This window comes from Ammospiza nelsoni, chromosome 1 (assembly GCF_027579445.1).
Source record: "Ammospiza nelsoni isolate bAmmNel1 chromosome 1, bAmmNel1.pri, whole genome shotgun sequence".
In the NCBI taxonomy this organism is placed as follows: Eukaryota; Metazoa; Chordata; class Aves; order Passeriformes; family Passerellidae; genus Ammospiza; species Ammospiza nelsoni.
The window spans coordinates 154,464,514-154,524,513 of record NC_080633.1 but is presented as its reverse complement, the minus strand read 5'-3'; the positions used below and the strand labels follow the sequence as shown (position 1 = coordinate 154,524,513).

At 53.1% G+C, this 60,000-nt stretch overlaps 4 protein-coding genes and 1 long non-coding RNA gene across 8 annotated transcripts in view; 4 read left to right on the top strand and 1 right to left on the bottom strand.

Moving 5' to 3' along the window:
• LOC132081754 (myosin-6-like) overlaps nt 1–1,037 on the top strand; it is a 38,047-nt gene extending 37,010 nt beyond the window's left edge. Inside the window, exons 39-40 of the mRNA XM_059485687.1 lie at nt 1–86; nt 171–1,037. The exon at nt 1–86 is cut by the window's left edge and continues 49 nt beyond it. Coding sequence (XP_059341670.1) covers nt 1–86; nt 171–191 — 107 coding nt within the window. The 3' untranslated portion in view covers nt 192–1,037. The remainder of the gene's footprint in view (nt 87–170) is intronic.
• A 14,465-nt stretch (nt 1,038–15,502) lies between these two features.
• On the top strand, nt 15,503–22,292 carry LOC132083905 (GPI-linked NAD(P)(+)--arginine ADP-ribosyltransferase 1-like). Of its 2 annotated transcripts, none has more exons than XM_059488877.1 (6): nt 15,503–15,684; nt 15,745–16,278; nt 17,846–18,209; nt 19,997–20,035; nt 20,408–22,034; nt 22,089–22,292. In XM_059488877.1, the coding sequence occupies exons 2-5, from the start codon at nt 15,835–15,837 to the stop codon at nt 20,491–20,493; spliced, it is 933 nt and encodes a 310-aa protein (XP_059344860.1). In that variant the 5' UTR covers nt 15,503–15,684; nt 15,745–15,834; the 3' UTR covers nt 20,494–22,034; nt 22,089–22,292. The 2 variants fall into 2 exon arrangements, with proteins under 2 accessions (XP_059344860.1, XP_059344868.1); XM_059488885.1 differs by having other exon boundaries at nt 15,509–16,278; nt 20,408–21,541; nt 21,578–22,034.
• Nucleotides 22,293–28,344: 6,052 nt separating this feature from the next.
• LOC132082731 (uncharacterized) lies at nt 28,345–29,171 on the top strand. 3 transcript variants are annotated; one of them, XR_009419852.1, is made up of 3 exons: nt 28,345–28,561; nt 28,790–28,919; nt 29,010–29,171. It is a non-coding gene; the product is annotated as an uncharacterized LOC132082731 (long non-coding RNA). The 3 variants fall into 3 exon arrangements; XR_009419849.1 differs by having other exon boundaries at nt 28,790–28,929; XR_009419847.1 differs by having other exon boundaries at nt 28,790–28,939.
• VPS28 (VPS28 subunit of ESCRT-I) lies at nt 28,834–43,026 on the bottom strand. The gene is made up of 10 exons (XM_059487125.1): nt 42,731–43,026; nt 42,583–42,611; nt 42,235–42,272; nt 40,929–41,018; nt 40,679–40,784; nt 37,645–37,746; nt 35,976–36,029; nt 32,947–33,038; nt 29,010–29,170; nt 28,834–28,929 (listed from the first exon to the last, which is right to left on the bottom strand). The coding sequence occupies exons 1-9, from the start codon at nt 42,954–42,956 to the stop codon at nt 29,053–29,055; spliced, it is 855 nt and encodes a 284-aa protein (XP_059343108.1). The 5' UTR covers nt 42,957–43,026; the 3' UTR covers nt 28,834–28,929; nt 29,010–29,052.
• A 31-nt stretch (nt 43,027–43,057) lies between these two features.
• HGH1 (HGH1 homolog) lies at nt 43,058–54,467 on the top strand. Its single transcript, XM_059476826.1, has 7 exons — nt 43,058–43,359; nt 43,579–44,106; nt 46,137–46,234; nt 50,216–50,314; nt 51,861–51,952; nt 53,312–53,434; nt 54,342–54,467. The coding sequence occupies exons 1-7, from the start codon at nt 43,058–43,060 to the stop codon at nt 54,465–54,467; spliced, it is 1,368 nt and encodes a 455-aa protein (XP_059332809.1).
• The last annotated feature ends 5,533 nt before the right edge of the window (nt 54,468–60,000 follow it).

Below are 60,000 nucleotides of genomic sequence, written 5' to 3'. Positions count from 1 at the left end.
AGCTGGACGAGGCTGAAGAACGCGCTGACATCGCCGAGTCCCAGGTCAACAAACTGCGGGCCAAGAGCCGCGACATCGGAGCCAAGGTGGGACCTCCTGTCACCCCCTGTCACCCCCCCACAGCTGCCCCACAGCCCCTCCTGGACCTTCTCTCTCCTCTCCCATTTCAGAAGCTGCACGATGAGGAGTGACCCATCCCTATGAAGGACCCGCCATGAGTGACCCACCACCATGAGTGACACCACTGCCACCACGAGGGACACACCATGATGAGAGACACACCGTGATGAAGGTTCCACCATGATGAAGGTTCCACCATGATGGAGGTCCTGTCATGACAATGACTGACCAACCACAATTATGAGGGTCCCACCACCACCACCATGAAAGGTCCATCACCCTACCTTGAGGGACTGACCACCATAGTGGACTCCCCATCATGATGAGACCCATGACCACCATGATGAGTGACCTGCCCCTGTGATGAGGGATCCACCATCACCGTGAGGGACCCACCATGTGGCACCATGAAGGACCCCCCCACACCTCAACAGGGGACCTCCCACCATGATGGACCCACAATAATGATAAGATGAACGCACCACCATCAAGATGGACCCACAATGATGATGAGATGAACCCACCGCCAGCATGATGGACCCTCAATGATGATGATGATGGACCCACCGCCACCATGATGGACCCACAATGATGATGAGATGAACCCACCACCACCATGATGGACCCACAATAATGATAAGATGAACGCACCGCCACCATGATGGACCCCCAATGATGATGAGATGAACCCACCGCCACCATGATGGACCCACAATGATGATGATGATGGACCCATCATCATGAGTGACTCCAAACCCCACAGTGGACCTTCCCCCCACCAGTGACACCCCCTACCCCCTGTCCAAGACAAGGGGACCCCGATGACATAATTCATTAATTAATTAACGAGCCACAGAAGGGACACAATGTCCCCTCGGCCACCTCACCCCAAAAACACGACCCTGAGCAGCACCAGGTGTGGGACAAGGTTTAATTTTTGGGGTGGGGGGCAGGACCAGGTGGAGAGGGGACAGAAGGGGACAATGGGACAGTGGTGGGGGCGGTGGCCTTCAGCCACCCTCCATGTCGGGGTCTGGAGGAGAAAGAGTTGGAGATGGTGGAGGAGACCCAGGTGCCCCCCATCCCACCTAGAGGGGTCCCAGATGTCTCCAATCCCACCCAAGGTTATCCCAGGTGTCCCCAACCTCACCCACGGGTGTCCCCAACGCCATCCCAGAGCGTCCCAGGTGTCCCCAACCCCACCCAAAGTTATCCCAGGTGTCCCCAAGCCCCACTGCAGGGTGTCCCAGGTGTCCCCCACCTCACCCGTGTCCCCAACCCCACCCAAAGTTATCCCAGGTGTCCCCAAGCCCCACTGCAGGGTGTCCCAGGTGTCCCCCACCTCACCCGTGTCCCCAACCCCACCCAAAGTTATCCCAGGTGTCCCCAAGCCCCACTGCAGGGTGTCCCAGGTGTCCCCCACCTCACCCATGGATAACCCAGGTGTCCCCAACCCCACCCAAAGTTATCCCAGGTGTCCCCAAGCCCCACTGCAGGGTGTCCCAGGTGTCCCCAAGCCCCACTCCAGGGTGTCCCAGGTGTCCCCCACCTCACCCATGGGTAACCCAGGTGTCCCTCAACCCCACCCCAGGGTGTCCCAGATGTCCCCAGCTCCCCCCAAAGATGTCAGTGATGTCCCCAGCCTCACCCAAGTGTGTCCCCCAACCCCACCCGAGGGTCCCCCAGGTGTCCCCAGTGTCCCTCACCCTGTCCCGGCGCCACCCGCGTGCGGAAGGTGACGAAGGTGTCGAAGGCGAAGACCAAGGCCAGGAGGAGGCTGAAGGTCTGGGGGAGGGGGAAAGGGGCGTGGCCTGGTCAGAAGGGGGCGGGGCCCGGTCAGTCAGGGGCGGGGCTCAGGGAGGGGGCGGGGCTTGGGGACACTCACGAAGGTGGTGGCAGCCAGGGCGTCACGGGACGAGGCCAAGGCCACCAGGGCCGCCACGAGGAAGATGATGGTGCCACTGATGGCCCGGAGCAGGTCCTGAGGGGACAGAGGGGGGGACACTGTGGGGACATGGGGGACACCAGGGGGACGGGGGGGTGACAGTGGGCACACCATGGAGGGGACACCATGGAGGACCCCAGGAACATGGAGGGGCCACCATGAGGACGACACAGTGACATGAAAGGGCTGCCATGGAGGACACCATGCAGGTGACAAAGGGACAGAGAGGGGCCACCACGGAGGCCACCAAGGACATGACAAGAGACATGAAGGGGCCACCACTGAGGGACACCACGTGGACATGGCAAGAGGATATGGAGGAGCCACCATGGAGGCCACCATGAGGATGACACAAGGACATGGAGGCGCCACCATGGAAGGGCCACCATGGAGGCCACCATAAGGATGACAAGGGGACATGAAAGGGCCACCATGGAGGACACCGTGGAGACATGGAGGGGCCATGGAGGACACCATAGGGATGACAAAGGGACATGGATGGGCCACCATGGAGGGGACACCATGGGGGTGAAAAGGGGACACGGAGGGGCCACCAGGGACATGACAAGGGACATGGAGGGGCCACCATGAGGATGACACGGGAACACATAGGGGACAACAGGGAGGACACCATGGGGATGATGAGGGGACAAGGAGGACATCATGGGGTGATGACAAAGGGACATGGATGGGCCACCATGGAGGGGACACCATGGACATGACAAGGGACATGGAAGGGCCACTATGAAGGACACCATGAGGATGACACGGTGACATGAAAGGGCCACCATGGAGGACACCAGGAACAGGTCAAGGGGACATGAAAGGGCCACCATGGATGACACCATGGGGGTGAGAGGGGGACATGGAGGACACCATGGCATGATGACAGGGGGACATGAAAGGGCCACCATGGAGGGGACACCAAGGACATGACAAGGAACATGGAAGGGCCACTATGAAGGACACCATGAGGATGACACGGTGACATGAAAGGGCCACCATGGAGGCCACCACAGGGTGATGACGAGGGGCCACCATTGAGGGGCCACCATGGAGGCCACCAAGGACATGACAAGGGACATGAAAGGGCCACCATGGAGGACACCATAGGGACATGAAAGGGCCACCATGGAGGACACCATGGGGATGACAAGGGGACAGGGAGGGGCCACCATGGAGAACATCATGGACATGTAAAGGGGACATGGAAGGGCCACCATGGGGTGATGACATGGGAACATGGAGAAGCCATCATGGAGGAGACCCCATGGAGGCCGCCATGAGGATGTGGAGCGGCCACCATGGACATGACAAGGGACATGAAAGGGCCAGCATGGAAAACACCAGGGACATGACAAGGAGACATGGAAGGGCCACCATGGACATGACAAGGGGACATGGAGGGACCACGATGGAGAACACCAGGCAGATGACAAGGGAACATGGATGGGCCACCATGGAGGACACCATGGGGGTGACGGAGGAGCCACCATGGAGGCCACCAATTACGTGACAAGGGGACATGAAAGGGCCACCATGGACATGACAAGGGACATGAAAGGGCCACCATGGAAAACACCATGAGGATAACACGGTGGCATGAAAGGGCCACCATGGAGGACACCATGAACATGGCAAGGGGACGGGGAGAGGCCACCATGGGGATGACATGGGGACAGGGAGGGACCACCATGGAGGACACCATGGGGATGATGAGGGGACAAGGAGGACATCATGGAGTGATGACAAAGGGACATGGATGGGCCACCATGGAGGGGACACCATGGTGATGACACGGGAACACGGACAGGCCACCATGGCGGACATCATGGGGACATGGAGGGGCCACCATGGACATGACAAGGGGACATGGAGGGGCCACCATGGAGGACACCAGGGACATGACACGAGGACGTGGGAGGGGCCACCATGAGGATGATGACATGGGGACATGGAGGGGCCACCACTGTCCCCGTCTGTCCCCGTTTGTCCCCGTCTGTCCCCGTTTGTCCCCGTTTATCCCTGTCTGTCCCTGTTTGTCCCCGTCTGTCCCAGTTTGTCCCCAATTGTCCCAGTTTGTCCCAGTCTGTCCCCCTTTGTCCCCGTCTGTCCCTGTCTATCCCCATTTCTCCCCGTCTGTCCCAGTTTGTCCCCATTTGTCCCTGTTTGTCCCTGTTTGTCCCAGTTTTTCCCTGTCTGTCCCCGTTTGTTGCTGTTTGTCCCTCTCTGTCCCAGTTTGTCCCCGTTTCTCCCTGTCTGTCTCCATCTGCCCCCGTCTGTCCCAGTTTGTCCTCGTCTGTCCCTATCTGTCCCAGTTTGTCCCTGTCTGTCCCCGTCTGTCCCCATTTGTCCCCATTTGTCCCCATTTGTCCCTGTCTTTCCCTGTCTGTCCCCATTTGTCCCCATCTGTCCCCATTTGTCCCTGTCTGTCCCAGTTTGTCCCCATTTGTCCCTGTCTGTCCCCATTGGTACCTGTCTGTTCCCGTCTGTCCCCGTCTGTCCCAGTTTGTCCCCATTTGCCCCCTGTCTGTCCCCATTTCTCCCTGTCTCTCCCCGTCTCTCCCTGTCTGTCCCAGTTTGTCCCCATTTGTCCCAGTTTGTCCCCGTCTCTCCCTGTCTGTCCCCATTTGTCCCCATTTGTCCCAGTTTGTCCCAGTTTCTCCCCGTCTGTCCCCATTTGTCCCCATCTGTCCCCGTTTGCCCCAGTTTGTCCCAGTTTGTCCCCGTTTCTCCCTGTCTCTCCCCGTCTCTCCCTGTCTGTCCCCATTTGTCCCCATTTGTCCCAGTTTGTCCCAGTTTCTTCCCGTCTGTCCCCATTTGTCCCCGTCTGTCCCAGTTTGTCCCCATTTGTCCCTGTCTGTCCCCATTTGTCCCAGTTTGTCCCAGTTTCTTCCCGTCTGTCCCCATCTGTCCCCGTCTGTCCCAGTTTGTCCCATTTGCCCCCCGTCTGTCCCCGTTTGCCCCAGTTTGTCCCCATTTGTCCCAGTTTGTCCCCGTCTCTCCCCGTCTGTCCTCATTTGTCCCCGTCTGTCCCAGTTTGTCCCCATTTGTTCCAGTTTGTCCCAGTTTCTTCCCGTCTGTCCCCGTCTGTCCCCGTTTGCCCCAGTTTGTCCCATCTGCCCCCCGTATGTCCCCATTTGTCCCCGTCTGTCCCAGTTTGTCCCCATCTGTCTCCGTCTGTCCCCGTCTGTCCCCGTTTGTCCCAGTTTGTCCCATCTGCCCCCCGTCTGTCCCCGTTTGCTCCTGTTTGTCCCATTTGCCCCCCGCGTGTCCCCGTTTGCCCCAGTTTGTCCCATCTGCCCCCCGTGTGTCCCCGTTTGCCCCAGTTTGTCCCATTTGCCCCTCGTGTGTCCCCATTTGTCCCCGTTTGCCCCAGTTTGTCCCATTTGCCCCTCGTGTGTCCCCATTTGTCCCCGTCTGTCCCAGTTTGTCCCATTTGCCCCCCGTCTGTCCCCGTTTGCCCCAGTTTGTCCCCATTTGTCCCAGTTTGTCCCCGTCTCTCCCCGTCTGTCCTCATTTGTCCCCGTCTGTCCCAGTTTGTCCCCATTTGTTCCAGTTTGTCCCAGTTTCTTCCCGTCTGTCCCCGTCTGTCCCCGTTTGCCCCAGTTTGTCCCATCTGCCCCCCGTATGTCCCCATTTGTCCCCGTCTGTCCCAGTTTGTCCCCATCTGTCTCCGTCTGTCCCCGTCTGTCCCCGTTTGTCCCAGTTTGTCCCATTTGCCCCCCGCGTGTCCCCGTTTGCCCCAGTTTGTCCCATTTGCCCCTCGTGTGTCCCCATTTGTCCCCGTTTGCCCCAGTTTGTCCCATTTGCCCCTCGTGTGTCCCCATTTGTCCCCGTCTGTCCCAGTTTGTCCCATTTGCCCCCCGTCTGTCCCATTTGTCCCTGTCTGTCCCCATCTGTCCCCATTTGCCCCCCGTGTGTCCCCGTTTGCCCCAGTTTGTCCCCATTTGTCCCTGTCTCTCCCCGTGTGTCCCCATTTGCCCCCTGCGTGTCCCCGCGTGTCCCCGTGGGTACCAGGCAGGTGCCGTAGCCCGGGGGCAGCCGGGGGGGGTCCCTGAGCAGGAGCCCCCCCAGAGCCGCCGCCCCTGCCAGGGTCTGGAGCAGCGCCGGGGCCAGGGTGGGGGGCGCGGGGGGGGACAGCAGGGCCACCACCCCCCCGGACAGCACCTGGGGGGACACACGGGGGTCACAGAGGGGTCACAAGGGGGACAGCGGTGCCACCACCCCCCCGGACAGCACCTGGGGGGACACACGGGGGTCACAGAGGGGTCACAAGGGGGACAGCGGTGCCACCACCCCTGGATGGCACCTGGGGGGGACAGCAGTGCCACCACCCCCCCGGACAGCACCTGGGGACAGAGGGGGCACACATGGGGGTCACAGAGGGGTCACAAGGGGGACAGCAGCGCCACCACCCCCCCGGACAGCACCTGAGGGGACACATGGGGTCACAGAGGGGTCACAGAGGGGACAGCAGTGCCACCACCCCTGCATGGCACCTGGGGGGACACACAGGGGTCACAGAGGGGTCACAGGGGGGACAGGAGTGCCACCACCCCTGGATGGCACCAGCCCTCCCAGTTTGCCATCCCGGTGCTCCCAGTATCCCCAGTAACCCCAGTATCCCCAGTTTGCCGTACCAGTTCCCCCAGTATCCCCAGTATCCCCAGTTTGCCATACCAGTTCTCCCAGTATCCCCAGTATGCCGTACCAGTTCCTGTACCGGCATCCCCAGTGCTCCCAGTATCCCATCCCAGCACTCCCAGTGCCCTCTCCCAGTGCTCCCAGTATTGCCAGTGTGCTGTACCAGTATCCCCAGTATCCCGCCCCGGTTCCCCCAGTGCTCCCAGTATGCCCAGTTTGCCGTACCAGTTCCCCCAGTATCCCATCCCAGTTCCCCCAGTATGCCCAGTTTGCCGTACCAGTTCCCCCAGTGCCCTATCCCAATATCCCCAGTATCCCCAGTTTGCCGTACCAGTATCCCCAGTATGCCCAGTATCCCCAGTATGCCCAGTTTGCTGTACCAGTATGCCCAGTATGCCCAGTTTGCCGTACCAGTTCCCCCAGTATCCCATCCCAGTATGCCCAGTTTGCCCAGTTTGCCGTACCAGCTCCCCCAGTATGCCCAGTTTGCCGTACCAGTTCCCCCAGTATCCCACCCCAGTTCCCCCAGTATGCCCAGTTTGCCATACCAGTTCCCCCAGTATCCCATCCCAGTATGCCCAGTTCCCCCAGTATGCCCAGTATGCCCAGTTTGCCGTACCAGTTCCCCAGTTCCCCCAGTATGCCCAGTTTGCTGTACCAGTTCCCCCAGTATGCCCAGTTTGCCGTACCAGTTCCCCCAGTTCCCCCAGTTTGCCCAGTTTGCCATACCAGTTCCCCCAGTATCCCATCCCAGTTCCCCCAGTTTGCCCAGTTTGCCCAGTTTGCCCAGTTCTACCAGTATGCCCAGTTTGCCGTACCAGTATCCCATCCCAGTTCCCCCAGCTCCCAGTTTGCCCAGTTTGCCCTACCAGTATGCCCAGTTCCCCCAGTATCCCATCCCAGTATGCCCAGTTCCCCCAGTTTGCCCAGTTTGCCGTACCAGTTCCCCCAGTATGCCCAGTATGCCCAGTTCCCCCAGTATCCCATTCCAGTATGCCCAGTTTGCCCAGTTTGCCGTACCAGTTCCCCCAGTATCTCACCCCAGTTCCCCCAGTTTGCCCAGTTTGCCGTACCAGTTCCCCCAGTATGCCCAGTTTGCCATACCAGTATGCCCAGTTTGCCCAGTTTGCCGTACCAGTTCCCCCAGTATGCCCAGTATCCCATCCCAGTATGCCCAGTTTGCCCAGTTTGCCCAGTTTGCCGTACCAGTTCCCCCAGTTTGCCCAGTTTGCCGTACCAGCTCCCCCAGTTTGCCCAGTTTGCCGTACCAGTATCCCATCCCAGTATGCCCAGTTTGCCCAGTTTGCCCAGTTTGCCATACCAGCTCCCCCAGTATGCCCAGTTTGCCATACCAGTATGCCCAGTTTGCCATCCCAGTATGCCCAGTTTGCCCAGTTTGCCCAGTTTGCCGTACCAGTATCCCATCCCAGTTCCCCCAGTTTGCCCAGTTCCCCCAGTTCCCCCAGTATGCCCAGTATGCCGTACCAGTTCCCCCAGTTTGCCGTACCAGTTCCCCCAGTATGCCCAGTTTGCCGTACCAGTATCCCCAGTATCCCATCCCAGTATCCCCAGTATCCCCAGTATGCCCAGTTCCCCCAGTATCCCATACCAGTATGCCCAGTTCCCCCAGTTCCCCCAGCTCCCCCAGTTCCCCCAGTTCCCCCAGTTTGCCCAGTTTGCCGTACCAGTTTGCCCATTTGCCGTACCAGCTCCCCCAGCTCCCCCAGTTCCCCCAGTTTGCCCAGTTTGCCGTACCAGCTCCCCCAGTTTGCCCAGTTTGCCCAGTTTGCCATACCAGTATCCCATCCCAGTTCCCCCAGTTTGCCCAGTTTGCCGTACCAGTATCCCATCCCAGTATGCCCAGTTCGCCCAGTTTGCCCAGTTTGCCGTACCAGTATCCCATCCCAGTTTGCCGTACCAGTTCCCCCAGTTTGCCCAGTTCCCCCAGTTCGCCCAGTTTGCCCAGTTTGCCATACCAGTATCCCATCCCAGTTTGCCCAGTTTGCCGTACCAGTTCCCCCAGTTTGCCCAGTTCCCCCAGTTTGCCCAGTTTGCCCAGTTTGCCCATTTGCCGTACCAGTTCCCCTGCCAGCAGCAGCCCCCGGGGGGTTCTCAGCGCCCCCAGGTCGAAGCCCCCGGGTGGCTCCGGCTGCCCCATGGGGGGGTCCCGGGGGTCCCGGCGCTCCTCAGGGGGGCTCAGGGGCTCCTGGGGGTCTCAGGGGGGTCCCGGGGGGTCTCAGGGGGGCTCAGGGGCTCCTGGGGGTCTTAGGGGGGTCCCGGGGGGTCTCAGGGGGGCTCAAGGGCTCCTGGGGGTCTCAGGGGGGTCCCGGGGGGTCTCAGGGGGGACTGGGGGTCCTGGGGGTCTTAGGGAGACCCGGGGCGGCTGGGGGGGTCTGGGGGTCTTGGGAATGTCCAGGGGGTCCGGGGGGGGTTCTGGGGGTCCTGGGAAGGTCTGGGGGGGTCCCGGGGGGTCCTGGGGGTCTTAGAGGGGCTCTGGGGGGTCCCAGGGGGTCCTGGGGGTCTCAGGGGCACCCGGAGGGGTCTGGGAGGGTCCTGGGTGGTTCGGGGGTCTGAGGGGGTCCTGGGGGTCCTGGGAAGGTCCGGGGGGGTCCCGGGGGGTTCTGGGGGACCCCGGGGAGGTCTCTGGGGATCCCTGTGGGGCTGGGGGAGGGGCAGAGACTTGGGGGGGGGGAGGGGACACACGTGGGTGCCCCCCCCTCCCGCCCCTCCCCCCCGTCGTGACAGGCACCGGCGGGACCGCGACAAAGGGACATTGTGGGGATACTGGGAGGGACTGGGGGGGACTGGGAGGGACTGGGATGGACTGGGATGGACTGGGAGGGACTGGGGGGAACTGGGGGGGACTGGGAGGGACTGGGAGGGACTGGGGGGGACTGGGAGGGACTGGGGGGACTGGGAGGGACTGGGAGGGACTGGGAGGGGTCTGGGAGGGACTGGGAGGGACTGGGGGGGACTGGGAGGGACTGGGGGGGACTGGGAGGGACTGGGAGGGACTGGGGGGGACTGGGAGGGACTGGGGGGACTGGGAGGGACTGGGAGGGACTGGGAGGGGTCTGGGAGGGACTGGGGGGACTGGGATGGACTGGGATGGACTGGGAGGGACTGGGGGGAACTGGGGGGGACTGGGAGGGACTGGGAGGGGCTGGGATGGACTGGGAGGGACTGGGATGGACTGGGGGGGAACTGGGAGGGACTGGGGGGACTGGGATGGACTGGGATGGACTGGGAGGGACTGGGGGGAACTGGGGGGGACTGGGAGGGACTGGGAGGGGCTGGGATGGACTGGGAGGGACTGGGGGGAACTGGGATGGACTGGGAGGGACTGGGAGGGACTGGGGGGGACTGGGAGGGACTGGGAGGGACTGGGAGGGACTGGGGGGGGACTGGGAGGGACTGGGATGGACTGGGAGGGACTGGGGGGAACTGGGGGGGACTGGGGGGGACTGGGAGGGACTGGGAGGGACTGGGATGGACTGGGAGGGACTGGGAGGGACTGGGAGGGACTGGGAGGGACTGGGGGGGGACTGGGAGGGACTGGGATGGACTGGGAGGGACTGGGGGGAACTGGGATGGACTGGGATGGACTGGGAGGGACTGGGGGGGGACTGGGAGGGACTGGGAGGGACTGGGAGGGACTGGGGGGGGACTGGGAGGGACTGGGAGGGACTGGGAGGGACTGGGGGGGACTGGGATGGACTGGGAGGGGACTGGGAGGGACTGGGATGGACTGGGAGGGACTGGGGGGAACTGGGGGGGACTGGGGGGGACTGGGAGGGACTGGGAGGGACTGGGATGGACTGGGGGGGAACTGGGAGGGACTGGGATGGACTGGGGGGGAACTGGGAGGGACTGGGAGGGACTGGGGGGGGACTGGGAGGGACTGGGATGGACTGGGGAGAACTGGGAGGGACTGGGGAGAACTGGGAGGGACTGGGAGGGGTCTGGGAGGGACTGGGAGGGGCTGAGGGGAACTGGGATGGTCTGGGGGAACTGGGAGGGACTGGGGGGGACTGGGAGGGACTGGGATGGACTGGGAGGGACTGGGATGGACTGGGAGGGACTGGGATGGACTGGGGAGAACTGGGAGGGACTGGGAGGGGTCTGGGAGGGACTGGGAGGGGCTGAGGGGAACTGGGATGGTCTGGGGGGGACTGGGAGGGGTCTGGGAACTGGGGGAGCTTCGTGGTGGGCCCTGGGCGTATACTGGGATGGACTGGGAGGCAGCTGGGATGCACTGGGGGCGGGACTGGAAGGCGATCGGGAGGGACTGGGAACTGCTGGGAGGGCTTCAGGCGCAAAATGGGAGGGACTGGGAGCCACTGGGAGCCACTGGGGGATAACTGGGATAGGCTGGGGAGGGACTGGGAGTGACTGGGAGGATGTACTGGGAGTGACTGGGAGCTGAGAGGATGTACTGGGATATACTGGGAGTGACTGGGAGCTGAGAGGATGTACTGGGATATACTGGGAGTGACTGGGAGGCTATACTGGGATATACTGGGAGTGACTGGGAGGCTATACTGGGATGTACTGGGAGTGACTGGGAGCAGCCGGGGAGTGGCTGACAGGAAACTGAAGGGTACTGGGGGCACTGGGAGGTACTGGGAGTCTGCAAGGAGTGAGAGGAGTGTGAGTAACTGGGAGCACTGGGGAGCAACTGGGAGCACTGGGAGCACTGGGAGCAGAGCCCCTCCAGACACTCCCAACACTCCCAGTGCTCCCAGTGCCTCCCAGTTCCCTCCCAGTTCCCTCCAAGTCCCCCTCCCAGTCCCCTCCAGTCCATTCCAGTTTTGTCCCAGTCCCTCCCAGTCCCCTCCAGTCTATTCCAGTTTCGTCCCAGTCCCTCCCAGTCCCCTCCCAGTCCATTCCAGTTTGGTCCCAGTTCCCTCCCAGTGCCTTCCAGTCCCTCCCAGTATAGCCTCTCAGCTCCCAGTAAATCCCAGTATATCCTCTCAGCTCCCAGTCCCATCCCAGTCCATTCCCAGTCCCATACCAGTCCATTCCCAGTCCCTCTCAGTCGGTCCCAGTTCATCCCAGTCGGTCCCAGTTTGGTCCCAGTCCATCCCAGTCCATTCCCAGTCCATCCCAGTCCATCCCAGTTTGTCCCAGTTTGTCCCAGTCCATCCCAGTCCCTCCCAGTCCATCCCAGTCCATCCCAGTCCATTCCCAGTCCATCCCAGTCCATCCCAGTTTGTCCCAGTCCATTCCCAGTCCATCCCAGTCCATCCCAGTCCATTCCCAGTCCATCCCAGTCCCTCCCAGTCCCTCCCAGTCACTGTCAGTCCCACTCCCAGTATAACCCAGTATATCCCAGTATATCCCAGTCCCTCTCAGTCGGTCCCAGTTTGGTCCCAGTTTGGTTCCAGTTCATCCCAGTCCCTCCCAGTCCATTCCCAGTCGGTCCCAGTTTGGTCCCAGTCCATTCCCAGTCGGTCCCAGTTCGGTCCCAGTTCGGTCCCAGTCCCTCCCAGTCGGTCCCAGTTCGGTTCCTGGGTCCCTGCTGGGGGTGGGGGAGGGGCGGGGACACCCTAAAAATACCCGAGGGGGGGGAGGGGCTGGCCCGGGGCCCGAGCGCGGCTAAAAATAGCCCGGGGGGGGGGGGGTCACGTGACCCCGGGAGGGGGAGGGGGGGACACACCGGGGGGGGGGGAGGGGAGCGGCACCGGGACCCCGCAGGTAACGGGGGAGGGGACCCGGGGGGGGACACGGGACTGGGGACACCTGGAGGGGACACCTGGGGGGACACCTGGGGACACGGGATTGGGGACCTGGGGGACACCTGGGGGGACACTTGCGGGGGACAACTGGGGACACCTGGGGACACGGGGCTGGGACTGGGGACACCAGGAGGGGACCTGGAACCGGGGACACCTGGCGGCTTTGGGGGGACATGGGGACGGGACACGGGGTTGGGGACACCCGGAGGGGACACGGGGTTGGGGACATTGGGGGGACACTGGGTTGGGATTGGGGACAGCTGGGGACATGGGGGGGGGGGGGGGGGGGACGACGCGGGGCTGGGATTAGGGACACCTGGAGGAGACACGGGGTTGGGGACACCTGGGGGGACACGGGGTTGGGGACACCTGGGTTTGGGGACACCTGGAGGGGACATGGAACTGGGGACACTGGGCTGGGACTGGGGACAACAGCGGGGACACACACGGTTGGGGACACCTGGGGACACGGGACTGGGGACACCTGGAGGGGACACGGGGCTGGGGACATTGGGGGGACACGGGGCTGGGATTGGGGACAGCTGGGGACATGGTGGGGGGGGGACACGACACGGGGCTGGGATTGGGGACACCTGGAGGAGACACGGGGTTGGGGACACCTGGGGGGACACAGGGCTGGGATTGGGGACACCTGGGGGGACACGGAGCTGGGATTGGGGACACCTGGGGGGACACGGAGCTGGGATTGGGGACATGGCGGGGGACACACGAGACTGGGAACACTGAGAGGGGGACACGGGGTTGGGGACACCTGGGTTTGGGGACACCTGGAGGGGACATGGAACTGGGGACACTGGGCTGGGACTGGGGACAACAGCGGGGACGCACACGGTTGGGGACACCTGGGGACACGGGATTGGGGACACGGGGAGGGGACATGGGGAGGGGACCTGGGGGACACTGGGGGGGTACCTGACACCCCCAGTCACTCCCCGTGTCCCCCCCCCCAGTGTCCCATGGTGTCCCCAATCCCACTGGGGTTGGGGACACCATGGGACACTGCAGGGGGACACAGAGTTGGGGACACGGGGCTGGGATTGGGGACACCTGGGGGGGACACGGGGCTGGGATTGGGGACACCTGGGGGGGACACGGGGAGGGGACAGGAAGACTGGGGACACCTAGAGGGGACACGGGGGGGACACGGGGTTGGGGACATTGCGGGACACTGGGGGGACACCTGGGGGGACACGGGGCTGGGATTGGGGACAGCTGGAGGGGACACAGAGTTGGGGACCTGGGGGACACTGGGCTGGGATTGGGGACATCGGGGACCTGGCGGGCAGCGGGGGGGACACGAGGTTGGGGACACCTGGAGGGGACACCTGGGGACACAGGACTGGGGACACGGGACAGGGGACACTGAGCTGGGATAGGAGACACCAGGGGACACGGGGCTGGGGACACCTGGAGGGGACACAGAGCTGGGGACACCTGGGGACACTGGGCTGGGACTGGGGACACAGGATTGGGATTGGGGACACCTGGGGACATGGAGGGGGGGACGACACGAGGTTAGGGACACCTGGGGTTGGGGACACGGGGCTGGCATTTGGCAAACTGGGGGGGACACTGGGGGGACACGGGACTGGGATTGGGGACACCTGGGGACAAGGCGGCAGGGACACGGGGTTGGGGACACCTGGGGACATTGGGCTGGGACTGGGGACACCTGGAGGGGACTTGGAACTGGGAACACGGGGCTGGGGACACTGGGGGGACACGGGATTGGGGACACTGGGGGGACACGGGATTGGGGACACTGGGCTGGGATTGGGGACACGGGGTTGGGGACACCTGGGGTTGGGGACACCTGGGGTTGGGGACACCTGGGGGGACACGGGACTGGGGACCTGGGGCTGGGATTGGGGACACCTGGGGACGCAGGGCCAGGACTGGGGACAATTGGGTGGACGCCTGGAGGGGACACGGGGTTGGGGACACCTGGGCGGACACCTGGGGACACAGGGCTGGGATTGGGGACAGCTGGAGGGGACACGGGCTTGGGGACACCTGGGGATACTGGAGGGACAATTGGGGACATGGGACTGGGGACACTGGGGGGACACAGGGAGGGGACACCTGGGGACACAGGAGCAGGATTGGGGACAGCTGGGGACATGGGAAGGAACACGGGGTTGGGGACACCTGGGGACACAGGACTGGGATTGGGGACATCTGGGGGGACACCCGGGGACATCTGGGGACACAGGAGGGGGACACGGGATTGGGGACACTGGGGACACAGGATTGGCATTGGGGTCTTGGGGACACTGGAATGGGGACACTGGAATGGGGACACTGGAATGGGGACACCTGGGGACACGGGGCTGGGACTGGGGACAGCTGCGGGGACACGCACGGATGGGGACACCTGGGGTTGGGGACACCTGTGGGGGAAACAGGACTGGAGTCTTGGGGACACCAGGGAGGACACACAGGACTGGGGACACCTGGGGACACCTGAGGGGACAACTGGGGACATGGGACTGGGGACACTGGGCTGGGTTGGGGACACTGGGGGACTGCGGTGACAGTGGGGGACACACGGGACTGGAGACACTGAGAGGGGAACACCTGGGGACACTGGGCTGGGATTGGGGACACCTGGAGGGGACACGGGGTGTGGCCAGAGCGTCTGGAGTGATCAGGACAGGATCGGGGTCACGGGGTGCGGCCGGAGGGTCCAGAGTGACCCCGGGATGGGCTCAGGGTCACGGGGTGCGGCCGAAGGGTCCGGAGTGACCCCGGGATGGGCTCAGGGTCACGGGGTGCGGCCGGAGGGTCCAGAGTGACCCCGGGATGGGCTCAGGGTCACGGGGTGCGGCCGGAGGGTCCAGAGTGACCCCAGGACCAGGACTGGGGACCCAGGACACGTCCGGGGTGTCCTGGGTGGGGCTGACCCCACTGCCCCTCTCCAGAACCTCACCAAGGAACCTTTCCTGTGTCCCCCAGTATCCCCAGTGTCCCCCAGTGTCCCCCAGTATCCCCAGTGTCCCCAGTGTCCCCCAGTATCCCCAGTATCCCCCAGTCTCCCCAGTCTCCCCCAGTATCCTCAGTGTCCCCAGTGTCCCCGTGTCCCCCAGTGACCTCCAGTGTCCCCAGCATCCCCAGTATCCCCCACTGTCTCCCAGTGTCCCCCATTGTCTCCCAGTGTCCCCCAGAGTCCCCCAGTGTCCCCTGTGTGTCCCTGCTGTCCCCCATTGTCCCCCAGTGTCCCCCAGAGTCCCCCAGTGTCCCCTGTGTGTCCCTGCTGTCCCCCAGTGTCCCCAGTGTCCCCCAGGGTCCCCCAGTGTCCCCTGTGTGTCCCTGCTGTCCCCCATTGTCCCCCAGTGTCCCCCAGAGTCCCTCACCACCCCCACCATGGACCCACTGACCCTGACCCTGCTGGCGATGACCGCAATGACCGCAGCGACCACGGCCGCCGGTGTCCCCTCCGGTGCCACCACTGCCACCCCCGTGCTGGCGGTGCCCCTGGACATGGCCCCGGCCTCCTTCGACGACCAGTACCGGGGCTGCGGCCGCGCCATGGCCGCCGAGCTGCCGGCCCTCAACCGCTCCGAGCTGCGGCGCGGCGCCGCCTTCGCCGAGGCCTGGGCTCTGGCCGCGGCCCAGTGGCGTCTGCGGCCGCCCCCTCGGTCCCCTCGGTCCCCTCTGTCCCCGGCCCAGGCCATCGCCCTCATGGCCTACACGGCGCCGGTGCCGCTACACCGCGAGTTCAACGAGGCCGTGCGCGCGGCCGGGCGCTCCCGCCGCGAGTACCGCGACAACTTCCGCTTCAAAACGCTGCATTTCCTGCTGACCCAGGTGGGGAAAACGCCAAAAATCGCTCGGTTCAAAAGATTAACAATAGCAATTAAATGGTGGTAAAAATAGGGGTGTAATTAAAGTGATGAAAATTGGGATAATTGGGATTGAGGACAATACGAGACAATAAAAACGAAGAGTTGAGGATGGTCTGCTTAGGGTCAGGGTCAGGGTTAGGGTCAGGGTCAGGGTTAGGGTTAGGGTCAGGGTTAGGGTCAGGGTCAGGGTTAGGGTTAGGGTTAGGGTCAGGGTTAGGGTCAGGGTTAGGGTCAGGGTCAGGGTTAGGGTTAGGGTTAGGGTCAGGGTTAGGGTTAGGGTCAGGGTCAGGGTCAGGGTTAGGGTCAGGGTTAGGGTGAGGGTCAGGGTCAGGGTTAGGGTCAGGGTCAGGGTCAGGGTCAGGGTCAGGGTCAGGGTCAGGGTCAGGGTTAGGGTTAGGGCCAGGGTCAGGGTTAGGGTTATGGTTAGGGTTAGGGTTAGGTTTAGGGTCAGGGTCAGGGTCAGGGTTAGGGTCAGGGTTAGGGTTAGCGTTAGCGTAAGGGTTAGGGTTAGGGTTAGGGTTTGGATTATTGTTAGGGTTTGGGTTTGGGTTAGGGTTAGGGTGCAAATAAGGTCATCTAATATTTAATATTCACTTCAATATACACCAAAAGCCGATAATAAAATACTCAATTTTCACGCCCGCAGGCCGTGGTGGCGCTGAGGGACACTCAGGGCCCGCGATGTCACCGCGAGTTCCGTGGCGTGCGCAGGGTCAGGGTTAAGTTTAGGGTTAGGGTGCAAAAAAGGTCATCTAATATTTGATATTCACTTCAATATACACCAAAAGCCACTAATATAATACTCAATTTTCACGCCCGCAGGCCGTGGTGGCGCTGAGGGACGCTCAGGGCCCGCGGTGTCACCGCGTGTTCCGCGGTGTGCGCGGGGTCAGGGTCAGGGTTAGGTTTAGGGTTAGGGTGCAAAAAAAGTCATCTAATATTTGATATTCACTTCAATATACACCAAAAGCCGATAGTAAGGTACTCAATTTTCACGCCCGCAGGCCGTGGTGGCGCTGAGGGACGCTCAGAGCCCGCGGTGTCACCGCGAGTTCCGCGGTGTGCGCGGGGTCGGGGCTAGGTTTAGGGTTAGGGTGCAAAAAAGGTCATCTAATATTTGATATTCACTTCAATATACACCAAAAGCCACTAATAAAATACTCAATTTTCACACCCGCAGGCCGTGGTGGCGCTGAGGGACGCTCAGGGCCCGCGGTGTCACTGCGCTTTCCGCGGCGTGCGCGGGGTCAGGGTCAGGGTTAGGTTTAGGGTTAGGGTGCAAAAAAAGTCATCTAATATTTAGTATTCACTTCAATATACACCAAAAGCCACTAATAAAATAATTTTCACGCCCGCAGGCCGTGGTGGCGCTGAGGGACGCCCAGGGCTCGCGGTGTCACTGCGAGTTCCGCGGCGTGCACGGGTCAGGGTTAGGTTTAGGGTTAGGGTGCAAAAAAGGTCATCTAATATTTAGTATTCACTTCAATATACACCAAAAGCCACTAATAAAATAATTTTCACGCCCGCAGGCCGTGGTGGCGCTGAGGGACGCCCAGGGCCCGCGGTGTCACCGCGTGTTCCGCGGCGTGCGCGGGGTGCGGTTCGCGGCGCGGCGCGGGGACACCGTGCGCTTCGGCCACTTCGCGTCGGCGTCGCTGCGCAACGAGAGCTCCTGGGGCTTCGGCACGGACGCGGCCTTCCAGGTGCTCACCTGCCACGGCGCGGCCGTCCGCGAGTTCTCCTTCTTCCCGCACGAGGAGGAGGTGCTGATCCCGCCCTTCGAGACCTTCGAGGTCACCGATGTCACCAACGTCACCCAGGGTGGGGACAAGGCGCGGATCCGGCTGCGCTCCACCGGGACCTTCAGCAACTACAACTGCGAGTGGCTGCGAGGTGACAGCGCGGGGGGACGGTGCCTGGGCGGACGGGGACGCTCGGTGAGGGGACGGGGACACGCTGCTGGGGACAAGGACAGGGACACATGGTGATGGGGACGCTCGGTGAGGGGACAGGAACATCCCGTGCTGGGGACAAGGACAGGGACACATGGTGATGGGGACACTCGGTGAGGGGACAGGGACACGGTGCTGGGGACAAGGACAGGGACACATGGTGATGGGGACACTCGGTGAGGGGACAGGGACACGGTGCTGGGGACAGGGACACATGGTGATGGGGACGCTCGGTGAGGGGATGGGGACATCCCGTGCTGGGGACAAGGACAGGGATACATGGTGCTGGGGACAAGGACAGGGACACATGGTGATGGGGACACTCTGTGAGGGGACGGGGACACGCTGCTGGGGACAAGGACAGGGACACATGGTGGTGGGGACACTCGGTGAGGGGACAGGGACACGCTGCTGGGGACAGGGACACATGGTGATGGGGACGCTCGGTGAGGGGACAGGGACACGGTGATGGGGACAAGGACAGGGACACACGGTGATGGGGACGCTCGGTGAGGGGACAGGGACACGCTGCTGGGGACAAGGACAGGGACACGGTGCTGGGGACAGGGACAGGGACACATGGTGATGGGGACGCTCGGTGAGGGGACAGGGACATCCCGTGCTGGGGACAAGGACAGGGACACGGTGCTGGGGACAGGGACAGGGACACATGGTGATGGGGACGCTCGGTGAGGGGACAGGGACATGCTGCTGGGGACAGGGACACATGGTGATGGGGACACTCGGTGAGGGGACAGGGACATCCCGTGCTGGGGACATCCACTGTGGGCTTGGGGACAAGGACACTCAGAGAGGGTGAGGGACAGGGACATCCCGTGCTGGGGACAGGGACGCACAATGTCGGGGACATCCCCAATGGGGACAGGGACGAGGACACTCCCTGTGGGGACAGGGACAAGGACACTCGGTGAGGGTGAGGGGACAGGGACACACAGTGCTGAGGACAGGGACACACTGTTTTGGGGACAAGGACAGGGAGACACAATGCTGGGGACACTCAGAGAGGGTGTGGGGACAGTGCTGGGGACATCCACTGTGGGGACAGGGACACTCAGGGTGAATGGACAGGGACACACAGTGCTGGGGACAGGGACAGGGACACATGGTGATGGGGACAGGGACACCATGCTGGGGACATCCACCATGGGGACAGGGACACATGGTTCTGGGGACCTCCACCGTGGGGACAGGAACAAGGACACTCAGGGTGAGGGGACAGGGACACCCAGTGCTGGGGACATCCACCATGGGGACAGGGACAAGGACACTGCCCTTGGGCATGGGGACAGGGACACTCAGAATGGTGAGGGGACAGAGAAACCCACTGTGGGGACAGGGACAGCCAGTGCTGGGGACACTCAGAGCGGGTGAGGGGACAGGGACAGGGATGGGGACAGGGACAGGGACAGGACAGGGACAGGACAGGGACAGGGACAGGACAGGGACGGGGACGGGGACAGGACAGGGACGGGGACGGGGACAGGGACGGGGACAGGGACAGGGACAGGGACAGGACAGGGACAGGGACAGGGACAGGACAGGGACGGGGACAGGGACAGGGACAGGGACAGGACAGGGACAGGGACAGGGACAGGACAGGGACGGGGACGGGGACAGGGACGGGGACAGGGACAGGGACAGGGACAGGACAGGGACAGGGACGGGGACAAGGCCACCCCAGCACTGACACTGTCCCTCCCCTCACAGAGCAGCGCTGTGGGGACGGACCCTGCGTGTTCGACACGGGTGAGCTGGGACCCCCCCTTGTCACCTCCTGTCACCTCCTGTCACCGTCTGTCACCCCCATGGCACTGCCATCCCTCTGTCACCTCCTGTCACCGTCTGTCACCCCCATGGCACTGCCATCCCCTCTGTCACCTCCTGTCACCTTCTGTCACCCCCATGGCACTGCCATCCCCTCCCTGTCACCTCCTGTCACCTCCTGTCCCCTCCTGTCACCCCCCATGGCACTGTCATCCCTCTGTCACCTCCTGTCCCCTCCTGTCACCCCCATGGCACTGCCATCCCCTCCTGTCACCTCCTGTGGCACTGCCATCTCCCTGTCACCTCCTGTCACCCCTGTCACCCCTGTCACCTCCCTGTCCCTTTGCCCCCCAGGCTGGAGCGTCCCCAGGTCCCCTCCCCACCTCGGGGGGCTCCTCGTGGCCACCACAGCCCTGGCAGTGGCCACCGGAACCTTCTGAGCCGCGAGGCCACCAGGGCCACCAAGATCAACGTGGTCACCATGGCCATCAAGGCCACCAAGGTCACCAAGGCCACTGAGACCACCAGGGCCACCAAGTTCAACGTGGTCACCAAGGCCACCAAGGACACCAGGACCTCCTGAACAACAAAGCCACTGAGGTCACCAAGGTCCTCATGGCCACCAAGGTCACCATGGACGCCGAGGCCACCGAGGCTGCCAAGGTCACCGAGGTCACTGAGGCCACCATGGTCACCATGGCCACCAAGGACACCAAGATCACCAAGGCCACCAAGGACATGATGGTCACCGAGGCCACCGAGGTCACCGTGGTCACCATGGCTACCAAGGACACCAGGACCTCCTGAGCCACCAAGGTCACCATGGCCACCAAGGACACCAAGGCCACCATGGTCACAATGGCCCCTAAGGCCACCAAGGTCACCAAGGTCACCAAGGACACCAGGACCTTCTGAGCAACAAAGCCACTGAGGTCACCAAGGTCATCATGGCCACCAAGGTCACTGAGGTCACCGAGGTCATCAAGGACCCCAAGGTCACCAAGGTCAACAAAGACACCAAGGACACCAAGGTCACCAACGCCACTGAGGTCCCCATGGCCACCACGGTCACCAAGGCCACCATGGCCACCAAGGCCACCACAGTGGCCAAAGCCACCAAGGACACCATTGTGGCCAAAGCCACCAAGGCCACCATGGCCATCAAGGACACCAAGGTCACCAAGGACATCAGGGACACCGGGATGTCCTGAGCCACGAGGCCACCAAGGTCACCATGGCCACCAAGGTCACCAAGGACACCGAGGCCACCATGGTAACAATGGCCACCAAGGTCACCAATGCCACCATGGCCACTAGGGTTACCAAGGCCACCAAGGTCACCATGGTCACAATGGTCACTATGGCCACCAAGGTCACTGTGGTCACAATGGCCACCAACGATGCCAGGACCTTCTGAGCAACAAGGTCATCAAGGCCACCATGGTCACCATGGTCACCACAACCACTGTGGCCACCAAGGCCACCATGGTCACCATGGCCACCAAGGACACCAAGGCCACCAAGGTCACCATGGCCACCAAGGCCACCACAGCCACTGTGGCCACCATGGTCACCAAGGCCACCATGGCCACTGTAGCCACCAAGGCCACCATGGTCACCATGGCCGCCAAGATCACCAAAGTCACCATGGCCACTGAGGTCACCATGGCCACCATGGTCACCAAGGCCACCAGGACCTCCTGAGCAACAAGGCCACGATGGTGACAAAGGCCACAGAGGTCACCATGGTCACCACAGCCACCAAGGCCACCACAGCCACTGTGGCCACCAAGGCCACCATGGTCACCATGGTCAACATGGTCACCATGGCCACCAAGGCCACTGTGGTCACCATGGCCACCATGATCACCAAGGCCACCAAGGTCACCATGGCCACCATGATCACCATGGCCACCATGGTCACCAAGGCCACCAGGACCTCCTGTGCAACAAGGCCACCAAGGTCACCAAGGCCACTGAGGTCACCATGGCCACCATGATCACCAAGGCCACCAAGGTCACCAAGGCCACTGAGGTCACCATGGCCACCAAGGCCACCACAGCCACTGTGGCCGGGATAAGGGGACAATGGCAGGGCCACCGCTGCCACCAGGACAGGGGGACCTTGGACGTGTCACGGCCTCCTTCTTTGGCTTTTTGCGGAATTTTCTGTCCCTTTCCAGAAATTTCCGTTTTCCTGCCGGATTTTATTAAACTGGATCTGCCTCAGTCCACAAAATGTCTCTGACTTTAACCCAGACTGAGGGGTTTAGGCCCGGTTTAGGGGATTTACACCCAAATTTGGGGATTTAGGCCCAGGTTTAGGGGATTTACATCTGAATTAAAGGGTTTAGGCCCGGTTTAGGGGATTTACACCCAAATTTGGGGATTTAGGCCCAGGTTTAGGGGATTTACATCTGAATTAAAGGGTTTAGGCCCGGTTTAGGGGATTTACACCCAAATTTAGGGATTTAGGCCCAGGTTTAGGGGATTTACATCTGAATTAAAGGGTTTAGGCCCGGTTTAGGGGATTTACACCCAAATTTGGGGATTTAGGCCCAGGTTTAGGGGATTTACATCTGAATTAAAGGGTTTAGGCCTGGTTTAGAGCATTTAGACCCAAATTAAGTAATTTAGGCCCAGTTTAGGGGATTTAGACCTGAATAAAAGGATTTAGGCCTGGTTTAGGGGATTTACACCCAAATTAAGGCATTTAGGCCCTGTTTAGGGGATTTAGATCCAAATTAAAGGATTTAGCCCCCATTTAGGGAATTTAGATCTGAATTAAGGGATTTAGGCCCAGTTTAGGGGATTTAGATCTGAATTAGGCATTTAGGCTCGGTTTAGGGGATTTAGGCCCAAATAAATCTAGTTAGGCCTGACTTAGGGGATTTCAACCAGAATTAAGGGATTTAAACCCAAATTAAGGGATTTCAACCTGGATTGACAGAGTTAGGCCTGATTTAAGGGATTTCAACCAGAATTTATGGAGTTAGGCCTGGTTTAAGGGATTTCAACCAGAATTACGGGATTTCAACCCAAATTAAGGGATTTCAACCTGAATTAACAGAGTTAGGCCTGGCTTAGGGAATCTTAACCTGAATTGAGGGGTTTAGGCCAGAATTAAGGATTTCAACCCAAACTAAGGGATTTCAACCTGAATTAACGGGGTTAGGCCTGGTTTAAGGGATTTCAACCAGAATTAACGGGGTTAGGCCTGGTTTAAGGGATTTCAACCAGAATTAACGGGGTTAGGCCTGGTTTAAGGGGTTTCAGCCAGAATTAACGGGGTTAGGCCTGGTTTAAGGGATTTCAACCAGAATTAACGGGGTTAGGCCTGGTTTAAAGGGTTTCAACCGGAATTAATGGGGTTAGGCCTGGTTTAAGGGATTTCAGCCAGAATTAACGGGGTTAGGCCTGGTTTAAGGGATTTCAACCTGAATTAACGGGGTTAGGCCTGGTTTAAGGGGTTTCAACCAGAATTAACGGGGTTAGGCCTGGTTTAAGGGATTTCAACCGGAATTAATGGGGTTAGGCCTGGTTTAAGGGATTTAGGCCAGAATTAACGGGGTTAGGCCTGGTTTAAGAGATTTCAACCGGAATTAAGGGGGTTAGGCCTGGTTTAAGGGATTTCAACCAGAATTAACGGGGTTCGGCCTGGTTTAAGGGATTTCAACCAGAATTAGGGGATTTCAACCCAAACCAAGGGATTTAAACTGAAGGCAAGGGGCAGATCCCACCCCCCCAAATGTCCCCTCTGTCCCCTTGTCACCAGATGTCACCGCGTCACCGGGAGGTTCAGGGTCAATTAGCGGGGTTAATTACCCCAATTAGGCTGCAGGTGACGTTGGGCGGGTGTGACAAGGTCGCGGTGCTGGTGGCACTTCCTGGTGCCACCTCGGCGTGTCAGGGGACAAAGTCCCGTCCCCCTGTCCCCGTGGGACCGGCTGGGCTGGGGTGGGGCCGGACGGACTTTGGACACCGGGAGGGGACGTGGGGACAGGGGGGTGGATGGACATGGGGACATGGGGACGTGGGGATGGACATGGGGACAGGGGGGTGGATGGACATGGGGACATGGGGATGTGGGGATGGACATGGGGACAGTGGGATGGATGGACATGGGGACACAGGGACATGGGGACGTGGGGACAATGGGATGGACATGGGGACAGTGGGATGGATGGACATGAGGACATGGGGACAGTGGGATGGATGGACACAGGGACATGGGGACGTGGGGACAGTGGGATGGATGGACATGGGGACAGTGGGATGGATGGACATGGGGACATGGGGACATGGGGACAGTGGGATGGATGGACAGAGGGACATGGGGACATGGGGACAATGGGATGGACATGGGGACATGGGAATGGATGGACATGAGGACATGGGGATATGGGGACAAGGGGATGGATGGACAGACAGACATGGGGACAATGGGAAGGACATGGAGACATGGAGATGGAGGGACATGGGGACATGGGGACGCTGGGATGGACAGACAGAGGGACATGGGGACAGGGGGACACTGGGACAGATGGACATGGGGACATGGGGATATGGGGACACAGGGGTGGACATGGGGACACTGGGACGGATGGACATGGGAGCAGTGGGATGGACAGACAGAGGGACATGGGGACACTGGGATGGACAGACATGAGGACATGGGGATATGGGGACTGACAGACACAGGGACATGGGGACACTGGGATGGATGGACACGGGACATGGGGACAGACAAGGGGACATGGGGACAGTGGGACAGATGGACACGGGGACACAGGGATGTGGGGACACTGGGCTGGATGGACATGGGGACATGGAGACATGGGGATGGACAGACACAGGGACACTGGGACAGACGGACACAGGGACGTGGGGCCACTGGGACGCTGGGATGGACAGACATGGGGATGTCACGAGTGTCACAGGTGTCACAGGGTGTCACAACACGTCACAGCGTGTCACAGGTGTCACAGGTGTCACAGGTGTCACAGCGTGTCACAGCGTGTCACAGCATGTCACAGGTGTCACAGGTGTCACAGGTGTCACAGGTGTCACAGCGTGTCCTGGCTCAGGGTGACACAGCCGAGCCCGACCGTGGCCTCACCACTCACTGGTGTCCCAGGGCCACCGTGTCCCCATGTCCCCATGTCCCTGTGTCCCTGTGTCTGTCTGTCCCCGTGTCCCCATGTCCCTGTCCATCTGTGTCCCCATGTCACTCTATCCCCATGTCCCTGTCCCCATGTCCCCATGTCCATCCCAGTGTCCCCATGTCCCCCTGAATCCCCATATCCCCGTGTCCCCATGTCCCCATGTCCCCATGTCCCTGTGTCCCCATGTCCCCAGGTCCGTGTGTCCATCTCAGTGTCCCCATGTCCCCATGTCCCACTGTGTCCCTGTGTCCCCGTATCCCTGTGTCTGCCTGTCCCGGTGTCCCTGTGCCTGTCTGTCCCCATGTCCCTGTGTCCATCTCAGTGTCCCCCTGTCCCCATGTCCCACTGTGTCCCTGTGTCCCCGTGTCCCCCTGAATCCCCATGTCCCCGTGTCCCCATGTCCCCAGGTCCGTGTGTCCATCTCAGTGTCCCCATGTCCCCATGTCCCACTGCATCCCCATGTCCCCACGTCCCCGTGTCCCCGTGTCCCCATGTCCATCCCAGTGTCCCTGTGTCCCTGTGTCCCTGTGTCCATCTCAGTCCCCCATCAATTTGGGGGAAAAAATTGGGAATTAGGGAAAAAAATCAGGGATTTCGGGGGGCAAATGGGAATTTTGGGGAAATAACATCAGAATTCAGGGGAAGTTGGGATGTGGGGGAAAAATTGAGAATTTAGGGAGAAAACCAGGAAATTTTTGGGAAAAAAGGGGAACTTTGGAGGGGAATATTGGGGAGAAATTGGGAATTTTGGGGGAGAAATTGGGACTTGAGGTATAAAATGGAGTTTTGGGGGAAAATTGGGAATTTAGGGAGAAAACCAGATATTTTTTGGGGAAAAAGGGGAATTTTGGAGGGAAAATTAGGAAAAAATTGGGGGAAAGTTGGAAATTTGGGGGGAAAAATGGCAATTTTGGGGAAATAACATCAGAATTCGGGGGAAGTTGGGATTTTGGGAAGAAAATTGGGCGTTTTGGGAGAAAAATCAGGAATTTTAGCGGAAAAATTTGGATTTTGGGAGAAAAGTTGGGAATTTAGGCGGAAAAACAGGAATTTTTTTTTTTTAAAAAATGGAATTTTGGAGGGAAAACTAGAGAAAAAAAAAAATTGGGGATTTTGGGGGAAATGTTGGGAATTTCGGGGAAATTCCTGGGAATTTGTGGCAAAAATTCATAAATGCGGAGGCAAAAAATGAAGAATTTGGGGTAAAAATTTGGAAGTTTTGGGGAAAAGAAGCACAAAGTTTTGGGGCAAAAAACCGATGACGTCATCAGGATCCCCTCCCCTCCGCCCCGGTGGATTCCTGGAATTCCCAAAATCCCCAAAATCCCCAAAATCCCCGGAATTCCGTCAGGGGGCGGCCCCGGGGGCCGGGGCAAAATCCGGGAACTGCGACCGGGACAAACTGGGACGGACCGGGACGGACCGGGATGGACTGGGATGGGACTGGGATAAACTGGGATGGACTGGGATGGGACTGGGATAAACTGGGAGGGACTGGGATGGACTGGGAGGGACTGGGATAAACTGGGATGGACTGGGATGGGACTGGGATAAACTGGGATGGACTGGGATGGGACTGGGATAAACTGGGAGGGACTGGGACGGACTGGGAGGGACTGGGATGGACTGGTCCGGACTGGTTTGGACCGGTTTGGACTGGGAATTCTTCCCCATTTGATCCAGTAACAGCAAGAAAATAAAGGAATTTTTCACAGATTTTTGGGATTTTTTTCTCCTCCCATTTATTATCCCAAACTCCTGCTGGCTGCAGTGTGGACTGGTCTGGACTGGTTTGGATTGGTGTGAACTGGTTTGGACTGGTCTGGACTGCTCTGGATTGGTGTGAACTGGTCTGGACTGGTCTGGACTGGTTTGGACTGGTTTGGATTGGTTTGGACTGGTCTGGACTGGTGTGAACTGGTTTGGACTGGGAGGTTCCCAGTTGGATCCAACAAATGCCAGTTTTATCCAAGATTTTGGTGATTTTTGGGATTGGACTCTGGTTTGAACCGGTCTGGACTGGTCTGGACTGGTTTGAACTGGTCTGGACTGGTTTGAACCGGTCTGGACTGGTCTGGACTGGTTTGAACTGGCTTGAACTGGTTTGGACTGGGAGATTCCCAGTTGGATGCAATAAATCCCAATTAAATCACAGATTTTTGGGATTGGGCTCTGGTTTGGACTGGTTTTTACTGGTTTTACTGGTTTGGACTGGTCTGAACTGGCTTGGATTGGTTTAAACTGGTTTGAACTGGTTTGCACGGGGAGGTTCCCAGTTGGATGCAATAAATCGCAATTAAATCAAAGATTTTTGGGATTGGGCTCTGGTCTGGGCTGGTTTGGACACGTTTAAACTGGTCTGGACTGGTCTGAACCAGGAATGACTCCAACAAACAGCAAGAAAATAAAAGAATTTTACAAAGGAATTTTTTTGGAGATTTTTGGGATTTTTCTCCTCCCATTTATTATCCCAAACTTCTGCTGGCTCCAGAACTGGTCTGAGCTGGTTTAAACTGGTTTGAACTGGTTTGGATTGGTCTGAACTGGGAATGACTCCAAGAAACAGCAAGAAAATAAAGGAATTTTTCACAGATTTTGGGATTTTTGAGATTTTTCTCCTCCCGTTTATTCCCAAACTTCTGCTGGCTCCAGTTTGAACTGGTCTGAACCGGTTTTTACTGGTTTGGACTGGTTTGGATTGGTTTGAACTGGGAATGGCTCCCAGTTCGATCCAATAACACCGAGAAAATAAAGGAATTTTGCCCAAATTTTTGGTTTTTTTCTCCTCCCATTTATCCCAAATTTCTGCTGGCTCCAGTGTGAACTGGTCTGAGCTGGTTTAAACTGGTTTGAACTGGTTTGGATTGGTCTGGACTGGGAATGACTCCAAGAAACAGCAGGAAAATAAAGAAATTTTTCACAGATTTTTGGGATTTTTCTCCTCCCATTTATTATCCCAAACTTCTCCTGGCTCCAGTTTGAACTGGTCTGGACTGGTTTGGACTGGTCTGGACTGGTTTGGACTGGTCTGGACTGGTTTGGACTGGTTTAAAGTGGGAATGACTCCAAGAAACAGCAAGAAAATAAAGGAATTTTTCACAGATTTTGGAGATTTTTGGGATTTTCCTCCTCCCATTTATTATCCCAAATTTCTGCTGGCTCCAGTTTGAACTGGTCTGAACCGGTTTAAACTGGTTTTTACTGGTTTGGACTGGGAACGGCTCCCAGCTTGATCCAATCTCTACAAGACAATAAAGGAATTTCTCACGGATTTTTGGGATTTTTCTCCCCCCATTTATTATTCCCAACTTCTGCTGGCTGCGGTCTGACCCGGTTTTTGCGGGTTTTCTGCCGGATTTTGCCATTTTTGCGGGTTTTTGCGTTTTTTGCAGGTTTCTGCAGGTTTTTGCAGGTTTTTGCGATTTTTGCGGGTTTTTGCAGGTTTCTGCGGGTTTTTGTGGGTTGTTGCGGGTTTCTGCGGGTTTTTGCCGGTTTCTGCGGGTTTTTGCCGTTTTTTGCGGGTTTTTGCGGGTTTTTGTGGGTTTTTGGGGGTTTTTGCCGGTTTTTGCAGGTTTTTGCTGGTTTTTGTGGGTTTTTTCCGTTTTTTGCGGGTTTCTGCGGGTTTTTTCCGGTTTTTGCGGGTTTCTGTGGGTTTTTGCGTGTTTTTGTGTGTTTTTGCCGGTTTCTGCAGGTTTCTGCGGGTTTCTGCGGGTTTCTGCGGGTTTTTGCCATTTTTTTGCGGGTTTTTGCGGGTTTTTGCATTTTTTGTGGGTTTCTGCGGGTTTCTGCAGGTTTTTGCGGGTTTTTGGGGGTTTTTGTGGGTTCGGGGCGCTCTCAGGCGTGCAGGAAGCGGTTGAAGGCGTTGTAGGCGGACTCGAGGTCGAAGAGCATCTGACGCACCTGGGAATCGTCCAGCTCGTCCGACGCCGACATCGCGCTCAGCGTCTGCAGCCTGGGGGAATTCGGGACCAAACTCCCAAAATTGCTCCCAGAAATCCCCAAAAATATCCCCAAAAATATTCCCGAAACCGCCCCCAAAGCGTCCTGGAAACACCCTGAAAGTATCTTCAGAAACTCTTCCGAAACGCCAAAAAAAAAAAAAACAACCTCAAATAATTTCCCCAAAAGTTCCTAAATTCCAAAAGGAATTCCCCTTAAAATTCACAAAACAATCCTCCAAAAATTCTCAAAAAAAATTCCAAAAAAAATTCCCAAAATTTTCTAGAAAATTATAGAAAAAAATCCCAAATTTTCCCCCGATTCCCGAAAAATCAAAATTCCCGAAAAAATCCGAGTTCCCCAAATTGCCCGAATTCCGCTCCCAAACTCCTCATTCCCAGAGCCCCAAACTCGCCCGAGGCCGACGTCGCGCTCAGCGTCTGCAGCCCGAGGGAAACTCGGGGCTCAATTTCTTGGGAAAAACATTCCCAACATTTCCAGAATATTCCCCAAAATATTCCCCAAAGCATCCCCAAATCATCCTAAAAAACACCTACGAAAATATCCTAGAAAATCGCCCCCAAAAAATTCTTTAAGAAGTCCAAAAAATTCCCCAAAAAACTTCCACGATTTGCCCAAAAAAGTCACCAAACAAATCCCCCAAAATTCCAGAAGAGGATCAAAAAATACTGAAAAATCTTCCCAAAATTTTCTAGAAAATTCCAGAAAAAAAAATCAGAAAAAAAAATCCCAATTTTTCCCACTATTCCTGAAAAAAATGATGAAAATTCCTAAAAATCTCTGAAAATTTTCAGAAAAAAAATCAAAGTTTTCCCCTAAATAAAACGAAAATCCCAAAAGTGCCAGAGCTGCGCTCCCAAATCCCAACCTCGTCCTGTTCAGCATTCGCAGCCTCAGCAAATCCCAGAGAAAATTCCCTGAAAATTCCCAAGTTTTACAAATAAAACCCTTCAATTTAAAAAAAAGTCCTCAGATTCCCAAAAAGTTCCCAAAATTTCCCCAAATTCCCCGAATTTCACTCCCAAACCCCCCAGTCCCAAACTCGTCCCCGGCCGACACCGCGCTCAGCGTCTGCAGCCCGGGGGAAATTGGGATCAAATCCCCAAAATTATTCCCAGAATTCCCAAAAAATTCCCCAAAGTATTCCCAAAACCACCCCCAAAACGTCCTGGAAATATCCTGAAAATATCTTTAAAAACTCTTCCAAAACTAAAAAAAAAAAATCTTAAATAATTCCCAAAAAATTCCCAAATTCCAAAAGAAATTCCCCTCGAAATTCACAAAACAATCCTCCAAAGAGTCTCAAAAAATTCACAAAATTTTCGAGAAAATCGCTGAAAAAATCCAAATTAAAAATCCCAATTTTTTTTGAATATTCCTTAAAAAATTCTGAAAAGCTTCCAAGTTTCTGAAAAAATTTTAAAAAAATCCTAATCTTCCCCAAAATCCCTGAAAATGCCCCAAAATTGCCAGAATTTCTCTCCCAAATGCCCCAATCCCAAACTCATCTGGGGCTGAAGAAAATTCAGGATGGAATTCATGGGAAAAACCTTCCCAAAATACCCTGAGAAACCTTTAAAAGTTCTTCAAAAAATCCAAAAACATTCTTCAAAAATATCCCAAAATTCCCAAAAGATTTCCCTCAAAATTCCCAAAAACCCCCCCCCCAAACATCCCCCCAGAATTTTCCCAAAAAAATCGCAAAAAAACCCCCAAAAATCTCAAAAAAACCCAAAAAATTAAAAACGAAATCCCCCTGAAATCCCCGAAAAATTCTCCCAAAATTCCCTGAAAATTCCCCAAAATCCTCCCAAAATAGATCCAGAAGAACCCCCAAAATATCCGGAAAACATCTGGAAAAATTGCCCAATTTTTTTTAACATTTTTTTTTTCAATTCCCACAATTCCGCCCCAAAAATTCCCAAGAAGTTCCAAAAAAATTCCCCAAATTCTGGGATCTCAAACTGGTCCCAATCAGTGTCTGAGGCTTGAACAAATCCAGGATGGAATTCCCTGGAAAAATTCCCCAAATCCTCCAAACAATTCCCAAAATTCCCATTTTTCCCAAAAGAAAAAATGACCCAAAAAATCCCCAAAAGCCCCAAAAGTCAGAAAAGTTCCCAAAAAAATTCCCAAAATTCCTGAGAATAATTCCTAAAAAATTCCCAAATTCTCCTTCAAAAATTCCGGAAAAAAAAAAAAATCCCCAAAAATTTCCAAATTTCCTGCAACGCTTCCCTAAATTTCTGAGAAAATTCCCCAAAAATTGGCGGAAAAATTCTTGAAAATTTTTCAAAATAGTCCAGAAAATTCCCCCAAATTCCCAGAATTCCCAAATCCCTCAATCCTGGGATCCCCAACTCCTCCCAGGCAGCGTCGGCAGCCGGGGCAATTCTGGCATCAAATCCCCAAAAATTTCCAAAATTCTCCAAAAAATCCCCCCCCAAAACTCTCAAGATTCCCAAAACAATTCCACAAAAAATCCTCAAAAAAATCTCCAAGAATTCTCCAAAGAGGCCTAAAAATATTTTTTTTTTAAGGATACATTTTCACAGAACTCCTGAAAAGTCCGCAATGAATTCCCAAATTTTCACCAAAAGATTCTGAAAAAACTCCCCAAAAATCCCAAATTTTCCCCAAATCCCTGAAAAATCCCTCCAAAACTCCCTGAAAAGAATCTCTCAAATTCTCCCCAAAATAACCTAAAAATTCACAAAAAAACCCCAATTCCCCTGAAATTCTCCAAAAATCCACAAAATTCTCCAAAAATCCACAAAATTCTCAAAAACCCCTGAAAATTTTCAAAAAATCCCCCTGATATTGCCCTAAAGTTCTTTGGAAATCCCTAAAAAAATCCCTAAAATTCGCCCCAAAATCACCAAAATTTTGCCCACAAAAAACCCCAAAAAATCCGAAATTTTCCCCCAAAATCCCAAATTTTCCCCAAATCCCAAATGTTCCCAAAATCCCGAACGTTCCCCAAAATCCCAAATGTTCCCCAAATCTCAAACGTCCCCAAAATCCCGAACGTTCCCCCAAAATCCCAAACGTTCCCCAAAATCCCAAACGTTCCCCAAATCCCAAACATTCCCCAAATCCCAAACGTTCCCCAAAATCCCAAACGTTCCCCAAATCCCAAACGTTCCTTAAAATCCCAAATGTTCCCCAAAATCCCAAACGTTCCCCAAATCCCGAACATTCCCCAAATCCCAAACGTTCCCCAAATCCCAAACGTTCCCCAAATCCCGAACGTTCCCCAATCCTGGACATTCCCCCAATCCCAAACGTTCCCCCAAAATCTCAAACGTTCCCCAAATCCCGAACGCTCCCCAAAATCCCAAATGTTCCCCAAATCCCAAATGTTCCCCAATCCCAAACGTTCCCCAAATCCGAAATGTTCCCCAAATCCCAAACGTTCCCCCAATCCCGGACGTTCCCCAAAATCCCAAATGTTCCCAAAATCCTGAACGTTCCCCAAAATCCCGAATGTTCCCCAAATCCCAAACGTTCCCCAAAATCCCAAACGCCCCCCAATCCCGAACATTCCCCAAATCCCAAACGTTCCCCAAATCCCGAATGTTCCCCAATCCTGGACATTCCCCCAATCCCAAATGTTCCCCAAATCCCGAACGTTCCCCAAATCCCGAACGTTCCCCAAATCCCGAACGTTCCCCCAAATCCCAAACGTTCCCCAAATCCCGAATGTTCCCCAAATCCCGAACGTTCCCCCAAATCCCAAAGGTTCCCCAAATGCCAAATGTCGCTGACCACTGGTTGACTTTGAGGCGTCCCTCGAAGTCGGGGGGCAGGGAGCTCATCCTGGTCATCGTCTCCATGAGCTCCCGCAGGTCCGGCTGGATCTGGAAAAGCACCGGTGCCCCAACTTCCGCAACTTCCCCCATTTTTGGGGGAATTTTTGAGATTTTTTTTTTTAATTTTTGGGGAATTTTTTTGGAGTTTTTTTGGAATTTTGAGAATTTTTGGGGAATTTTTGGGGAATTTTTTTTTTAATTTTGAGAATTTTTGGGGAATTTTTTGGGAATTTCTTGAGAATTTTTGGGGAATTTTTTTTTTTAATTTCTTGGGAATTTTTTGGGAATTTTTTGGTGAATTTTTTGGGAATTGTTGGGGAATTTTTGGGGAACTTTTTGGAATTTTTTCGGAATTTTGAGAAATTTTGGGGAATTTTTTGGGAATTTTTTGGGGAATTTTTTGGGAATTTTTTTTGAATTTTGAGAATTTTTGGAGAATTTTTTGGGAATTTTTTGGGGATTTTTTGGGAATTTTTTGGAATTTTTTGGGAATTTTTTTGGTGAATTTTTTGGGAATTGTTTGGGAATTTTGGGGGAATTTTTTGGGAATTTTTTGGAATTTTTTCGGAATTTTGAGAAATTTTTGGGAATTTTTTGGGAATGTTGAGAATTTTTTGGGATTTTTTTTTGAATTTCTTGGGAAATTTTGGGGAATTTTTTGGGAATTTTTTGGGAATTTTTTTTGAATGTTGAGAATTTTTTGGGAATTTTTTGGAATTTTTTGGGAATTTTTGGGGAATTTTTTGGTGAATTTTTTGGGAATTTTTTGGTGAATTTCGGGAGACTTGTTGGGATTTTTTTTTTAATTTTTGGGGCGATTTCTGTGGAATTTTTGGGAGGGTTTGGAGGGATTTGAAAGGATTTTTTTCAGATTTCTTTTCACTTCTTTTTGCGGATTCTTTTCATTTTTCTGAATTTTTGCGTGTGACTTTTATGAACTTTTGGGGGAAATTCTGGGGTTTTTAAGGAATTTTTAGTAAGGAATTTTTGTGAATTTTTGGGGAATTTTTGGAGTATTTTGGGGAAGGTTTTTTGAATTTTTGGGGAAATTTTGAGGAGAATGTTTTGAGAATTTTGGGGGATTTTGGGGAATTTTTTGGGGAAATTTTTTGAGACTTTTGGACGAATTTTGGGGCCACTTTTCCCTGAATTTCAGGGAATTTGAGGGGAATTTGAGGGAATTCAGGGTTGGCAGGGAGCTCACCCGGGTCAGCGTCTCCAGCAGCTCCGGCTGCAGCTGCAATTTGGGAATTTGGGGAATTTTTTGGGATTTTGGGAATTTTTCGGAGAAATTCTGTGGGGATTTGGGGTGGGTTTAATAGAGGTTATGGGAATTTTAGGGATTTTTCGGTGATTTTTTTCACTTTTTTGGGGGATTTTAAAAAAATTTTTTAGGATTTTTGAGGGGGATTTCAGAGAATTTTGGGGAGAATTGCAGAAAACTTTCTGCAGGTGGAAGGGGGATTTTGAGGAACATTTTTGGAATTTTTCAGCAGAAGCTTTGGGGAACTTTGGGTGAAATTTCTGGGAATTTTTCAGGATTTTTGGGGAGTTTTTAGGAGGATTTTTTGACATTGGGGGGGTTAGAAAACTTCAAGAAAAGTTTTGGGATTATTTGAGGCATTTTTGGAGAATTTTGGGGGATTTTTAGGGAGGTTTTAGTGAGGAATTCGAGAGTTTTGGGGATTTTTGGGAATTTTTGGGGGAAGGAATTGGGGAAGTTTGAAGGGAATTTTTGGGAAAATTTTTGGGAATCTTGAGGGAATTTTTGGGAAAATTTTTGTGGAATTTTTTGGGAAGGGCCATGGGGGCAGGGAGCTCAGCCGGGTCAGCAGCTCCGGCTGCAGCTGCAATTCGGGAATTTTGGGGAATTTTTAGAATTTTTGGGAGATTTTGGGAAGTTTAGGAATTTTGGGGGAATTTTGGGAAGGGAGTTTGAGGGGTTTTAGGGAGATTTTGGAGAATTTTTAGAGAGTTTTTTTGTATTTTCTGAATTTTTGGGGGGAATTTTTCAGGAAATCTTTTAGGAATTTTTAGGGTTTTTTGTAATTTTTGGGGAAATTCTGAGAGTTTTTAGGGGTGTTTTAGGTGATGTTTTGAGTAGGAATTGGGGAATTTCAGGGAATTTATCGGAGAATTTAAGGGAGTTTTTGGGAATTTCTTTGGGGATTTTTTACTGGCAAGTTATTGGAGGTTTTGGGGGAATTTTGGCGGAATTTTTTTGCAAATTTCTGGGAATTATTGAGACAGGAATGGGAAAATTTGGGGAATTTTGGGGGGGTTCTAGGAAGATTTTGGGGGAAATTTTCTGGCAAATTTTGCAGCATTTTTTGGATGATTTTATATTGGGATTTTTTTTGGTTATTTGGGGAATTGTAGGGGATTCTTTTTTAATTTGGGAGGATTTTTAAGGAATTTTTAGTGAAATTTCGGAGAATTTTAAGGAGGGTTTTAGAGAGTTTTGTCACTTCTTGGGGAAAGTTTTTCTCATTTTTTAGCTGAATCTGGAAGGATTTTAAAAAATTTTGGCAGATTTTTGGGGAATTTTTTGGGAAATTTTGGAGGAATTTGTGGCAGATTTTGGGGAGTTTGGGGAATTTTGGGGGAATTTTCGGGAAATTTTTGGGGGCTTTTGTGGGGCTCAGGGGGTTTGTTAGGGATTCTTTGGGGGTCTTTAGGGATCTTTTCGGGGATCTTTTGGAGAATTTCAACAATTTTGGGGGGTTTTTTGTGCATTTTTAAGGGATTTTTTTTGGAAACAGGTATTTTTAATTTTGGGGTATTTTTAGGGATTCTTGGGGAATTTTAGGAGGTTTTTAGGGACTGATTTTTGTGTATTTTGAGGAGGTATTTTGGGTAAATTTGGGGGAATTTTGGAAGAATTTTCTTGGATTCTTTGGGCAAATTTTTGTGTGTTTTTAGGGGAATTTCCAGGGAGCTTTTCTGCATTTTTTGTTGTTTTGGGGGATTTTGGGGAGTTCCCACCTCGTCCATGGCGCGGATCTCCAGGCGCAGTTTGTCCATGACTGTGATGAAAAGCTGAAAACCCCAATGCAAATTTGGAATCAGCCTCAGCCCAAACGGCCCAAAAGCAAAAAAAAATCCCCCCCAAAATCCCCAAAAACCGGACAAAATGTCCCCCAAAATCCCCAAAATAATCCCCCCAAAAATCAACAAAATGGGCCCAAAATTCCACAAAAAATTCCAAAAAATGCCCCCCAAGGTCACAACATGGCCCCCAAAAAGTACCTAAAAAAAATCCAGAACAATAAAAAATCGCCTTCTAAAAATTCCCCCAAATTAACAAAATGCCCCCAAAATGCCCCCAAAAAATCTTCCCAAAAAAAAATCACGAAATGGCCCCTAAAAATTTCCCAGAAATCTCAAAAAAACCCCAAACCAAATAAACCGCCAAAATAACAAAAAATCCCCAACCATCCCCGAAAAGTCCCCCCCAAAAATCTCTAAAATTTACCCCCCAAAAAATTTCTCAAAATAGTAACAAAAAAAAAAATATCCCTCAAAAATTCTCAAAAAAATCTCCCAAAAATCCAAAATAACCCAAAAAATTGTCCAAAAATCCACAAAGAATCCCCCAAAAAATCCCCCCAAAAGATCCAAAATAATCCCCAAAAAATCCTCAAAAATCCCAAAAATCTCCCTCCAAGAAACCCTAGAATTCTCCGAAAAATCCAAAATAATCCCAAGATTTCCTAAAAAAACCCCAAAAATTCCTAAAAGTCCCCCAAAAAATCCCAAAATACCACCAAAAAAATTAAAACGATCCAAAAACATCACCAAAAAGTCACAAAAAATACCCCCAAAATCCTCAAAAGATCACAAAAAAATCCAAAAAATTTCCCAAAAATCTTCAAACCCCCCCAAACATTCCTAAAACCCAAAAGTTCCCCCAAAATTTCCCCAAAATTTCCATAAAATTTTGATTTTTGCACAGAGCAAGATGATGTCGTTGATGCAGCGGTTCAGGTTCCCAAACAATTCCCCAGAAAATCCCCCAAAAAATCACAAAAATTCCCCCCCAAAATCCTCCCAAAAAATTTTTAAAAACCCTCAAAAAAAATCCCCCAAAAATTCCAAAATAATCCCCCAAAAAATCCATTAAAAATCCCCAAAAGCGATTCCTACAAATCCCCCCAAGAAATCCCAAAAAAAAACCCCAAAACCTCAAAATAATCCCAAAAAACGTCCTAAAAATATCAGGGAAAAAAATTCCTAAAAATCCCCACAAAAATTTCCCAAAAAAATCTCCACAAAATACCCAAAAAATCCTCAAGGAATTTAAAGCAACCAAGCAATCACAAAATTATTCTAACAAATAAAAAAATTTTTGGTAAAACGCAAAAAAAATTCTAAAAATTCTTATTTAAAAAAAACCCTTAAAACGCTCAAAAAATTCCCAAAAAACTGTAAAAATTCTCAAATTTTTTTTTTGAAGAAAAAAAAAAAAAAAAAACAACCAAAAAATACCCCAAAAATCCTTTAAAAAATCACAAAAAAAATCACAAAACGTTTCGGAAAAAAAATCCAAAAAAATTCCCGAAATGCCCACAAACCCCCAATGGTCGAAAGGGCCCCGGAATTGCCCAAAGTGGCTGAAATTGGAAATTTGGAAATTTTGCGTTTGGGGTCGCACCGAGACGATGTCGGCGATGCAGCGGTTCAGGTTCCCCTTGTCGTCCCTGATGGTGATGGGCCGCTCCTCGCGGATCCGCTCCATGGCCAGCGGGCAGTCCAGCTGGGAATTCCCAAAATTCCCAAAATTCCCGAATTCCCAAAATCCCCAATCCACCCCCCAAGCTCAGAGCCAAAATTCCCAGCAGCTCCCAGAAAAATCCCCCCGAAAATCCCCAAACAACCCCCAAGAACTCCCACAGGATTCCCAAAAAACTCCTCCGAAAAATTTTAGCCCCCAAATTCCCAATCCCAAAATTCCCACAAAAAAAAAAACCCCAAAAATCCGAATTTTATCCCCAAATCTCCGAATTTCCCGTTGCCAAAATTCCCAGTTTTAGTCCCAAATTTCCCAGAAATTCCCCCAAAAATTTTCCCCCCAAAATTCCCAATTTCAGTTTCCAATTCCCAAAATTCCCCACATAAATTCCCAATCAAATCCCTTAAAAAACCCCAAAGTCCCAAGAAACTCCTAAAAACGTCCCGAAAACCTTCCCAAAAATTCCCAATTCACCCCCAAATGCTCAACCCCCAAATTCCAGACCTAAAATCCCCTGAAATTCCCACCAGAATTTAAAAAAATCCCCAAAGATTTCCCAATTCCCAGAAATTCCCACCAAAATCCCCCAAAAACTCCCAAGGATTCCCAATTTTACCCCCAAATTCCCAATTCCAGAATTCCAAATTCCAATCCCTAAAATTCCCACAAAAATTCCCAATTCCATCCATGGCCAGCGGCCGATCCAGCTGGGAATGCACAAAAATCCCCAAATTCCTCAATTTCCCAAATTTCCCAGAAATTCCTGTAAAAATCCCTCCAAGAATCCCCAAAATTCCCAGAAATTTCCACAAAAATTCCCAAAAAAGCTGCCCCAAAAGTTCCCATTTTACCCCTAAAATTCCCATTTTTCCCCAAATCCCCAATCCCATCCATGGCCAGGGGCCGATCCAGCTGCAATTCCCAAAAAATTCCCCAAAAATTCCCCAAAAATTCCCGAATTTCCTGAATTTCCCAAATTTCCAATCAGAAATTCTCAGAAAAATCCCCCCCGAAAAAACCAAATTCCCATTTTCTCCCCAAATGCCCCAATTCCATCCACGGCCTGGGGCCGATCCAGCTGGGAACGCACAAAAATTCCACAAATTCCTGAATTGCCCAAATTCGCCAAAATTTCCAGAAATTCCCAGAAAAATCCCCCCCAAAAAACCCCAAAAATCCCAGAATTCCCAGAAATTCCCACAAAAATTCCCACAAAAATCCCCCCAAATTCCCAATACCAAAATATCCAAATTTCAATTCCCAAAATTCCCACACAAAAAAACCCAAAAAATCCAAATTTTATTCCCAAATCCCCCAAATTTCCCATTCCCAAAATTCCCAATTTGAACTCCCCAATTTCAGCCCTGAAATTCCCAGACATTCCCACCACAATTCCCAAAAAACTTCCCCAAAATTCCCAATTTCACCCCCAAATTCCCAATCCCAAAATTCCAAATTTCCATTCCAGAAATGTCCAGTAAAATCCCCCCAAAAATTCCCATTAAAATTGCAATAAATTCCCAAAAATTCCCAATTTTCCCCACAAAAATGCCCAAAAAATCCCAATCCCAAAATGCCCAGAAAAAATTCCCAAAAAATCCCCCAAAATTCCCAATCCACTCCCCAATTTCAGACCCCAAATTGCCCCCAAAAAATCACATAAAAATCCCAAAATTCCAAGAAATTCTTTAAAAAGTTCTTCAAAAAATCCCCCAAATTTACCCCCAAATTCCCCATCCCAAAATTCCCATAAATTTCCATTAAAAAACCAAAATTCCCAATTTTATCCCCAAATTTCCCATTCCGAACATTCCCAAAAATTCCCACAGAAATCGCACTTTTAGTCTCAAATTCCCCACAAAAATTCCAAGAAATTCCTAAAAATATTCCCAAAAACTCCCCAAAAATTCCCAATCCCAAAATTCCCAGAAATCCCCACAAAAATCACCAAAAAATCCCTAAAAAGTTCCCCAAATTCCACCCAAAATTCCCAATTTTCCACCCTCAAAATTCCCAAATTTTTCCACTCCGCTTCTCAATTTCCCTCCAAAAATCCCAAATTTCACCCCAAATCTCCCAAATTTCACAAAAATTCCCAAATCCCAGAATCCCAAAAGTTTCAGCTCCACATCTCAATTTCCCTCCAAAAAATCCCAAATTCCGCTCAAATTTCGCCCAAATTTCACCTGAATTTTGCCCGATTTTCACCCAATTTCCACCCAAAATCCCCAAAACTCCAATCCCAAATTCCCAAAATTCCACCTCCAAATTCCCAAATTTTTCCACTCTGCTTCTCAATTTTCCTCAAGAAAATCCCAAATTTTGCTCAAATTTCGCTCAAATTTTGCCCCAAACCCCTGAAAATTTCACCCAAAATTCCTGAAATTCCCAAAGTTCCCAAAATTTGGGAATTCCCACCCGGAATTTGCGGCAGAAGTCGTCGATGGTGCCGATGTCCCCGCCCTGCACCTGCTTCCCACAACCCCGAAAAATTCCCGAAGTTTCATCCCAAATCTCCCAAATTTCACCCAAAATTCCCCAATTTTTGCCCAAAGTCCCAAAAATCCCAAATTCCCAAAATTCTCCCTGAAATTCCATCCCCAAATTCCCAAATGTTTCAGCTCCACATCCCAAATTCCCTCCAAAATCCCCAAACTTCACCTGAATTTCGCCCAATTTTCACCCAATTTTCGCCCAAAAATCCCCCAAATTTCACCAAAAATCTCTGAAATTCCAGATCCCAGAATCCAAACTTCCCAAAATTCCATCCAAAATTCCCAAAATTCCACCCTTAAAACTCCCAAGGTTTTCTGCTCCCAATCCTCAATTTCCCCCAAAAAATCCAAAACCGCTCAAAATTTTGCTCGGATTTCGCCCAATTTTCACCCGATTTTCGCCCAGAACCCCTCAAATTGTTCCCCGAATGCCCAAACTCCCCAAATTTGGGGATTCGCACCCGGAATTTGCGGCAGAAGTCGTCGATGGTGCCGATGTCCCCGCCCTGCACCTGCTTCAGCGCCGCCTTGAACTGCACCAGGAGCCGCGAGCACGCCGCCGTGTACCTGAGGGGTCCCCAATTTCCCCGCGCTTTTCCCCGATTTCTCCCCGTTTTTTGGGGGATTTTGGGTTCTTTGGGGTCTTGAGAGATTTAGGGAGATTTTGGGGGTTTTTTTTGGGGGTGTTTGGGGGTTTTTGGGGTCACTCACTCGTTGGGGGTGACGCAGTCTTTGATGTACGCCTTCTCCAGGGCCTGCAGCGTCTTCACCACCGCAAACAGCTCGGCCATGTTGTCGTACCTGGGCAAACTGGGTGAACTGGGAGGGACTGGGAGGGACTGGGATGGGACTGGGATGGACTGGGATTAACTGGGATGGATTGGGATGGACTGGGAGCCACTGGGATGGACTGGGAGGGACTGGGAGCGACTGGGAGGGACTGGGAGGGACTGGGAGGGACTGGGAGGGACTGGGATGGACTGGGAGGGACTGGGATGGACTGGGATGGACTGGGATGGACTGGGAGGGACTGGGAGGGACTGGGATGGACTGGGAGGGACTGGGAGGCACTGGGAGGGACTGGGAGGCACTGGGAGGGACTGGGAGGGACTGGGAGGGACTGGGAGCGACTGGGATGGGACTGGGGGGGACTGGGATGGGACTGGGATGGGACTGGGATGGGACTGGGAGGGACTGGGAGGGACTGGGGGGAACTGGGGGGGACTGGGGGGGACTGGGGAGCCTGGGAGGGACTGGGAGGGACTGGGAAGGACTGGGAAGGACTGGGAGGCACTGGGAGGCACTGGGATGGGACTGGGAGGGACTGGGATGGGACTGGGAGGGACTGGGATGGGACTGGGAGGGAATGGGAGGGACTGGGATGGGACTGGGAGGGACTGGGATGGACTGGGATGGACTGGGATGGACAGGAACAGCTCGGCCATGTTGTCGTACCTGGGCAAACTGGGTGAACTGGGAGGCACTGGGAAGGACTGGGATATACTGGGATTAACTGGGAGGGGATTAGGAGGGACTGGGATGAGATTGGGATGGACTGGGATAGACTGGGAGGTGCTGGGAGGAACTGGGATTGGACTGGGATGGACTGGGGTTAACTGGGAGGGACTGGGAGGGGATGGGGATGAACTGGGAGGCGGTAATGGGATACTGGGATTAACTGGGAAGGACTGGGAGGGGATTGGAATGGATTTGGACGGACTGGGATATACTGGGAGGGACTGGGATGGGATAATGTCATACTGGGATGGACTGGGATATACTGGGAGGGACTGGGATGGGATAACGTCATACTGGGATGGACTGGGATATACTGGGAGGGACTGGGATGGGGTAATGGGGAACTGGGAGGGACTGGGATGGGACTGGGATGGGACTGGGACGAACTGGGATTAGTCCCAACCCCCTCCACCCCTATCCCAAAATTCCAAAAAAAAAATCCAAAAAAATCCCCAAATTTCCCGAATTTCCCCAAAATTCCCGGCATTCCCCCACTCACTTCTCCCGTTCCCGGGCGTTCTTGTAGAGCTTCACCTCCTGCGGGGAGAGGAGACGGAAAATTCCCAAAAAATTCCCAAAAATTCCCCAAGATTTCCCAAAATTCCCGAAAAACCAAAATTCCCCAAAGTGCCAGGGCTCATTCCCGGCTATTTCCGGACATCCTCGGACATTTCCGACAATTTCCGGATATCTCCGGACATTTCCGACCATCTTCGGACATTTCCGGATATCTCCGGACATTTCCGACCATCTTCGGATATTTCCGGACACCCCCGGCTACTTCGGCTATTTCCGGACATTCCCGGACATTTCCGACCATTTCCGGACATTCCCGAGCCGCACTCACCTCATAAAGCTCCGGTTTATTCCCGGGCGCTGCAGTGTGAGGAAGGAAAGGGTTAAAAGGAGGGAATACCGGGAATCTCATCCCGGGAATTCCGGGATTATCCCGGCGATCCCATCCCGGGAATTTCGGGATCGTTCCCCGCTCTCACCGCCCATCGCGGCCGGGCCCGCGATGCCGTGAAACATCCCCGGCTGAGCCTGGAGGGCTCTGGGCCCTCTCCTCGATCCCGATACCGATCCCGACAATCCCGATAATCCCGACAATTCCGATCCCGATGATCCCGGTCCGGTCCCGGCGGCTCCGCGGCGCTTTCGCCTCTTTCCGTCAACACTCCCCCATTGTCCCTCCTCTTCCGGCGGGTTTCGGCATTTCATTGGCCCGACTACACAGCCGCTCTGTGTTCTCCTCGCTGATTAGCTCTTAGAGCTGTCAATCGAGAGAGTTGCCAAGCGACGCCGCCATGTTTACCCCAGCTATGGCGGCGCTGCAGGAGCCGGTGGCTCAGTCTGAGGGCCCGCCCTGTGTTTCTCCCTACAATTCCTCCCTTTACGTCACTCAACTTCCGGCATTTCTCGGCATTCAATTGGCTCAGCCTTTTCCACCTCTCAGTTTTCTCGTTGCTGATTGGCTCAAGGAACTGTCAATCAGAGCAGTTGCCAGGCGACGCCGCGAGGTTGACGCCGCTACTGCGGGCGGCCGTGTAGGAGCTGACGGCGCTCCTGTCACGGCGACGGACGAGGGTCCGCGGGCGGCCATAACAGAAGCGGCTGCGGCCCCGTCTGTCTTTTCGTGGTTTAATTAAGTCGTGCCCGGATTGGCGCTGGTCTTTGGGGCCATACGGCGTTTTTCCGCACAACTTCCTTTCTCCTTTAGCCCCACCCTTTCCGCCTTCATGCCCTCATCCTTTTGGCTTATTCCCCGCTCGTCCCTATTTCCGCGGCGCTGATTGGCTGTTACTCCCATCAATCTCCCCGTTGCTACGCAACACCCCCAAAGGGCGGAGACGAAGGCGGCCATGGCGGCGCCCATCGCGGAGCCCTCCCCGTCCGTGGCTCTGTCGGAGCTCACGGCGCTGCTCTCCCCGTCCTCCCCCGCCGCTCCCGAAGCAGCCGAGGCCGCTCTAGCCCTGTCTGGCAGCGCCTCAGGCCGGGCGCTGCTCGCCGAACATCCCGCGGCCTTATCGGCCTTGTCCGCCATGGCCGCCTCGGCCTCGCGTGGAGCGCGGCCCGCCTTGACCGCGCTGGTGAACGCCTCCTCCGAGCCCGCCGCGCTGGAGCCGCTGCTCGCCGCTGTCCCTTCGCTCCTCCCGCTCCTCCCCCGCTGCGGAGCGGCGTGCGGGGTGCTGGCCAACCTGAGCCGGGACGCGGCGGCGGCGCCGCGGGTGCTGCGGGCGCTGGGCCCCGGGGCGGAGGAGGCGCTGCTGCGGGCGCTGAGCGCCGAGCGGCCGCCGGCGGAGCTCGGGGCGCTGCTCTGCAACCTCAGCCAGGCCCCCGAGGGCCGCCGGGCGCTGCTCGAGCCCTCAGGGTGAGTGAAAACAAGAACTGGGAATTTTTTAAAAATGTTTTCTATTTTTATTTGGAATTTCGGCTCTCGGCGGAGCTCGGGGCGCTGCTCTGCAACCTCAGCCAGGCCCCCGAGGGCCGCCGGGCGCTGCTCGAGCCCTCAGGGTGAGTGAAAATAAGAATTGGGAAATTTTTTAAAAATGTTTTTTTATTTTTATTTGGAATTTCGGCTCTCGGCGGAGCTCGGGGCGCTGCTCTGCCACCTCAGCCAGGCCCCCGAGGGCCGCCGGGCGCTGCTCGAGCCCTCAGGGTGAGTGAAAATAAGAATTGGGAAATTTTTTAAAAATGTTTTTTTATTTTTATTTGGAATTTCGGCTCTCGGCGGAGCTCGGGGCGCTGCTCTGCAACCTCAGCCAGGCCCCCGAGGGCCGCCGGGCGCTGCCGGAGCCCTCAGGGTAAGCGGTAATTTAAATGGGAGTTTTCAGTTTTAGTTTTAATTTTATTTTTATTTTTATTTAATTCCGGCCCCTGGCGGAACTCGGGGCGCTGCTCTGCAACCTCCGCCGGGCCTCCAAGGGCTGCCGGGCGCTGCTGGAGCCCTCAGGGTGAATGACAATACAAATGGGAATTTTTATTTTTATTTTTATTGGAAATTTCAGCGGCTCTGCAACCTCCGCCGGGCCCCTGAGGGCCGCCGGGCGCTGCTGGAACCCGCAGAGTGAGCAGGAATAAAGAATGGGAATTTTTATTTTAAATTTCGGCCCCCGAGGGCAACCGCGTGCTCCTGGAGCCCTCAGGGTGACCGGGAATGAAAAAGGGAATTTATATTTTTATTTTTGTTTGAAATTTCGGCCCCCGGTGGAGCTTGGGGTGCTGCTGGAGCCTGAGGGGTGAGGGAAAATTTGGAATAAAAATGGGATTTTTTATTTGAAATTTTGCCCTCAGCCAGGCCCCCGAGGGCCGCCGGGCGCTGCCGGAGCCCTCAGGGTGAGCTGGAATTGAAAAGGGAAATTTAATTTTAATTTTTATTTTTATTTGAAATTTCGGCTCCCAGCGGAGCTCGGGGTGCTGCTGGAGCCGGAGGGGTGAGGGAAAATGGGGAATAAAAAAAGAGAATTTTTATTTGAAATTTCGGCTCCCGGCAGAGCTCGGGGTGCTGCTGGAGCCTGAGGGGTGAGGGGAAACTTGGAATAAAAAATGGGAATTCTGATTTTAAATTTGGGCTCCCGAGGGCCGCCGGGCGCTTCTGGAGCCCAAGGGGGGAGGGAAAATCAGAAATGGGAATTTTTATTGGAAATTTCGGCCTCAGCCCGGCCCCCGAGGGCCGCCGGGCACTGCTGTAGCCTAAGAGTTGAGAGAAAATAAAAAAAAATCAGAATTTTTATCAACATTTTATGATTTTGGGGGGATTTTTTGGCACTTTTTTTTGTAGTAATTTCTATTTTTGAAAACAGAGGCCGAAATTGTGATTTTGGGGTGGGTTTTTTTTTTTTGTGGCTTTTGGGTGATTTTTTTGGTGATTTTTGTGGTTAGTTTTGAGATTTTTTTTTTTTTAATTAATTTTTAGAAATTGTTTTTATCTTTGAGAAGGAAGGCCGGGATTGTGATTTTGGGGTGGTTTTTTTTTTTGTGGTTTTTGGGTGATTTTTTTTGGTGATTTCTGTGGTTAGTTTTGAGATTTTATTTATTTTTTAATTTATTTTTAGGAATTGTTTTTATCTTTGAGAAGGAAGGCCGGGATTGTTATTTTGGGGTGGTTTTTTTTTTTTTTGTGGCTTTTGGGTGATTTTTTTTTTTGGTGATTTTTGTGGTTAGTTTTGAGATTTTTTTTTTTTAAATTAATTTTTAGAAATTGTTTTTATCTTTAAGAAGGAAGGCCGGGATTGTGATTTTGGGGTGGTTTTTTTTTTTTTTGTGGTTTTTGGGTGATTTTTTTGGGTGATTTCTGTGGTTAGTTTTGAGATTTTATTTATTTTTTAATTTATTTTTAGGAATTGTTTTTATCTTTGAGAAGGAAGGCCGGGATTGTGATTTTGGGGTGGTTTTTTGCAGGCGGGTGCTGGGGCGGCTCCTGGCGCTGCTGCGCTGCCCGGACACGGAGCTGAGGAGGGGAATTGTGGGGGCGCTCAGGAACTGCTGCTTCCAGCACGGTAAAAATTGGGAATTTGGGGAAAATTGGGGAATTTTGGGAATCTGGGATGTGTGGGATAAATGGGGCAGTTGGGATTTATGGGGTGTGTGGGATAAATGGGATGTGGGGTAAATGGGAATGGAGCGCTGTGGAACTGCTGCTTCCAGCATGGTAAAAACTGGGAATTTGGGGATTTGGGGAATTTGGGATGTGTGGGATAGATGGGGGATATGGGATTTATGGGGTCTATGGGATGAATGGGATAAATGGGATAAGTGGGATACATGGGAATGGAGCTCTGAGGAACTGCTGCTTCCAGCCGGGTAAAAACTGGGAATTTTGGGAATTTGGGATGTGTGGGATTTACGGGGCAGTTGGGATTTATGGGGTGTGTGGGATAAATGGGATACATGGGATACATGGGAATGGAGCGCTGTGGAACTGCTGCTTTCAGCATGGTAAAAACTGGGAATTTGGGGAAATTTGGGGAATTTGGGATGTGTGGGATGTGTGGGATAAATGGGGCATTTGGGATTTATGGGGTATGTGGGATAAATGGGATAAATGAGAATGGAGCTCTGAGGAACTGCTGCTTCCAGCACGGTAAAAACTGGGAATTTGGGAATTTGAGGAATTTGGGATGTGTGGGATAGATGGGATTTATGGGATAAACGGGATCTATGGGAATGGAGCACTGCAAAATTGCTGCTTCCAGCCGGGTAAAACCTGGGAATTTGGGGAATTTTGGCCTTGGGAATGGGATCAAGAACAGGATTGGGATTGGGAATAGGATCGGATGTGGGATGGGAGGGGGATTGCAATCAAGAATGGGATTGGGGTAGGGATGGCGATGGGAACGGGATTGGGACTGGGAATGGGACTGGGAATGGGACTGGGAATGGGATTGGTATGGGGGTGGGATTGGGAATGGGAATGGAATCAGGATACGGGATTGGGATGGGATCAAAATACGGGAATGGGATGGGACTGGGAACGGGAGCAAGATATGGGATTGGGATGGGAACGTGATTGGCATGGGAATGGGACTGGGAATGGGATTAGGATTAGGATGGGAGTGGAATTGGAAATGGGACTGGGATTGGATGGGAGTGGGACTGGGAATGGGATGGGAATGGAATCAGGATGTGGGATTGGGATGGGGAATGGATTGGGTTGGGAACGGGATTAGGATTGGGGTGGGAAATGGCATTGGGATTGGAATCGTGTGAGATTGGGATTGGGAGTGGGTATTGGGATCGGAATGGGAATCGGGATATAGGAGTGGGATGGATTGGGACTGGGAATGGGATTGAAAATGGGATTGGGGTTGGGATGGGATTGGGATCAGGATACGGGATTGGGATCAGGGTGGGAATGGGATCAGAGTGTAGGATGGGGATTGGGATGGGAATGGGATTGGGATTGAGGACAGGAATGGGATTGGGATGGGAATGGGATTGGAATTGGGATGGGAAATGGGATTGGGATGGGAATGGGATCAGGATATGGGACTGGGAATGGGATGGGGATGAGAACAGGGTTGGGATTGAGATGGGAATGGGATTGGGAATGAGACTGGGAAGAGGATGAGATTGAGATGTGTTTGGGATTGGGATGGGAATGGGATCAGGATGTGGGAATCGGACTGGGATTGGGAATGCGCAGCCAGGATGAAACAAGAAAAAATGGAAAAAAACTGCAAAAATTGTGGAAAAAACCCCAAATTTTGGGAAAAAATCCAACTGGGGATTTTTCCCAGTTGATCGCTGGGATTGGGAATTTTGGGCTGAGGAATGTTGGGAATGTTGGGCTGAGGAATGATGGCCGTTTTGGGAATTACGGGATGAGGACTGTTGGGAATTTTGGGCTGAGGACTGTTGGGAATGTTGGGATGAGGAATGTTGGGAATTTTGGGATGAGGAACGTTGGGCGTTTTTGGAATGTTGGGATGAGGAATTTTGGGATGAGGAGTTTTGGGCTGAGGAACGTTGGGAACGTTGGGCTGGGGAACGTTGGGAATGTTGGGAATGTTGGGCTGGGGAACGTTGGGAACGTTGGGAATGTTGGGCTGGGGAATGTTGGGAATGTTGGGAATGTTGGGCTGAGGAACATTGGGAATGTTGGGAACATTGGGCTGGGGAACGTTGGGAACGTTGGGCTGGGGAATGTTGGGAACGTTGGGAACATTGGGAACGTTGGGCACGTTGGGAACGTTGGGAACATTGGGAACGTTGGGCACGTTGGGAACGTTGGGAACATTGGGCTGGGGAATGTTGGGAACGTTGGGAATGTTGGGAATGTTGGGAAGGGGAACGTTGAGCACATGGGGAACGTTGGGCACATTGGGAACGTTGGGCACGTTGGGAACGTTGGGCTGGGGAACGTTGGGAACATTGGGAACGTTTGGCTGGGGAATGTTGGGAATGTTGGGAACATTGGGAACGTTTGGCTGGGGAATGTTGGGAACATTGGGCTGGGGAATGTTGGGAACATTGGGCTGGGGAATGTTGGGAACGTTGGGCTGGGGAACGTTGGGCTGAGGAACGTTGGGAACGTTGGGCTGAGGAATGTTGGGAACGTTGGGAACGTTGGGAACGTTGGGCTGGGGAACATTGGGAAGGGGAACGTTGGGAACGTTGGGCTGAGGAACGTTGGGTACGTTGGGAACGTTGGGCTGAGGAACGTTGGGAACGTTGGGAACGTTGGGCTGAGGAACGTTGGGAACGTTGGGAACATTGGGAATGTTGGGAACGTTGGGAACGTTGGGCTGGGGAACGTTGGGAAGGGGAACGTTGGGAACGTTGGGAACGTTGGGAAGGGGAACGTTGGGAATGTTGGGAACGTTGGGAACGTTGGGAACATTGGGCTGGGGAATGTTGGGAACGTTGGGCTGGGGAACATTGGGAACATTGGGCTGGGGAATGTTGGGAACGTTGGGCTGGGGAATGTTGGGAACGTTGGGCTGGGGAACGTTGGGCTGAGGAACGTTGGGAACGTTGGGCTGAGGAATGTTGGGAACGTTGGGAACGTTGGGAACGTTGGGCTGGGGAACATTGGGAAGGGGAACGTTGGGAACGTTGGGCTGAGGAACGTTGGGAACGTTGGGAACGTTGGGCTGAGGAACGTTGGGAACGTTGGGAACATTGGGAATGTTGGGAACGTTGGGAACGTTGGGCTGGGGAACGTTGGGAAGGGGAACGTTGGGAACGTTGGGAACGTTGGGAAGGGGAACGTTGGGAATGTTGGGAACGTTGGGAACGTTGGGAACATTGGGCTGGGGAATGTTGGGAACATTGGGCTGGGGAATGTTGGGAACGTTGGGCTGGGGAACGTTGGGCTGAGGAACGTTGGGAACGTTGGGCTGAGGAATGTTGGGAATGTTGGGAACGTTGGGAACGTTGGGAACGTTGGGAACGTTGGGCTGAGGAACGTTGGGAACGTTGGGAACGTTGGGAACGTTGGGCTGAGGAACGTTGGGAACGTTGGGAACGTTGGGCTGGGGAACGTTGGGAACGTTGGGAACGTTGGGAACGTTGGGAACATTGGGAACATTGGGAACATTGGGAACATTGGGCTGGGGAATGTTGGGAACGTTGGGCTGGGGAACGTTGGGAACATTGGGCTGGGGAATGTTGGGAACGTTGGGCTGGGGAACGTTGGGCTGAGGAACGTTGGGAACGTTGGGCTGAGGAATGTTGGGAACGTTGGGAACGTTGGGAACGTTGGGCTGAGGAACGTTGGGAACGTTGGGAATGTTGGGAAGGGGAACGTTGGGAACGTTGGGAACGTTGGGAACGTTGGGCTGAGGAACGTTGGGAACATTGGGAACGTTGGGAACGTTGGGCTGGGGAACGTTGGGAACGTTGGGAACGTTGGGAAGGGGAACGTTGGGAACGTTGGGAACGTTGGGAACGTTGGGCTGGGGAACGTTGGGCTGGGGAACGTTGGGAACGTTGGGAACGTTGGGAGGGGGAACATTGGCAACGCTGTGAATTGGCAGAGCACCACGCTTGGCTGCTGAGCCCCGCGCTGGAGGCGCTGCCGCGGCTGCTGCTGCCCCTGGCCGGCCCCGAGGAGCTGCCCGAGCACGAGATGGAGCGTGAGCGAATCCGGCGTTCGGGGGAATTCCTTTGGCGATTTTGGGGGCGATTTTGGGGATTTGGGGGATTTTTAGGGGGATTTTTGGGAATTTTACTGGGAATTTTAATGGGGATTTTTTGGGATTTTGGGGGGATTTTTTTTTATTTTTTGAGGATTTTATGGGGGATTTTTGGGGATTTTTTTTGACTTTTTGGGGAGTGTTTTGGGAATTTTTTGGGAATTTTAAAATTTGTTTTCGAATTTTTTGGGGGGAATTTTTGGGGAAATTTTGAGGATTCTTGGGGCTATTTTTGAGAAGTTTTGGGAGAATTTGGGGGATTTTTGGGGGGAATTTTGTGGAATATTTGGGGATTTCTTTTTTAATTTTTGGGGGAATTTTGGGGGTTTTTTGGGGAGGAAATTTTGGGGTTTTTTTTTGGAATTTTGGAGCATTTTTGGGAATTTCTTTTGGGCTTTATGGGAATATTTGGGAGTTTTTTGGGAAATTTTTCGGTAATTTTGTGGGAAATTTTGGAAAATTATGAGGGTGAATTTTGGGATTTTGGGGGGATTTTTTGAGAATCTTTTGAGCAATTTTTGAGATTTTTAAAAATTTTTGGGATTTTTTTATTTTGGGGATTTTTTGGGGACTTTTTGGGGGATTTTTTGGGGGCATTTTGGGAATTTTATGGGGAATTTTGTTGAGAATATTTTAGGAATATTTGGGAATTTTGGGCGAATTTTTTGGAATTTTTGGGGGATTTTCTTGGAATTTTGGGGATTTGTTAGGGATTTTTTTCGGAATTTTTTGGAAATTTTTGGGAATTTTTTGGATTTTTTAAAAGAATATTTTAGGAAGATTTGGGAAACTTTTTGGATTTTGGGGGATTAGTTTGTTTTTTTGGTTTTTTGTTTTGATTTTGTTGGGAATTTTTTTGAGGTTTTTTTGGAATTTTGGGAATTTTATGGGGAATATTTGGGGGCATTTTTGAGAATTTTTCGGGTTTTTCAAATTATTGGGAATTTTTTGGGGAATTTTTTTAGGATTTTTGGGGGGATTTGGGGAAAATTTGGGGGTTTTTGGGGGGTTTTGTAAATTTTGGGGGGAATTTTTTGGGGTTATTTTGGGATTTGTTTGGGATTTTTTGGGAATTTTTTATTTTTGGGGGATTTTGTAGGGAATTTTTTGGGAAATTTTTTTGGAAATTTTGGGGATTTGGGGGAATTTTTGCGGAGTTTTTTGGGGAATGTTTTGGAATTTTTTTCTGGAATTTTTTGGGGAATATTTTTGGGAATTTTTTGAGGGGAGGGATTTTCTGGGATTTATTTTAAAAATTTTTTGGGAATTTTTTATTTTCAGGATTTTTTTTTTTTTTTTTGTAATATTTTGGGATTTCTGGGGAATTTTTTGGGAACTTTTTGGGGAATTTTTTTTTTTATTTTGGGAAATTTTCTTGGGAATTTTTGGGGGGAATTTTTGGGTATTTTTTGGGAATTTGTTTTTAAATATTTTTTTTTATTTTTGGGAGCATCCCCAAACGTGTTTTGTCCCTTTTTCGTTGCAGAGCTGCCCCTGGAGCTGCAGTACCTGCCCCCCGAGCAGCGGCGGGAGGAGCAGCCCGACATCCGCACGATGCTCCTGGAAACGCTGCTGCTGGTCAGCAACGCCCAAATTGGGGTTCCTCAAGGGGTTTTGGGGTTTCTTTAAGGAATTTTGGGGTTTCTTGGGGAATTTTGAGGGTTCCACGAGGAATTTTGGGGTTCCTTGAGGAATTTTGGGCGGTCTTTAAGGAAATTTTAGGGTTCCTTGAGGAATTTTGGAGCTTCTTTAAGGAACTTGTGAGGGTTCCAGGAGGAATTTTGGGGTTTCTTTAAGGAATTTTGGGGGTTCCTTGGGGAATATGGGGCTTCCAGGAGAAATTTTGGGGGTTCCTTGAGGAATTTTGGGGTTTCTTTAAGGAATTTTGGGGCTCCTTGAGGAATTTTGGGGTTCCTTGGGGAATTTTGGGGTTCCCTGGGGGAATTTTGAGGTTCTTGAGGAGTTTTGGGGTTCCTTGAGGTATTTTGGGGTTCCTTGAGGAATTTTGGGGTTCCTTGAGGAATTTTTGGTGTTTGATGAAGAGTTTTGGGGTTCCTTGAGGTATTTTGAGGTTCCTTGAGGAATTGTTGGTGTTTCATGAAGAGTTTTGGGGTTCCTGTGAGATTTTGGGGTTCCTTGATGGATTTTGGGGTTCTTTGAGAATTTTTTTGGATTCCTCGAGGAATTTTGGGTTTCCTTGAGAACTTTCTGAGCTTCTGCGAGAACTTCTCGGTGTTCCGCCATGAACTTCACGGTTCCCCCGACAGATTTCACCGTCCAGCCTGGATTTTTAGGGGTTTTTTTGGGATTCTTTGATGAGTTTTGGTTCCCATCACCCCCAAATGCCCGAATTCCCCGATTTCTCCCCAAACGCGTCGCAGCTGGCGGCCACCAAGATGGGTCGGTCCCACCTGAGGTCCCGGGGGTCCTACCTGGGATTTTGGGGTTCTTGGAGGAGTTTTGGGGTTCCATGAGGAACTTTTTGGGTTCCTTGAGGAATTTTGGGGTTCCCTGGGGGAATTTTGAGGTTCTTGAGGAGTTTTGGGGTTCCTTGAGGAGTTGTTGGTGTTTGATGAAGAGTTTTGGGGTTCCTTGATGGATTTTGGGGTTCCTTGATGGATTTTGGGCTTTCCATGAAAAATTTTGGGGTTCCTTGAGGAATTTTGGGCTTTCCATGAGAAATTTTGAGTTTCCTTGAGGAGTTCTGGGTTTCCTTGAGGAATTTTGAGGTTCCTGAGCAAGTTTGGGTTTCCTTGAGAACTTTCTGAGCTTCTGTGAGAACTTCTCGGTGTTCCACCACGAACTTCGCGGTTCCCCCGACAGATTTCACCGTCCGACCTGGATTTTTAGGGGTTTTTTTGGGTTTCTTTGGTGAGTTTTGGTTCCCATCACCCCCAAATGCCCGAATTCCCCGATTTCTCCCCAAACGCGTCGCAGCTGGCGGCCACCAAGGCGGGTCGGTGCCACCTGAGGTCCCGGGGGACGTACCTGGTGCTGCGGGAGCTGCACGCGTGGGAGAGCGACGCCGCCGCGCTGCGCGCCTGCCACAACCTCATCCAGGTCGGATTCGGGGCAATTTGGGGCAATTTGGGGCAATTTGGGGGCAAATTTGGGGCAATTTGGGGATTTCGGGTTCGGGGTGGGGTTTTGGGTGGGGTTTTGTCGTTTTTGGGGCTTTTTTGGAGGGATTTTCCCAGTTTTGGGGTGGAGTTTTCTCAGTTTTTTGGGATTTTTGGAGGGATTTTCCCGATTTTGGGGTGGGATTTTCTCAGTTTTTGGGGTTTTTGGAGGGATTTTCCCGTTTTTGGGGTGGGGTTTTCTCAGTTTTTTGGGGTTTTGGGGGAGGATTTTCTCATTTCTGGGGTGGAGTTTTCTCAGTTTTTTGGGATTTTTGGGGAGGATTTTCCCATTTTTGGGGTGGGGTTTTCTCAGTTTTTTGGGGTTTTTTTGGAGGGGTCTTCCCATTTTTGGGGTGGGGTTTTCTCAGTTTTTGGGGTTTTTGGGGAGGATTTTCCCATTTTTGGGGTGAGATTTTCTCAGTTTTTGGGGCTTTTTTGGAAAGATTTTCCCATTTTTGGGGTGGGATTTTCTCAGTTTTTGGGGGTGATTTTCTCATTTTTTAGGCTGGGATTTTGTCAGTTTTTGGGGATTTTTGGAGGGATTTTGCCATTTTTGGGGTGGGGTTTTCCCATTTTTGGGGTGGGATTTTGAGGCGATTTTCCCATTTTTGGGGTGGGATTTGGTCAGTTTCTGGGGTGTTTTTGGGGTGTTTTTGGGGTGTTTTTGGGGGTGTTTTTGGGGTGTTTTTGGGGGTGTTTTTGGGGTGTTTTTGGGGTGGGATTTGGTCAGTTTTTGGGGTGTTTTTGGGGGTGTTTTTGGGGTGTTTTTGGGGTGTTTTTGGGGTGTTTTTGGGGGTGTTTTTGGGGTGTTTTTGGGGTGCTTTTGCCATTTTTGGGGTGTCCCGCAGGTGCTGATCGGGGACGAGCCCGAGCCCGGCCTGGAGAACCTGCTGGAGGTGAAGGTGCCCGAGCACCTGGAGCGGCTCCTGGCGGACGGCGCCCGCGAGCGCCCGGGCACAGGGACGGACGGGTGACACCCGGTGGCACCGAAATGGCACCGGGGCACACCAAAATGGCACCAAAATGGTACCAAAATGGACAGGTGACACCGGGGTGGCACCAGGGGACACCAGGATGGCACCAGAATGACACCAGGATGGCACCAGGTGACACCAGGATGGCACCACGATGGCACCAAAATGGACAGGTGACACCGGGATGGCACCAGGGGACACCGGGATGGCACCAGGGGACACCGGGTGGCACCCGAATGACACCAGGATGGCACCAGGACGGACAGGTGACACCAGAACGTCACCAAAATGGCACCAGGTGACACCAGGATGGACAGGTGACGCCAAAATGGCACCAAATGGCACCAGGATGGCACCAGGTGACACCGGGACGGCCCAGGACGTGGCCAGGTGACACCGAAATGGCACCAGGGGACACCGAGATGGTTCCAAATGGCACCAGGGTGACACCAGGTGGCACCGGGACGCACAGGTGACGCCAGGACAGGCTGCGGGGACACGGTGCTGTCCCCAAGGAGCCGCCACAAGGACACCGCGTCCCCAGGGGCCACCGTGGGGGTGCGATGTCCCCGAGGGCCACCGCGGTGACAATTTCGTGTCCCCAAGGGTCCGTGCGGGTGGCTCTGTGTCCCCGAGGGTCCCCACGGTGGCAGTGCCCCGAGTGTCCCCAGGGAGCCACGGTGGTGACAACGTGTCCCCAAGATACACCACCACGGTGACAGTGCCCTGGGTGTCCCCAAGGAGCCACGGTGGTGACAACGTGTCTCCAAGAGCCCCACGGTGACAATAAAATGTCCCCAGGGAGCCCCGTGGTGCGATGTCCCCAAGGAGCCCCACGGTGACAATAAAACGTCCCCAAGGATCCGCGTCGGTGACAATGCGTCCCCAAGGGCCACCGTGGTGACAGCGCGGTGTCCCCAAAGGGGCCCCTGGGGTGACAGCGGTGTCCCCAAGGGCCACCACGGTGACAGTGCCACCTCCCCAAAGGCCACCACGGTGACAGTGGTGTCCCCAAGGAGCCACCACCAGGACAATGTGGTGTCCCCAAGGTCACCGTGGTGACACTGGGGTGACACTGAGGTGACACTGGGGTGACACTGGGGTGACACTGAGGTGACACTGAGGTGACACTGGGGTGACACTGGGGTGACACTGAGGTGACACTGAGGTGACAGAGGTGACACTGGGGTGACACTGGGGTGACACTGGGGTGACACTGGGGTGACACTGAGGTGACACTGAGGTGACAGAGGTGACACTGAGGTGACACTGGGGTGACACTGGGGTGACACTGAGGTGACACTGGGGTGACACTGGGGTGACACTGGGGTGACACTGAGGTGACAGTGACAATGAGGTGACACTGAGGTGACACTGAGGTGACACTGGGGTGACACTGAGGTGACACTGAGGTGACAGAGGTGACACTGGGGTGACACTGGGGTGACACTGGGGTGACACTGAGGTGACACTGAGGTGACACTGGGGTGACATTTGGGGACACTTGGGGACATCGGGGGCATTTGGGAACACCAGAACCGAGTTTGGGGACATTTGGGGACATTTGGGGACATCGGGCTGCATTTGGGGACACTGGGCACGCTTGGGGACACTGGGGATGAACTTGGGGACATTTGGGGACACTGGGGGTGAGTTTGGGGACATTTGGGGACATTTGGGGACACTGGGGGTGAGTTTGGGGACACTTGGGTGGCATTTGGGGACACTGGGGATGAATCTGGGGACATTTGGGGACATCGGGGGGGATTTGGGGACACCGGGGACATTTGGGGACACTGGGGCTGAAACTGGGGACACTGTGGGACATCGGGGACATTTGGGGACACCGGGGACAATCTTGGTGACGTCGGGGACGTTTGGGGACGTTTGGGCTGAATTTGGGGACATCGGGGGGGATTTGGGGACACCGGGGGCACTTGGGGACACTGGGGCTGAACTTGGGGACATTTGGGGACATCGGGGGGATCTGGGGACGTCGGGGATGCTCGGGGACAATGGGGACGAGTTTGGGGACACTTGGGTGGGATTTGGGGACATCGGGGGGCATTTGGGGACACTGGGGACAAACTCGGTGGCATCAAGGGCATTTGGGGACCTTTGGGCTGAATTTGGGGACATCGGGGGACATTTGGGGACACTGGGGACATTTGGGGACATCGGGGTCAAATTTGGGGACATCGTGGGGGGATTTGGGGACGTTTGGGGTCAGGTTTGGGGGCACCGAGGGGATTTTGGGGGCATTGGGGGCTGAATTTGGGGACACGTAGGGACATTGGGGACACCGAAGCACTTTGGGGACACCGGGGGGGATTTGGGGACAATCAGGGACAACTTTTGGGGACATCGGGGGCATTTGGGGACACCGGAGGGGTTTGGGGACATGAGAACCGAGTTTGGGGACATTGGGGCCGAGTTTGGGGACGTCAGAGGGGATTTGGGGACACCGGGGGGGATTTGGGAATATCCGAAGACATTTGGGGACATCGGCGTTGGATTTGGGGACACCGGGACACCTGGGGACGTTTGGGGACATTTGGGGGCAATGGGGCTGAATTTGGGGACATCGGGGGGCGCTTTGGGACACCAGAACGGAATCCGGTGTCATCTGAGGGGATTTGGGGACGTTGGGACAAATCTGGGGACATCGAGAGCGATTTGGGGACGTTGGGGGACGCCAGGCCTGAATCTGGGGACGCTGCGTGGATTTGGGTACATCTGGGGACATCAGAGCCGGAGCTGGGGACACTGGCGGGGATTTGGTGACATCTGGGGACACTGGCGGGGATTTGGTGACATTTGGTGACATTTGGTGACATTTGGGGACATTTGGGGACATTTTGGGACATTTGGGGACGTTTGGGGCTCCGCTGACGGCGCCGCCGTTTCCCCCCGGCGCCGCCAGGGGGCGCCACCACCGCGGGGCTCCCAGGCCCCGCCCCCTCCCCGCGCAGCCAATCAGCTCTCAGGGGCGTGGCCTCGCGGGACAGGCGCCGTCCCTTGGAGTGGGCGTGGCCCGGAGTGGGCGTGGCCTCCGCACCCGGAAGCGGCGCCGGGCGCGTCCCGGTGAGCGCAGAGCGGGGGGGGGGGGCGGCGGAATTTGGGGAAATTTGGGGGAAATTCGGGGAAATTCGGGGAAATTCGGGATGCAGGAGGAGGAGGAGGATGAGGATGAAGGGAGGGAAACTCCCAGAAAACTCCGCGGCCTGGGCGGGACCTCACCCCCCCCCCCCCCCCCCCCCCCCCATCCCCTCAGGGACCTCCCTGTCCCTCCCTCGGCCGTTCCCGGAGGGAAGAACCCAAATTGGGGCTTGGGGGGGGGTTTGGGAACCTTTGGGGTCGGGAGCGCCCCGGGATGGGAATTTCGGGATCGGGACCCCCCCGGCGGGAATCGCTCCCCAAAATTCCCCCGGGGACCGTGTCCCAAAAATTCGGGATATTTCCCCAAAATTCCCTCGGGGACCGCGTCCCAAAAATTCGGGATATTTCCCCAAAAATTCCCTCGGGAACCGTGTCCCAAAAACTCGGGATATTTCCCCAAAATTCCCTCGGGAACAAATCCCCAAAAATCCCCCCAAAAACCCCGGGAACGTCCTCGGACCAGGGCAGGGAATGAGCCGGGAAAAGTCTGCAATGTCACAGCCGGGATGGCGTTTTTGCCTTGAAAATTCCAGATTTTTTTTCTTTTTAATTCCATTTTTTTTATTCCCTTTTCTTTATTCCCTGCTGTTGGTTTTGTTTTTTTCCTCCCCAAATCCGAGGGTTTTTCCTTCTCGGGTTTTCCGTGCCCTGGAAAAAAAAAATTCCCGGAATTTTGGGGCCGAAGATTTGGGACAAGGCCCCGGAGCTCGGCCTGGGGTGCAGGGGGACCGCGGAGCGCCGGGGCAGAGCGGAGGGGAAATGGCACGGGGATGCCAGGAAAAATTTGGGATTCCATAGAAAAAATTTGGGATTGGGATTCCAGTAAAAATGGGATGGGGATTCCAGAAAAATGGCATGGGGATTCCAGAAAAAATTTGGGATTTGGGATTCCATTAAAAAAATTTTGGATTGGGATTCCAGTAAAAAATTTGGGATTTGAATCCCATTAAAAAAATGGGATTGGGATTCCATTAAAAAAAAAGGGATTTGAATTCCATAAAAAAATGGGATTGGGATTCCAGTAAAAATGGGATGGGGATTCCAGAAAAATGGGATGGGGATTCCAGAAAAAATTTGGGATTTGGGATTCCATAAAAAAAATTTGGGATTGGGATTCGAGTAAAAATGGCATGGGGATTCCAGAAAAATGGGATTTGCGATTCCAGAAAAATGGGATTGGGATTCCAGTAAAAATGGGATGGGGATTCCAGAAAAAAAATATGGGATTTGGATTCCAGTAAAAAATTTGGGATTTGAATCCCATAAAAAAATGGGATTTGGGATTCCAGTAAAAATGGCATTGGGATTCCATAAAAAAAAATGGGATTTGAGTTCCATAAAAAAAAGGGATTTGGATTCCAGTAAAAATGGGATTGGGATTCGAGTAAAAATGGCATGGGGATCCCATAAAAAAAATTTGGGATTGGGATTCCAGTAAAAATTTTGGGATTTGAATCCCATAAAAAAATGGGATTGGGATTCCATAAAAAAAAATTGGGATTTGAATTCCATTAAAAAATGGGATGGGGATTCCATAAAAAAGTGGGATGGGGATTCCAGTAAAATGGGATTTGGGATTCCATAAAAAAAAATTTGGGATTGGAATTTCATTTAAAAAAATGGGATTGGGATTCCATAAAAAATTGGGGATTGGAATTTCATTAAAAAATTTGGGATTTGAATTCCATTCAAAAAAATGGGATTGGGATTCCATAAAAAAATGGGATTTGGAATTCCATTATAAAAAATTGGGATTTGAATTCCATAAAAAAGTGGGATTGGGATTCCACAAAAATTGGGATTGGGATTCCATAAAAAAATTTGGGATTTGAACGCCATTAAAAAAATTTGGGATTGGGATTGCATTTAAGAAATTTGGGATTGGGATTCCATAAAAAAATTTTGGGATTCAGATTCCATTTAAAAAATGGGATTGGGATTCCACAAAAAAAATGGGATTGGGATTCCATTAAAAAATTTGGGATTTGAATTTAATTATAAAAGTATTATTGGGATTCCATAAAATAATGGGATTGGGATTCCATTAAAAAATTTGGGATTGGGATTCCATAAAAAAATGGGATTTGGAATTCCATTAAAAAAAATTTGGGATTGGGATTCCATAAAAAAATGGGATTGGGATTCTGTAAAAAAAATTGGGATTTGAATTGCATTAAAAAAATGGGATTGGGATTCCGGAAAGAAATGGGATTTGGGATTCCATACAAATTTGGGATTGGAATTCCATAAAAAAAAATTTGGGATTTGAATTTCATTAAAAAATTTGGGATTGGGGTTGCATAAAAAAATTTGGGATTGGGATTCCAGAGGGGGGAAAAAAAAATAAATTTGGGATGGGAATTGCAGAGGGGGA

Bases quoted from the DNA above. Each gene is read 5' to 3' on its own strand.
- LOC132083905 (XM_059488877.1), top strand. From the start codon at position 15,835: ATGGACCCACTGACCCTGACCCTGCTGGCGATGACCGCAATGACCGCA. The intron at 18,210-19,996 runs GTGACAGCGCGG...CTCCCCTCACAG, and splicing joins CAACTGCGAGTGGCTGCGAG to AGCAGCGCTGTGGGGACGGA. The intron at 20,036-20,407 runs GTGAGCTGGGAC...TTTGCCCCCCAG, and splicing joins ACCCTGCGTGTTCGACACGG to GCTGGAGCGTCCCCAGGTCC.
- VPS28 (XM_059487125.1), bottom strand. From the start codon at position 42,956: ATGAAATGCCGAAACCCGCCGGAAGAGGAGGGACAATGGGGGAGTGTT. The intron at 42,612-42,730 runs GTGAGAGCGGGG...CTCACACTGCAG, and splicing joins GGGCCCGGCCGCGATGGGCG to CGCCCGGGAATAAACCGGAG. The intron at 36,030-37,644 runs GTGCGACCCCAA...TGGGGTTTTCAG, and splicing joins GCATCGCCGACATCGTCTCG to CTTTTCATCACAGTCATGGA.
- HGH1 (XM_059476826.1), top strand. From the start codon at position 43,058: ATGGCGGCGCTGCAGGAGCCGGTGGCTCAGTCTGAGGGCCCGCCCTGT. The intron at 43,360-43,578 runs GTCTGTCTTTTC...ACACCCCCAAAG, and splicing joins ACAGAAGCGGCTGCGGCCCC to GGCGGAGACGAAGGCGGCCA. The intron at 46,235-50,215 runs GTAAAAATTGGG...GTGAATTGGCAG, and splicing joins GAACTGCTGCTTCCAGCACG to AGCACCACGCTTGGCTGCTG.